We start from the raw sequence: 72,089 nt of genomic DNA on the forward strand, positions 1-72,089 counted from the left end.
AGTCTGATTTTCTGGGCTGGATGTGTATGTTTGCATAATATTAATTTTTTTCTAGGTTATACATGTTAAAATTCAGCTGAGAGCAACCCTATCCCCATCCTCCTTGCCTCTGGCCATGCCTCCCACTGTGGAAGAAGCATTTCAACCAGGGTTCCATACATAACCTTGTTGCAGGCTTGTTGCCAAGAATTCTCTGGAATTCCTTTCATTTGCTGGGGTCCTGATTTTCACACAGCAACTCCATTATAAATGTACAGGGAAATGCTACTGATGGTTAGCCTGCTTCTCTGCCTGCTCTTAGCCTTCACTGTAAGCAGATCACACCCATATGAAAATGGGAAGAGAAGGAGGAGTTGAGGGGAACCTGATGTGCTTTCTAAGATCTCCGGAATGGCCTGATACCTTCACCAAAGGTGGACAATGTGTGTGTCAGGATCACTGTAGTATATTCCGGGGACCCAAGCCAGGTCTGCCCAAAGTGTGCAGGAGTGGGACCTGTGGTAAAGAAAGAGTGCAGCTGTGGTCTGTGGGGTGGTTTGGAGTCAGAAATATTAATGTTGAATCTTAGCTCACCCCCCCATAGGTATGGGTTCTGGAGGCTCCTCTTCTTTAGAGGGGTTGGCTTCACAACTTTGTGGATCTGAGGAAATCTGTGTATTTTTCATAATGTTTCCAGTAGTATTTTGGACTATGTGTGGAAGAAGGACATGATATTTCGGGTTTCCTATAATGAGATGTAGCCACAGCTGAAGACATCAGCTTCAGTAAAGACAGAGAAGGAATTAATCTGGATTTCCCTTCGTCCAACTTCTAATATCCCACTGGAGCCTTCTACTGGCCAAACCTAGTTGGAAACCAGTGGGAAAAAGATCCTGGGAAATGTGGTTTTTAGGAAAAAGAGCTTGTTTCAGAACAGGAGAAGACCACAAAATGGATCTATGAAGAAACAGGCTGTAGATGATGAGCTTAAAGATATGGTGGTTTGGGGTGATGAATCTCCAAAACGATCTGTTAGAATTAGAACTAGTACCTGGGTAAAGATGACCCCATCCACACAGGGGATGAAGAGGTCTCTTCCTGAAGATAGACCATTGCCCCTTAGGGATGACAATTTGGAAGGTTGAAGCCAGGGGTTTTAGTCAACATAACACCAGAAGGTGTTGAGAGTTTTAGGAGAACTAAAAGGAACTGGACTTCTACATATTGTATGATGATTTGTTTTCATGTCTCTGAATCTTTTGTTAAACTGTCAGGCCCTTAAGATGAGAGCCTATGCAGCCTTATCCTTGGGGCTCTCTAAGTGAGTGCTAAATGAAGAGTAAAATTTTAGAACCTGTCCACGTGCCTTCCCCCAACCCATAGCAGGAATTGGAAGAGGCATGGCTCTCTACAGTCCACAAGACAACTTGATGAACATATGGTGTCTCTGTTAGGATAATTGGGACAATGACCTCATTTTATATAGAGTCTGAAGTCCAGAGAGAATGAGACCAAGCCACATAGTGAGTCAGAGTCTGAGTGTAGAGAGAAATGCCCTTCTAACATTTTCCTGAGTGCTCATAAATTACTGGAGGGTGATCTAGTCAGGCCTTGAGTCCAGGGTTAACAACATGGTGGAGAATATCCAGGGGTTCCTCATACCAGACCTCAGTGTAGGAGATGGAGGACAGATGAAGGGGTGGAGGTGGGCAGCAGGCACCCCTCACTTCCACTCATTAAAGAAATACAGGTATAGAGAGATGAAGAGGCATTTTTAGTCTGGGATCACTGCAGCTAGGACCAGAAGTCAGCCTGGCTGGGGCCTTTGCTGCCCTCCACCCAGTGCTGCCCATATCTCTCTACCATATTCTCCACCCTCATGTCACTGCTAGGTCTTTTCACCTTGGTTGCTGTTCTTTGGAAGAACTCATGTTTGAGAAATTTACATGTGGTGATTAGAGTGAGGGGTGCAGAGGATGGGCAGCACCCAGGACCCGTGAATCTCTCCCTACTTGTTCTGCCTAGAGAAATAATAAAACAGTGCTCCACCTCCCTGTCTCATCCCAGGGAGGGATGATCCACATTCTGGGGCTCTCTCCTCTGCCATTGGCCATTGCCTGGCATGGGACTAGGCACAGATAAGCCTCCCTTTCCCTCAGAACTCTGGAAGTTCTCTTCTTCCTAGATTCTTTCTCTTCCCCAGAAGGAAAAAGTAAAGTTGCATATCATACTTCATACCCCCTAGAGTTCATCATTGGAGAGAATTCTGTAATGTCTGGGGCCCAACACATGCTATTTAATGCCCATGTCACTAATCTTATGTATCAGATAATTAGCTTCTTTAACATAGGAAACAATCAACACCTCTAAATATCTGCACATAGGTTTACCAAATTATACTTCCCCAACTGTATAAACACCAACTATAAAATTAACAAAACACCTCTAGGGATTGAATTAGAATCAAAGCCTGATGTATCAGCTTCTCATGAAACAGTTAATCCCTTTAGTGCACTGAGAAGTCACCCACAGCTTTACACAAAGCTTGACAGCATGGAGACATAAGCATCACTTCTAACTGCTGTAATGCAAGGGATTGACAATTGTTTACTTTTTCTTAGAGCTTGCCTCCCTCAGGTCTCAGGAGCCTCACTATTTTTACTCTTCCCCATGGTGCTATAATGTTACTAGAACTTTTAAAGCAGAAATGGCCTCCTGCTAGTTATGGTCTTGTGGTCCTTTTCTTTAGATAATTTCCACTAGACACATCAGTAAGACTTTAAAATACACACTGTTCTCATAGTTTATTTGTTTACGGCACAATGTTCTTCCCCCATTGTGTTCTCTTGGCATTGCCCTTGGTCAGTCCTGTGTATCCAAGGGCCTGATCAATATGGTATAAAGACCTGACCTGTTAGCAGAATTAAACACCCTAGAACCTTCCTCAGTATTTTGTTACAGTTAGTGAGGGCCTTGAATTTGATTCCCAAGATGTAGGAATTTCAAAATTAAGAAAAGCTGGACATTACTCAAAATGGTAAAGACAGATTTCAATCAGTAATATTCTATTGCAATAGGGAAAAGAGTCCAGTGTTAACTGAACTCAACTTTGATTTGAACAGAGATGACTGGGCATTTTAAAGAAAGAATGAAGGAATAGTGAGGGGAAATGAGGGGCTTGAACAGAGTCAGGGAAGTGAAAAATTACAAAAATAAGGAAAAGGTCATGGGTCCATGTTAAGCCCATCTGGGTTTACTAATTTAGGCTTATGGAAGTTAGGATTCTCCCACAGAGGCTGGGAGACAAGGGCCCTTATTCAAGTGTGGATTGGAATAATCATTTCTTTTGGCAGCTTTAAAGTTTCTCAGGCAGGCAATTTTAAGGGGGATAGGTTAATCCTAGGGATTACAGACCTGAACTTTTAGAGATCATGTTGGTATTTTGTTCAAGTCTTTATAGGCCAGGGCTGAGATCTAGCCAAGAAGAGGGCTCAGAGTAGCCTGACTAGAGTTTGGTCAGGGAGTGAATTTTTATGGGATGGCTCTCTTTGGCCCCCACCCTTTCCCATTGTGTTGAAGGACCTGTCATCCTGGGAAGAAAGTGAGAGCATTTCAGCAGCCTTCTTCTCCCCCTGGCAATAGTCCCTTAATTCTCCATCTCTGGCCCTAGTTGGCAGAAGGAAATCTTGCCATCAATGTATCCCCTTTTATGTTCTCACAAGAGCAACTTATTTTTTATTGATGCAGATTCTCCATTCCAGAGCAGATTCCTTGTGGGCAAGCACGAAGCTGTAGCAGTTACTAAGGTGTCCTGGTGAGGAGTGAATCGGGAAAGTGGGAGAGTGCTGTGATGTGAGGATGCAGACAGCCTGGTGCCATTATGTCTGATGGGCTTTTGCTGTGCTAGCTGCTTGCTTTGGGAGCTTGCTGATATGGGCTGTAGGCACTCCTTAATTTGGGTGTTGCCTGGCTGGGCAGGCTCTCATGGTCTGAAAGACTTAGTCCAGGTTATAGTGTAGTTTAGGTTTCTTAATTGCTGGGTTTGACTTGTTACTGGGTCATGAATCAATATAGTGCATCTTGACTATCTTTGAAAAATAGTAATTATTATTATTATACAAACATGTACACACCCTTTACTGTTGAGCTCAATCTAAGTGTTCTATATGTATTTCCTCATTTAATCTCCACATCTACCCTATGAGTAGGTGCTGTTATTATTCCCAGTTATTAGTCTCTTTCTAGAAGAGAAGAAACTGCAGTACAAAGCCCATAAGTCACAAAGCTAATATCTGGCAGAACTGGAATATTTATTTTAATTGAAATACATTAACATATAGCCCTGTGTAAATTTAAGGTGTACAATATGTTAATTTAATACATTTATATGTTGTAATATGATTGCCATTGTAGTGATAATTAGCATTCCAACACATTACATAATTATCCTTTCCTTTTAGTAGTTAGAATAATTGAGACCAGTCTCTTAGCAAGTTTGATGATCATAATACAATATTGCTGTCTACATTTACTTTATTGTGGATTATAACTCTAGAATTTATTTACTACTTGTTGTAGGTTTGTACCCATAAGCAATATCTATTCTGTAATAGGTAGTATCAATTACCTCCCCTGGTAACCACCATTTTATTCTCTATTTTTACAAGTTTGGCTTTTTAAAATTGCACATATAAATGATATCATACAGTACTTGTCTTTCTCTTTCTGACTTATTTCATATAGCATAACACTCTCCAGGTCTATCTATGTTTTGTAAATGGTAGGATACCTATCCTTCCTTCTCACAGCTAAGTAATATTTCAAATACTATTTGAACATACACACACACACACACACACACACACACACACAACTCCTTTATCCATTAATTTGTTTTTGGACACTTAGGTTATTTCCATATCTTGGCTATTGTGAATAATGCTACAATAAACATGGTAATACATATATTTCTTCAATATCCCATTTTTATTTCCTTTGGATATATACTCAGAATTGCTGGATTATATGGTAGGTGAATTTTTAATTTTTCAAAGAAAGTCTGTATTGCTTTTCATAGTGGTTGAATGAATTTACATTTCCACCAACATTGCATGAGTTCTCTTTTCTTCATATCTTTGCCAGCACTTGCTATTTCTTGTCTTCTTGATGATAGCCATTCTAACAAATGTTAGTTGACATTTCATTGTGGTTTTGATTTGCATTTCCATGATGGATGGTGATGTTGTGCATCTTTTGATGTACCTGTTGGCCATTTGGATGTCTTCTTTCAGAAAATATCTATTTAGGTTTGTTTTTTTGCATATTTTAAAATTAGATTTTTTTTTCTAATTTTGAGTTATATGAGTTCTTTATATATTTTGGTTATTAACTCCTCATCTGATATATGGTTTGCAAAAATTTTTTTTTTCCATTCTGTAATTTTTTTTTCATGTTTGTTGTTTATTTATTTATTTTTTGCTTTGCAAAAGCTTCTAAGTTTGACATACTCCTACTTGTTGATTTTAGTGTCATATACAAAAGATCATTGCCAAGACCAACATCAAGGAGGTTCTTCTCTATATTTTCTTCTAGGAGTTTTATAGTCTCAGGTATTATTTTTAAATCTTTGAACGATTTCAAGTTGATTTTTGTGAGTAGCATAAGATAGGGGTCCAGTTTTATTGCTCTGCATGTGTTTGTCCATTTTTCCTAATATCATTTGTTGAAGAGATGGTCTTTTTCCCATTGGGAGTTTTTGGCTCTCTTGTTGAATATTAGTTGACCATATAAGCCGGGGTTTAGTTCTGGGCTCTCTACTCTGTTCCATTGGTCTATGTGTCTGTTTTGTGCCATTACCATACTATTTTTATTACTTTAGCTTTGTAGTATTAAAAAGTGTGATAATTTCTGATAACTTCAGCTTTGTTCTTTTTTCCTCAGTATTGCATTGCCGATTCCAGGTCTTCTGAGGTTCATGAAAATTTAAAATTTATTTTTTCTATTTCTGTGATAAATGCTATTGATATTTTGATGGGAATTGCATTGAATCTATAGATGGTATTGGGTGGTATGGACATTTTAACAATATTAATTCTTCCGATCAATGAGCACAGGGTGGTTTCCATTTGTCTATGTCATCTTCAATTTCTTTCAGCAAAGTATTACAGTTTTTATTGTACAGATCCTTCACTGCCTTTGTTAAATTTATTCTTAAGTATTTTATTGTTTTTGATGCCGTTATAAATGGCAGTTTTAAATTTTTTTCATACGTTTATCCTTAGTGTATACAATAGTAATTAATTTTTGTATGTTGATTTTGTATCCCACAACTTGAGATCTGAGTGTTGAACCCGGCTGGGCTGGGCCTAGATTTTGTGATCTTAATTGTTATGCTTTCTGTCCTTCAGTATAGGAAAACAATAACAAAAATAACAGCACAAATGGAAGAGGAAATAGAATAGAGAATACCAGATTGCATGTTGTAAGGTTTAAGTATTATCTTGTAAAAGTTATTTTAATTGTGCATGTGTATGTATTGGATCACAATGTGAAATCTATTTCTTAAAATTGGTCATGGTCAAGAATTTCGAAAGATCCTCATTGGACCAGAAGATAGTCTCTCTGATGTGAATTTACAAATAACTGGTTCAGCCTGTTGCAGACTGAATTTATGGTTTAACTCTCAGGTGGCAATTTTGAAAATTAATAAAAGGAAACATCACTATAATGGTTAGGAGGCCAGAAGGGAGAGTTTTCATGCCATACCACTTGATGTCAATCACAGAAAAAATTGTTACTTATATACCCCCCAATAGAATAATTTTCAATAGTAACGCATAATCAATAACAGGCCCCAAACAGGAAAGGATGCATATTGCATTTCCTACAGGAAATCAACTCCCCCAGCAACTCACCCAGTGAGAAACCATCATCACAATGAACTTTTGTCTTTCTCCAATGAACTTTTGTTTAAAACAATCTCTTCCGGGGCGCCTGGGTGGCTCAGTCGGTTAAGCGTCCGACTTCAGCTCAGGTCAGGATCTCACTTTCCGTGAGTTCGAGCCCCGCGTCGGGCTCTGGGCTGATGGCTCAGAGCCTGGAGCCTGCTTCTGATTCTGTGTCTCCCTCTCTCTCTGCCCCTCCCCCGTTCATGCTCTGTCTCTCTCTGTCTCAAAAATAAAATAAACGTTAAAAAAAATAAAAAAAATAAAACAATCTCTTCCAACTTTCTCTGTCCTTTCCATAAAATACTTTTTTTTTTGTCCTAGCATATGGTTTTTACTGTAGCCTGCTTTTCCCAAATTGCATTTGTCTGCTATTCCTTAATAGAGCCATTTTCGCTGGCAAAATAACTGTTTTATTTGTAAGGTCGACACAATGATGAACAGCAATATAGTGGAATAATGTTGTATCCTGTAGTACACTAGCAGCTGTCATTTACTGAGACACACTGTGAATGCTAAGAACTTTGATCACAGTGTTATGATGTCAAGATCAGAATAGTAGGTTGAGATGAGGGTGGAACAAGGGACTAACTGCATCTGATCCTAGGAACTACCTCTTATGGGACCATCCTCGCCAAGCTCATGATTTCTTTCCAGGGATAATTTGCTGTTTTAAAACTCCTTTGGAATTCCCTGGAAATTGACTTGACAGAAAAAATGGCCATAAAGTAGTTCATCTTAGTGGATAGGTTTTAAAGGTCAGCATGATCAAATATGTCTTTATTTACTCCCTTCCTCTTCTTCATGTTCCAGAGAACGCCTACTGGAGTTAGGAGAGAAGATCCTGCATTTATCATTATCCTCCGGGATCCTGGCTCCTCCCCTGCAGGTTTACTGTCTTCTCTGCACCTTTATATCATTCATATTGAGGCAAATTACTTCACCTCTGTGAGCCCCAAGTTTGCCTATCTTTAAAATGGAAATCATAATAATGCTTGCCATAGAGAATTGTTATGAGTATTTACTAAGAATATATAACCTATGAACAGGCTCCCATATAAAAAATGTGAATCTTTCTTGGGAAAAATAAGCTATTGAAATATTAGTTATTATCAAAATATAGGATATTTGGTGCTTGACTCAGTACGCACATAAAAACATTATAAAGTCCATGGTTGATTTACTGATGCAAATCCTACTCCTACTATTTTGCTTTCCCACCAATAATTGAATGAGATTTCCTGTTGCACCATATCCTTGTCAAAATTTGGTGCTGTCAGTATTTTGGATTTTACCCATCCTAATAGGTGTATGTAATGGTATTTAACTCTTGTTTAGGCACGCTTAAACACATGAGAAAGTTTTTTAATTATTTTATTTATTTCTTTTCGTTTTCTTTTTTTTTTAAATGAAATTTATTATCAAATTGGTTTCCATACAACATCCAGTGCTCATCCCAACAGGTGCCCTCCTCAACGCCCATCACCCATCCTCCCCTCCCTTCCACCCCCCATCAACCTTCAGTTTATTCTCAGTTTTTAAGAGTCTCTTATGCTTTGGCTCCTGCCCTCTCTAACTTTATTTTTCCTTCTCCTCTCCATGGTATTCTATTAAGTTTCTCAGGATCCACATAAGAGTGAAAACATATGGTATCTGTTTTTCTCTGTATGACTTATACTTATACTTATAAGTATGACTTATACTTATAAGTATATACTTATAAGTATATACTTATAAGTATATACTTATAAGTATGACTTATACTTATATACTTATAAGTATGACTTATAAGTATGACTTATGACTTATACTGAGCATAATACTCTCCAGTTCCATCCACATTGCTACAAAAGGCCATCTTTCATTCTTTCTCATTGCCAAGTAGTATTCCATTGTGTATATAAACAACAATTTCTTTATCCATTCATCAGTTGATGGACATTTAGGCTCTTTCCATAATTTGGCTATTGAAAGTGCTGCTATAAACATTGGGGTACAAGTGCCCCTATGCATCAGCACTCCTGTATCTTTGGGTAGATTCCTAGCAGTGCTATTGCTGGGTCATAGGGTAGATCTATTTTTAATTTTTTGAGGAACCTCCACACTGTTTTCCAGAGTGGCTGCACCAGTTTGCATTCCCACCAACAGTGCAAGAGGGTTCCCATTTCTCCACACCCTCTCCAGGATAAGTAGTCTCCTGATTTGTTCATTTTAGCCACTCTGACTGACATGAGGTGGTATCTCAGTGTGGTTTTGATTTGTATTTCCCTGATGAGGAGTGACGTTGAGCATCTTTTCATGTGCCTGTTGGCCATCTGGATGTCTTCTTTAGAGAAGTGTCTATTCATGTTTTCTGCCCATTTCTTCACTGGATTATTTGTTTTCTGGGTGTGGAGTTTGGTGAGTTCCTTATAGATTTTGGATACTAGCCCTTTGTCTGATATGCCATTTGCAAATATGTTTTCCCAATCCGTTGGTTGCCTTTTAGTTTTGTTGATTGTTTCCTTTGCTGTGCAGAAGGTTTTTATCTTCATGAGGTACCATTAGTTCATTTTTGCTTTTAATTCCCTTACCTTTGGAAATGTGTCAAGTAAGAAATTGCTGCAGTTAAAGTCAAAGAGGTTTTTTTTTTTTTTTCCTGCTTTCTCTTCTAGGGTTTTGATGGTTTCCTGTCTCATATTCTAGTCTTTTATCCATTTTGAGTTTATTTTTGTGAATGGTGTAAGAAAGTGGTCTTGTTTCATTCTTCTGCATGTTGCTGTCCGGTTCTGCCAGCACCGTTTGTTAAAGAGACTGTCTTTTTTTCCATTGGATACTCTTTACTGCTTTGTCAAAGATTAGTTGGCCATACTTTTGTGGGTCCAATTCTGGAGTCTCTATTCTATTCCATTGGTCTATGTGTCTGTTTTGGGGCCAATACCATGCTGTCTTGATGATTACAGCTTTGTAATAGAAGCTAAAATCTGGGATTGTGTTGCCTCCCGCTTTGGTCTTCTTCTTCAATATTACTTTGCTATTCGGGGTCTTTTGTTGTTCCAAAAAAATTTTAGGATTGCTTATTCTAGCTTCGAGAAGAATGCTGGTGCAATTTTGATTGGGATTGCATTGAATGTGTAGATTGCTTTCGGTAGTATTGACATTTTAACAATATTTATTCTTTCAATCCATGAGCATGGAATGTTTTTCCATATATTTGTATCTTCTTCAATTTCCTTCATAAGGTTTCTATAGTTTTCAGCATCTTTTGTTACATTTAATCCTACATCTTTTACATCTTTGTTTAGATTTATTCCTAGGTATTTTATGATTCTTGGTGCCATTGTGAATGGGATCAGTTTCTTTTTTTTGTCCTTCTGTTGCTTCATTATTAGTGTTATAAGAATGCAACTGATTTCTGTACATTAATTTTGCATCCTGTGACTTTGCTGAATTCATGTATCAGTTCTAGCAGACTTTTGGTGTAGTGTATCAGGTTTTCCATTTAGAGTATCATGTCATCTACAAAAAGTGAAAGCTTCACTTCATCTTTGCCAATTTTGATGCCTTTGATTTCCTTTTGTTGTCTGATAGCTCATGCTAGAACTTCCAACACTAGCATGAGGTGAGAGTGGACATCCCTGTCGCGTTCTTGATTTCAGGGGGAAAGCTCTCAGTTTTTCCCCATTGAGGATGATATTAGCTGTGGGCTTTTCATAAATGGCGTTTATGATGTTTAAGTATGTTATTTACATCCCGACTTTCTTGAGGGTTTTTTATTAAGAAACAATGCTGAATTTTATCAAATGCTTTTTCTGCATCGATTGACAAGATCATATGGTTCTTGTCTTTTCTTTTATTAATGTGATGTATCACATTGATTGATTTGCGAATATTGAACCAGCCCTGCAGCCCAGGAATGAATCGCACTTGATCATGGTGAATTATTCTTTTCATATGCTGTTGACTTTGATTTGCTAGTGTCTTGTTGAGAATTTTTGCATCCATATTCATCAGGGATATTGGCCTGGTTCTCTTTTTTTGCTGGGTTTCTGTCTGGTTTGGGAATCAGAGTAATGCTGGCTTCATAGAATGAGTCTGGAAGTTTTCCTTCCCTTTCTATCTTTTGGAACAGCTTAGAAGGATAGGTATTATCTTTGCTTTAAATGTCTGGTAGAATTCCCCAGGGAAGCCATCTGGTCCTGGACTCTTCTTTTTTGGGAGATTTTTGATAACTGATTCAATTTCTTCACTGGGTATGGGTCTGTTCAAGTTTTCTATTTCTTCCTGTTTGAGTGTTGGAAGTGTGTGGGTGTTTAGGAATTTGTCCATTACTTCCAGGTTGTCCAGTTTGTTGGCATATAAGTTTTCATAGTATTCCCTGAAAATTATTTGTGTTTCTGAGGGATTGTTTGTAATAATTCCATTTTCATTCGTGATTTTATATATTTGAGTCATCTGTCTTTTGTTTTTGAGCAGCCTGGCTAGATATTTATCAAATTTCTTTATTTTTTCAAAAAAAAAACAACTCTTGGTTTCATTGATCTGCTCTAGTTTTTTTCAGGTTCTGTATTATTTATTTCTGCTCTGATCTTTATTATTTCTCTTCTTCTGCTGGGTTTAGGCTGCCTTTGCTGTTCTGCTTCTATTTCCTTTAGGTGTGCTGTTAGATTTTGTATTTGGGATTTTTCTTGTTTCTTGAGATAGGCCTGGATTGCAATGTATTTTCCTCTCAGGACTGCCTTCGCTGCGTCCCAAAGCGTTCGGATTGTTGTATTTTCATTTTCGTTTGTTTCCATACATTTTTTTTGATTTCTTCTCTAATTGCCTGGTTGACCCACTCATTCTTTAGTAGGGTGTTCTTTAACCTCCATGCTTTTGGAGGTTTTCCAGACTTTTTCCTTTGGTTGATTTCAAGCTTCATAGCATTGTGGTCTGAAAGTATGCATGGTATAATTTCAATTCTTCTATACTTATGAAGGGCTATTTTGTGACCCAGTATGTGATCTATCTTGGAGAAAGTTTCATGTGCGCTCGAGAAGAAAGTATATTCTGTTGCTTTGGGATGCAGAGTTCTAAATATATCTGTCAAGTCCATCTGATCCAATGTATCACTCAGGGCCCTTGTTTCTTTATTGATCCTGTGTCTAGATGATCTATCCATTGTTGTAAGTAGAGTATTAAAGTCCCCTGCAATCACCACATTCTTATCAATAAGGTTGCTTATGTTTGTGAGTATTTGTTTTATATATTTGGGGGCTCCCATATTCGGCGCATAGATATTTATAATTGTTAGCTCTTCCTGATGGATAGACTCTGTAATTATTATATAATGCCCTTCTTTATCTCTTGTTACCGCCTTTAATTTGAAGTCTAGTTTGTCTGATATAAGTATGGCTACTCCAGCTCTCTTTTGACTTCCAGTAGCATGATAGATAGTTCTCCATCCCCTCAGTTTCAATCTGAAGGTGTCCTCAGGTATAAAATGAGTCTTTTGTAGACAGCAAATGGATGGGTCTTGTTTTTTCTTCTCCATTCGGATACCCTATGTCTTTTGGTTGGAGCATTTAGTCCATTTATATCCAGTGTTATTATTGAAAGATATGGGTTTAGAGTCATTGTGTTATCTGTAGGTTTCGTGCTTGTAGTGATGTCTCTTGTCCTTTGTGGTCTTTGCAACATTTCATTCACAGAATCCCCCTTAGGATCTCTTGTAGGGCTGGTTTAGTGGTGACGAATTCCTTCAGTTTTTGTTAGTTTGGGAAAACCTTTATCTCTCCTATTCTCAATGACAGGCTTGCTGGATAAAGGATTCTTGGCTGCATATTTTTTTCTGTTCATCAGATTGATGATTTCCTGCCATTCCTTTCTGGCCTTCCAAGTTTCAGTAGATAGGTCTGCTACTACCCTTATGTGTCTACCTTTGTAAGTGAGTGCCTGTTTTTCCCAGCTGCTTTCAGAATTCTCTCTTTATCCTTGTATTTTCCCAGTTTCACTAGGATATGTCATGCAGAAGATTGATTCAAGTTACATCTGAAGGGAATTCTCTGTGCCTCTTGGATTTCAATGCCTGTTTCCTTCCCCAGATTAGGGAAGTTCTCAGCTATGATTTGTTTAAGTACACCTTCAGCCCCTTTCTCTCTTCTTCTTCTGGAATTCCTATGATATGAATATGTTCCATTTGATTGCATCACTTAGTTCTCTAATTCTCCCATCATTCCTGGATTTTTTTCTCTCTCTTTTTCTCAGATTCCTCTTTTTCCATAAATTTATCTTCTAATTCACCTATTCTCTCCTCTGCCTCTTCAATATGTGCTATGGCCACCTCCATTTTATTTTACACCTCATTTATAGCATTTTTTAGTTTCTCGTGACTATTTTGTATTCCCTTGATCTCTGTAGCAATAGATTCTTTGCTGTCCTCTATACTTTTTTCAAGCCCAGAGATTAATTTTGTTAGTATTATTCTAAATTTTTGTTCTGTTATATTGCTTAAATCAGTTTTGATCAATTTTTAGCTGTCACTAATTCCTGGAGTTTCTTTTGAACAGAATTCTTCTGTTTCCTCATTTTGGGAAGTTCTTGTGGTAGCTCCAAACTGCCGGGCCCTTCCCCTTTGCTGTCTGGAGAAACTTAGGTTGGTGGGCCGGGCCATAGTCAGACAGATGTCTGCCCCCAGCCTGCTGCTGGGGCCACAGTCAGACTGGTGTGTACCTTATCTTCTCCTCTCCCAGGGGCAGGACTAACTGTAGAGTGGTGTTGTCTGGGTTGCTTGCACACTTCCAGTCTTGTGGTACTGCTTCGATGGGATCTGGCCAAGGGCTTATTAGCTGGGGTGGATCTGCAAGGTGCACAGGGGCAGGAGGGGACCTGAAGCACCGGGAGAGAGGTAGGCCTGTCAGAGGGATGGATCCACAGAAGGACACCAAGTTCAGTGACAGGAACTGGTTCCCTTTGGAATTTCAGCTGGGGTATGGGAGAAGGAAAGGCGCTTGCCAGTGCCTTTGTTCCCCCGCTGAGCTCTGTCCTTCTGGGGCTCAACAACTCTCCCTCTTGGTGTCCTCTTGCCCTCTCTGCTCTCCAAGACCAAAGCTGTTGACTTTTAACATTCCAGATGTTAAGTCCTGCTGGCTGTCAGAGTTCATGGAGTCTGGCTCCTCTGCTTTTGCAAGCCAGACTTTGGGGGCTCTGCCTTGCCTAGCATGCTGCCCCTCTACAACCCGGCTCCCTCCCACCAGTCCGTGTACAATGCACCACCTCTCTGCCCTTCCTACCCTCTTCCATGGGCCTCTTGTCTATGCTTCTCTGTAGAGTCTGTTCTGCTAGTCTTCTGGTGGTTTTCTGGGTTATTTAGGCAGATGTGGTTGGAATCTAAGCACTCAGCAGGACGAGGTGAGCCCAGAGTCCTCCTATGCCGCCATCTTCCCCTCAATCCCCATATTTATTTATTTATTGAGAAAGAGGGGGAAGGGAAGAAAGAGAGGGAGAGAGAGAGAATCCCAAGCAGACTCTCTGCTATCAGCATGGAGCTCCATACAGGGCTCAATCTCACCAACCATGAGATCATGACTTGAGTTGAAATCAAGAGTCAGATTCTTAACCAGAGACACCCAGGTGCCCCTCAGATTTTTAATTAAATTTCAGTTAGTTAACATATAGTGTAGTATTAGTTCAGGAGTAGAATTTAGTGATTCATTAATTACATATAACATCCAAGTGCTCTCATGAAAATCCATCACCCATTTAGTTGATCCCCTCACTTACCACCCCTCCAGCACATCTCACTTTGTTCTCTACACTTAAGAGTCTCTTTTATGGTTTTCCACACTGCATTTTTTTCTTTCCCCTATGTTCATTGTTAGGTTTCTTAAATTCCACATATGAATGAAATCCAATAATATTTGTCTTTCTCTGACTAATTTCGCTTTGCATAATAAACCTAGATCTATCTATGTCATTACAAATGACAAGATTTCATTCTTTTTGATGGCTAAGTAATATCCCATTGTGTATAGATACCACACCTTCTTTATCCAATCATCAGTCGGATGCTTGGGCTCTTTCCATCATTTGGCTATTTTTGATGCTGCTATAAACATCAGGGTGCATGTATCCCTTCAAATCTGTATTTTTGTTTTCTTTGGGAAAATGCCTAAAAAAGCAATTGTTGAATCATAGGGTAGTTCCATTCTTAGTTTCTTGAGACCAGTGTACTGTCTTGGTCACTACAGCTTTGTAATATAGCTGGAGTTCCAAAATTGTGAGGCCTTCAGGTTTGCTTTACTTTTTCAAGGTTGCTTTGGGTATTGAGGGTGTTTTGTGGTTCCATACACATTTTAGGATTGTTCTAGTTCTGTGAAAAATGCTGTTGGTATTTTGAGAGGGATTATATTAAATATGTAGATTGTTTGCAATAGTATAGACATTTTAACAATATTTATTCTTCTAATTCATGAGCATGAAATGCTTTTCCATTTCTTTATGTCCTCTTTAAGTTATTTCATAAGTGTTCTATAGTTTTCAAAGTAAAAAATCTTTTACTTTTTTGGTTTAGGTTTATCCCTAAGTATCTTATGGTTTTTGATGCAATTATAAATGAGACTGATTCCTTGATTTCTCTTTATCTTTAATTATATTTATCATTCATTACATTTACCTTTCTCATCTTCATTACAGGTATAGAGAAATGCAACAGATTTCTATACATTGATTTTGTATCCTGCGAGTTTCCTGACTTTGTGTATCATTTCTAGCAAATTTTGGCGGAGTCTTTTGACTCCATGTTTCCTACAGAGTATCATGTCATCATCGAAGAGTGAAAGTTTGACTTCTTTGCTTATTTGGAAACCTTTTATTTCTTTTTGTTGTCTGATTGCTGAGGCTAGGACTTCCAGTACTAAGTTAAATAAAAATGGTGGAAATTGACATTCCTATCTTGTTCCTGACTGTAGAGGAAAAGCTCTCAATTTTTACTCATTGAGGATGATATTAGCTGTGGGTCTTTCATATATGGCCTTTATAATGTTCAGATATGTTCTCTCTATCCCTACTTTGTAGAAGGTTTTTATCAAGAATGGATGCTGTCAAACTATATGATGAACTAATCTTCTACAAAGCAAGAAAGATATCCAATGGAAAAAAGACAGCCTCTTCAGCAAATGGTGTTGTGAAAGCTAGGTAGCAACATTCAGAAGAATGAATCTGGACTACTTTCTTCCAGCATACACAAAAATAAATTCACAATGAATGAAAGACTTAAATGTGAGACAGAAAAACATCAAAATCCTAGGTGAGAACACAGGTAAGGAAAGGCAAGGGAAACAAAAGCAAACATGAACTACTGGGACTTATCAAGATAATTGTGTTTATAATTGTTTGTTTCTGTGGTGTTCATTGTGATCTCTCCTCTTTCATTCATTAATTTATTTGGACCCTTTCTGTTTTCTTTTTTCATAAGTCTGGCTAGGGATTTATCAGTTTTATTAATTCTTTCAAAGAACCAACTCCTAGTTTCATTGATCTATTATGCTGATTGTTTTTGTTTCTGTATCATTTATTTCTGCTCTAATCTTTATTATTTTCCTTTTTCTTCTGGCTTTAGGCTCCATTGGATGTTCTTTTATTACCTGCTTAATGTGTAAGTTTAACTTGTATATCTTATTTTTTAATTTAATTTAATTTAATTTAATTTAATTTAATTTAATTTTGTTTCCTGAGGTAGACCTGTATTGCTATATACTTCCCTCTTATGCAGCATTTGCTGCATCCTAAAGGTTTTGGAACTTTGTGTTTTCATTTCCATTATGTTTCCATGTATTTTTTTTTTCTTTAATTTCCTGGTTAGCTCATTCACTCTTCAGTAGGATTTTTAAAAATCTCTATGTATATTTCATCTTTCCATTTTTTTTCTTGTGGTTGACTTCGAGTTTCACAGTGTTGTGATAGGAAAATGTGAATAGTACAATCTCAGATTTTAATTTATTTTATTTTTTTTATTTGTTGAGCTCTGATTTGTGACTGAGCATGGGATCTATTCTGGAGAATATCCCATGAGCACTTGAAAAGAATGTGTATTTTCCTGCTTTAGGATGAAATATTCTGAATATACCTGTTAAGTACATCTGGTCCAGTGTGTTATTTGAAGCCATTGTCTCCTTGTGGATTTTCTGTTTTGATTACCTGTCCATTGTTGTAAGTGGGGTTTTAAAATACCCTACTATTATTGCATTATTATAAATGAGGTCATTTATGTTTGTAATTAATTGGTTTATATATTGGAGTTATTCCAAGTTGGGGACATAAATATTTATAATTGTTAGATCTTCTTGATGGATATACCCCTTAATTATGATTTAGTGCCCTTCTTCATCTCTTGTTATAGTCTTTGGTTTAAAAAATCTAGTTTGTTTGATATAAATATGGCTACTCTAGCTTTCTTTTGACATTCAGTAGCATGATAAATTGCTCTCCAAGCCCTCACTTTCAATTTGCAGGTGTCTTTAGGTCTAAAATGAGTCTCTTGTAGGCACCATATAGATGGTTTTTTTTTTTCCATTATGATACTTATGTCTTTCTATTGGAGCATTTAGTCCATTTACATTCAGAGTTATTATTGATAGATACAAATTTAGTGCCATTTTATTAACAGTTAAGTCATTTTTTCTGTAGATTTTCTCTGTTCCCATCTGTCTTGGTCACGTTTGGTATTTTTCTCCCACTCAAATACTCCCCATGAATATTTCATGCAGGGCTAGTTTAGTGGTCATGAACTCCTTTAATTTTTGGTTGTCTGGGAAATTCTTTATCTCCCCTTCTATTCTGAGTGACAACCTTGCTAGATAAAGTATGCTTGGTTGCATATTTTCCCCATTCAACATGTTGAATATATCATACCACTTCCTTTTGACCTGCCAAGTTTCTGTGGCAAGGCCTCCTGCTAGCTTTATTTATCTTCCCTTGTAAATGAAGAATTCCTTTACCCTTGCTGCTTTTGGGAATTTTCCTTATTGCTGTATTTTGCAAATTTTACTATGATATGCCTTCTTATTCACCTGTTGTTGTTGTTGATTTTGATGGTATTTCTCTGTGTTTCCTGGATTTGGTTGTCTGTTTCCTTTCCCAGATTAGGGACATTTTCACTCTCATTTGCTCAAATAAATCTGCCACTTCTTTTCTCTCTTCTTCTGGGACACCTATGATACAGATGATATTACATTTTTATGGAATTGCTGAGTTCCCTAAGTCTACATTATGATCCAATATTTTTCTTTCCCTCTGCTTTTCAGTTTCATTATTTTCCATAGGTTTATCTTCTTTTTTTTTTATTTTTTTTCATAGGTTTATCTTCTATATCATTTTTTCATTCTTCTGCCTCTTTCATTCTTGTGGTCATTATACCAGTTGGTTTTGCATTTTGGTTATAACTTTTTTTTTTTTTTTTGGAAAAGTGATCCCACATGGCAGGGAAGGAGGGAGACCTGAAGTTCCCTTGTCCCTCAAACACAGTCGTGTTGATTCCAAAGGACTTTGAATTGCAAGAATCCTGGCTGCAGAATGACAGAGACATCTCCAGGGATCCATGGGGACAACCTGGTGGGCCATAGTGCATGACTGAAAACTGGAAGAGATAAAATGGGTGGTGTAGGCAAGGAAGGGAGGGATCCCCTTCTACAAAGAGACAAAAGGAAGAGAAAGAGAGGCTTGAGAAGCATAAGACTGTATCTGGACAAGAGAAAAACCACGGCATGAGATAGAGAAAGATCCAATCACTAACTGTGGGGCTTTCTCTGGACTGGGGCTGGTTGCCCTGTTCATGCACCTGGGGAGGAAAGGAGCCAACCCCAAGCTCAGTAACTAGTTAGAGGTTCAGCCCACAGTGGGAGGAAACAATCCCCTCCCTGGTGTGCTGTGGGAATAAGGTATATAACCATTCAAAGGACAAAGACTGCCTGCACCCACCAGCCAGAAGTCATATATCAGTGGCATGGAGCAGCACTTCCCCAGAACTGGGGAGCACATAATGTGATCCTTTAAGACATCAGGGTTTAGGGGCACCAGGGTGGCTCAGCTGGTTAAACGTCCGACTTCAGTTCAGATCATGATCTTGCAGTTCATGGGTTTGAGCACCACATCAGGCTCTGTGCTGACAGCTCAGAGGCTGGCGCCTGCTTTGGATTCTGTGTCTCCCCCTCTCCCTCCCCCTCCCTGCTCATGCTCTGTCTCTCTCAAAAAATAAATAAATGTTAAAAAAAAAAGATATCAGGGTTTAAATCCCAGCTGAGAGCCAGAGAGGTGTGGGAGTTGGCCAAAGAGGAAAACAACACCCTTGGCACTATTAAGACACCTGTTGGTGGTTCGGAGCAGCATTTCCCCGGAACCAGGGCACATGGGAAGGACCTTTTAAGACATCAGGTTTAAATCCAAGCCAAGGGCAAGGGAGGTTTGGGAGTTGGTGGAGTGGGACAAACCTCCTCATTCACACCTGTGGCACAATGAGGACAGCCTAAACAGAGTGGCTTGGGACACCTGGTCCATGGAGGAGAGACTGGGGTGTCACCCTATTTCTTCCCATTGCCAGCAAGGAGGAATTCATGGAAAGGACAGTGGGCCCACCATGGAGGCAGAACCCACCTACATTAAACCACACCCTTCCACACCTGGTAACTGCTTATCTACTGGAGTGGGATTGATGCTGAGGAACTAGACAGTCCTTTTTCCAGACCGGCACTGAACTGGTTCCAAGGCACCCAGCAGTTTTACATTTTCTTATTTAATTCTTGCACAGTTCTTTCTATATATCTATATCTATATCTATATCTATATCTATATCTATATCTATATCTATCTATCTATCTATCTATCTATAGCTATAGCTATAGCTATAGCTATAGCTATAGCTATATATATATCATCTATCTATCTATCTATCTGTGTGTGTGTGTGTGTGTATAGATAGACACAGATATCTATATCACAGATATAGATATCTGACACAGATATCTATATCTATATCTGTCTATTTTTTTTCTTCCGTTTCTCCTTATTTCTTCCCTTCTCTAGTCTGGTTATTATGGTTGTTTGTTTGTTTAAGCAGACATATTTAATCTATTCTCTTTATACCTGTTCTACATCTCCTTCTTTATTTTCCTGTCTCTCTCTCTGGATTAAGCTGTATAGTTTCTCTGTCTGGTGAAGTTTCTTTTCTTTTCTTTTCTTTTCTTTTCTTTTCTTTTCTTTTTCCCTACCCTTGTCATTTCTCTGTTTGTATGGGACAAGACCCCTTCCATTAACACCACCCCCATCCTGTGGTTGAGTTGTAGCTGGTGTTTTTGGTTTTTTGTTTTTGTTTTTAAATTTTTATTATTTGTTTGTTTTGGCTTTATTTGCTTGTTTTCCTTTCCAGAGCTGCTTCAATGAACAAATCAAAACACACCTGATGGAGGGTCCAAAACATCAGTAAGAGTAGGGAGATAAAGCAAACAAAGTCACAACAAAAGAGAGCAAGTAACATTCTCCAAAAACACCTCTTGAATGGCCAGATCCTGGACAGTGTATGACCCCTCTTTAATATAGTAGTGCTCACAGGTGCAGGGCACATAAAAAGCTTTTAAAACACATAAGAGACAGAAAACTAGCCAGAATGATGAAATAGAAGAATTCTCTTCAAAAGAAATTCCAGGAAGAAATGATAGCTAAAGAATTGGTCAAAACAGATATAAACAATATAACTAAATAAGAATTCAGTATAATAGTCATAAGATTAATAGCTGGGTTTGAAAAGAAATAGAAGACAGTAGAGAATCTATAGCTGCAGAGATCAAGGAACTAAAAAGTAGTCATGATGAATTAAAAATGCTGTAAATCAGGGGCAAAATAAACTAGCTGCCGTCACAGTGAGTATTGAAGAGGCAGGGGGAGATTAAGCAAAATAGAAGATAAAATTATGAAAAAAGAGAAATGTGAGAAAAAGAGAGAGAAAAAAATTCTGGACCATGAGATGAGAATTAGAGAACTATGTGATTCAATGAAATGTAATAATATCCATATCATAGGAGTTCTGGAAGTAGAAAGAGAGAGAAAAGGATGGAAAGTATACTTGAACAAATCATAACTAAGAACTTCCCCAATCTGGGGAAGGAAACAGACATCAAAATGCAGGAGGTACAGAGAATGCTCTTCATACATAAAAAGAATCGATCTTTTGCATGACATATCATAGTGAACCTGGCAAAATACAGATAAAGAGAGAATTCTGAGAGCAGCTAGGGACAAATGGGCCTTAACTTACAAGGTTATACACATAAGGGGAGTAGTAGAACCATGGCAGTCCAGAAGGGAGTGGCAGAAAATATTCAATGTTGTGAATAGGAAAAATATTCAGCCAAGGATCCTTTATCTAGCATGGCTGTCACTCAGAATAGAAGGATAGATAAAGGTTTTCCAAGACAAACAAAAACTGAAGGAGTTCATCACCAATAAACCAGCCCTACAAGAAATCCTGAGGATGGAACATTGCAAGGACCACAAAGGACCAGAGACATCACTACAAGCATGAAACCTACAGATAACACAATGACTCTAAACCCATATCTTTCAATAATAACACTGAATACAAATGGACTAAATGCTCCAGTCAAAAGACATAGGGTACCTGAATGGATAAAAAAAATAAGACCCATCTATTTGATATCTACAAGAGATCCATTTTAGACCCAAGAACACCTTCAGATTGAAAGTGAGAGGATGGGGAATCATCTATCATGCTACTGGAAGTCAAAAGAAAGCTGGAGTAGCCATACTTATATCATACAAACTATATTTGAAACTAAAGTTTGTAACAAGAGATGAAGAAGGGCATTATATCATAATTATGGGGTCTATTCATCAAGAAGAGCTAGCAATTATAAATGTCTATGCACCAAATTCAGAAGCACCCAAATATATAAAACCATAAATCACAAACATAAGCAATCTTATTTGTAAGAAGGTGGTAGTTGCAGGGGACTTTAATACTCCACTTACAACAATGGGCATATAACATAGATAGAAAATCAATAAAGAAACAATGGCCTTGAATGACACACTGGACCAGATGGACTTGACAGATGTATTCAGAGCTTTTCATTCTAAAGCAGCAGAATACACATTCTTCTCGAGTGCACATGGAACATTCTCCAAGATAGATCACATACTGGGTCATAAAACAGCCCTCAATAAATATGAAAGAATTGAGATCATGCATGTTTTCAGATCACAATGCTATTAAACTTGAAATCAAACACAGGAAAAGGTTTACAAAACCTCCAAATGCATGGAGGTTACAGAACATTCTACTAAAGAATGGATTGGTCAACCAGGCAATTAAGGAAGAATTAAAACATATATGGAAACAAATTAAAATTAAAACATGACAGTACAAATGCTTTGGGATTCAGCAAAGGCAGTCCTAAGAGGAAAATACGTTGCAATCCAGGCCTATCTCAAGAAACAAGAAAAATCCCAAACACAAACTCTAACAGCACACCTAAGGGAACTAGAAGCAGAACAGCAAAGAAACCCCAAGGCCAGCAGAAGAAGAGAAATAATAAAGATCAGAGCAGAAATAAACAATATAGAATCAAAAAATTTAAAAAAAACCAGGAGAACAGATCAATGAAACTAAGAGATGTGGGTTTTTTTTTTGAAAAAATAAACAAAATTGATAACCCCCTAGCCAGACTTCTCAAACAGAAAATAGAGAGGATCAAACGAAATAAAATCCTGAATGAAAATGGACTTATTGCAAAGAATTCCTCAGAAATATAAACAAATATCAGAAAATACTATGAAAAATTATATGCCAACAAACTGGACAACCTGGAAGAAATGGACAAATTTCTAGACACCCACACACTACCAAAACTCAAAGGGGAAGAAATAGAAAATTTAAACAGACCAATAACAAGAAAGATATGGAACCCGTTATCCAAAATCTCCCAATGAATAAGAGTCCTGGACCAGACGGCTTCCCTGGGGAATTCTACCAGCCATTTAAAGCAGAGTTAATAATATCCTTTTCAAGCTGTTCCAAAAAATAGAAACAGAAGGAAAGCTTCCAGACTCATTCTACAAAGCTAGCATTATCTTGATTCCCAAACCAGACAGAGACCCCACTAAAAAGGAGAATTACAGGCCAATATCCCTGATGAAAATGGATGCAAAAATTCTCAACAAGATACTAGCAAAGCAAATTCAACAGCATATAAAAATAATTATTCACCATGATCAAGTGGGATTCATCCTGAGCTGCAGAGCTTGTTCAATATTCACAAATCAATCAATGTAATATATCACATTAATAAAAGAAAAGATAAGAACCAAATGACCCTGTCAATAGATGCAGAAAAAATCATTTAACAAAATACAGCATCCTTTCTTCATAACCCCCCCCCCAGAAAGTCAGAATAGAAGGAACATACCTAAACATAATAAAAGCCATAGATGAAAAGCGCACTGCTAATATCATCCTCAATGCGGAAAAACTGAGAGCTTTCCCCGTGAGATCAGAAACATGACAGGGGTGTCCATTCTCACCATTGTTATTTCACAGAGTTTTGGAAGTCGCAGCATCAGCAGACAACAAAGTGAAATAAAAGACATCAAAATTGGCAAAGAAGAAGTCAAACTTTCACTTTTCTCAGATGACATGATACTCTACATTGAAAAAGCAAAATACTCTACCAAAAAGCTGCTAGAACTCACACACATATTCAGCAAAGTTGCAGGATACAAAATCAAGGTACAGAATTTAGTTCCATTTCTATACACCAATAATGAAGTAACAGAAAGAGAAATCAAGAAATCGATCCCATTTACAATCACACCAAGAGCCATAAAATACCTAGGAATGAACTTAACCAAAGATGTAAAAGATCTGTATGCTGAAAACTTTAGAAAACTTATAAAGGAAATTGAGAAAGACATAAAGAAATGGAAAAAAAACATTCCAGGCTCATGAATTGGAAGAGTAAATATTTTAAAATGTCAATACTACCCAAAGCAATCTACACATTCAATGCAATCCCAATAAAAATTGCACCAGTATCCTTCTCAAAGTTAGAACAAACAGTCCTAAAATTTGTATGGAACCATAAAAGACCCCAAAACGCCAAAGTAATATTGAAAGAGAAGACCCAAAGCGGGAGGCATCACAATCCCAGACTTTAGCCTCTACTACAAAGCTGTAATCATCAAGACAGCATGGTATAGGCACAAAAACAGACACATAGACCAATGGAATAGAATAGAGACTCCAGAATTGGACCCACAAAAGTATGGCCAACTAATCTTTGACAAAGCAGGAAAGAGTATCCAATGGAAAAAAGTCTCTTTAACAATGGTGTTGGGAGAACTGGACAGCAACATGCAGAAGAATGAAACTAAACCACTTTCTTACACCATAATAAAAAATAAACTCAAAATGGATGAAGGACCTAAATGTGAGACAGGAAACCATCAAAACCCTAGAGGGGAAAGCAAACAACCTTTTTTACCTCAGCTGCAGCAATTTCTTGCTCGACACATCTCCAAAGGCAAGTGAATTAAAAGCAAAAATGAACTATTAGGACCTCATGAAGATAAAAAGCTTCTGCACCACGAAGGAAGCAATCAACAAAACCAAAAGGCAACAGACATAATGGGAAAATATATTTGCAAATGACATATTGGATAAAAGATTAGTATCCAAAACCCATAAAGAATTTACCAAACTCAACATCCAAAAAAACAAATAATCCAGTGGAGAAATGGGCAGAAGACATGACTAGACACTTTTCCAAAGAAGGCATCCAGATGGCCAACAGACATATGAAACCATGCTCAGTGTCACTCATCATCAGGGAAATACAAATCAAAACCATGCTGAGATACCACCTCACACTGGTCAGAGTGGCTAAAATCAACAACTCAGTAAACAACGGATGCTGGCCAGAATTTGGAGAAATGGGAACCCTCTTACACTGTTGGTGGGAATGCAAATTGGTGTAGCTGCTCCTGAAAACAGTGTGGAGGTTCCTCAAAAAATTAAAAGCAGAATTCCACTATGACCCAGCAATAACACTGCTACAAATCTACCAAAGAATATAGGAGTGCTGATGCATAGGGGCACATGTACCCCAATGTTTATAGCACCACTTTCAACAATAGCCAAATTATGGAAAGAGCCTAAATATCCATCAAATGATGAATGGGTAAAGAAAATGTGGTTTATATATGCAATGGAATACTACTTGGCAATGAGTAAGGATGCAATCTGGGCATTTGCAGCAGCGTTTGTGGAAGTAGAAGGTATTATGCTAAGTGAAATAAGTCAGTCAGCGAAATACACATATCATATGTTTTTACTCATATGTGGAACTTAAAAAACTTAACAGAAGACCATGGGGGAGAGAAGGGGAAAAATAGTTACAAACTGAGAGGGAGGGAGGCAAACCATAAGAGACTCTTGAATACAGAGAACACACAGAGGATTGATGGGTGTGGGGGAGAGTGGAACATACATGATGGGTATTGTAGAGGGCACCTGTTGGGATGAGCACCAAAGCCAAGAGCACACTATACACATTGTATGTTAGCCAATTTGACAATAGATTATATTAAAAAATAAAATAAAATAAAATAAAATAAAATAAAATTAAATTAAATTAAATTAAATTAAATTAAATTTTGGCCTGACTAGTTTTTATGTCTTTTATCTCTGCCATAAGGAACTCCCTGAAGTCTTCTATATATCCTTATGGTTGTTGTTTTTATTTTTTTGTATTTTTTAAGTTTATTTATTTATTTTGAGTGAGAGAGAGCATGAGTGGGGAAGGGGCAGAGAGAGAGGGAGAGAGAATACCAATCAGACTCCACATTGTCAATGCAAAGCCTGTAGTGGAGTTCAACCTCAAACTGTGAGATCATGACCTGGGCTGAAGTCCGATGCTTAACCAACTGAGCCACCTAAGTACACCTATGATTGTTGTTAAATTCTGGCTCAGGCATATTACTCATATCTGTTTTTATTTGATCCCTGGCCATGCCCTCTGCTTGTCCTTTCTTTTGGGATGTATTCCTTCATCTTGGCATTTGTCTAGGTTTCTGTCTTTTCTCTGTGTTAGGAAATCCCATTTTGTTTCCTGCTCCTGAGAGTAATGGCTTTGTTAAGAAGAGTCTTATACTGTCCAGGACCTGGCATTTCAGGAAATGTTTCTGGTGTATGCTGTGTGCACTCTGTGCTGTGTTTTGGCTGCTCTTTTCCTCAGTTAGGCCTCTGTAGGTTTTCTCCTTGTCTCCTGTGGATAGTGTTTGGACCTTGGCTAGTGTGTGGTGAGTTTTAACTATGTATGCTCTTATTTGCTTGTTGAAAGAGTTCTAATCCTATTTTGACTAGAGCTGAAACTTTGTAGCACTTTATGGTCAGTAGACTTGGTGTGTGTGTGTGTGGGGGGGGGGGTTTCTGGTCTTCTTGTGGAGGGGACCATTGCTCTTTTTCTCAGGCACACTTGCTTTAGCACCTGCAGAATGCAGGGGGTGGGATATGGTGTAGGCAGCTCAGGCCTCCACTATTAGTGCTGTGTTGCTCACTGATGTCAGTCCATGCTGATGGACAGAGGACAAAAATGGTAACAGCTCTCTTCCTTGTTCCTGGAGAGGGGAGTTGGTGCATGCTGCTGTTTGGGAAGCCCTTATAGAAGAGTGAATTGTCTTCCCTAATGTCCCAGATGCCTGCCTTCACTCTATGTACAGGCAATCTGCCCACATGGAAGCATAGTACAACTGTGTTTTATCTCAGGCATGCTGACTGTTTCAAACTCCAAATTTAGGGACCTGGCCCAGACCCTATGCTGATCCTCTGGTGAAGGTGTTGCTCTGCTGGGGCTAGTGTGTATTTGTCCCAGAAGAGCAGTCACACCATCTAGCAGGATCTTGGTGTATAATATGCAGCAAAAACCTGATGTCCAGGTTAGCTGCCCCCAGCAGGTGTCTCTGCCCCTATGCTAAGGGACTGGGCAGTACAATAACACATAACAGCTCTTTTGCCCCCTTAGAGGCAGTGCCACCTCTCCCAGATGTGTTCCAATAAGGGGGTAACTTGTCTTCTAGTGTATCCCAGGGTATCCTCAAATTGTCTTTTCTGCTCCCAGGTCTTTACCCTCCTTTTCCACAGGAGCACCAATGCACCCTCTAGGTTTCACCCAGCCATGGCAGACTTGAAATGTCAGTCTTTGAGCTTTACTGGCTGTAAAGCCTCATGCTAATCAGCCCTTCTAGTTTTCCTAAACAGTGATTTTGGGAAAGTGTTTTCCCTGTGCAATCCTCTGTGCACTTCTCTCTGTCTGTCTCTCTCTGTCTCTCTCTTTCTCCTCTGTCCATGATCAGGGGTCCTTCCCCTCCATAGCAGCCACAACCCTTTTCTCCCCGAAATCACATCTCTACACCTCCTAACCTTCCACAATGTAGCCTCTTCTCTCCCTCTTGTTGTAGAGTCTTGTCTCTCAGTCCTAAGATTGATTTCTTGTGTGTTCAGAATGATTTTATATTTATCTAGCTATGTTCAAGTGATAAGGCAAGCATAGGGTCCTCCTCCTACTCTACCATTTTAACTTTTCCCATCTTCTTAATCTTAATGACTGCATTTGAATTCAGAGAAAAGACTTGAACTCTGGGGTCTGAAGCCCCAGAATGGTTAGCTTTGTTAGAATAACACACTTGAAACTAGACTGAATTCTTCACTTATAGTACTTTCCTGGGGTACAAAAGGGGGGATGACATGGAACAAAGTCACACAGCCCATGAGAACCAGAAATAGAAACCAGCTTTATGTTCCATACACTATTATTGTCACCAACATCAATATAGTCTTTTCATAGTTTCATCCTTTAATAGCTCATTTAATATGTCTGAAATGGTATCATATTCCTAAATAAACATTCCATTTGAATGAGTCACAAGGACATGGAAATCCTGTCCTTATACCCATGAGTTAATAGACACAGCCTTGGAAGCAAGCTACAGGAGATATTCTCATGACTTGTCTGTTTTCAGCTGCCTTTGTACTTTTTTTCCCCTTCCTTTAGTCCTGACAGTCTTTCCTAACTCTTCTCCATTCTAGATGCTGTTTTTAGAACATGTTGGCTGAACAGAAGAATGAGTTTCATGTCCTAGACTCCCAAACAAACATCTGGAACTTCCATAGGGTTTCTAGATTTTATTTTTAAAAGAAAGTATAGTAAAAGAAAAACATACACACTACAAAACAGCACTATCATTTGTCATCACTATCACCATCAGAGTGATTGGAAACTATTTATCACACTTTAATGAAATTGGCCAGTTTTGCCTATTGGTGGAGGAGCATTCTGTGACAGATTGGTGGGAAACAGCAGACAGCTACATCTAGAAAGATCCTGAGTCAACTCACTTTTGTCCTGGGCCTCACAGAGGAGGCAGAAGGAGGGAAGGAAGGTCCTGAATTATCCTTTTTTCTTCTGTGTCTATCTCTCCTCACCTCTCCCTAATTTCTATCCCTCTGTCTCTTTTAATGAAGGCTCCACTCTTCTACTTTCTCTCTCCACTTCCCATTCTCCAGAGAAATTCAACTCCACTGAATACCAAGAGACATGAACTACCTCATGCTTTGTTTCTTTCAGGAGTCTCCCCAGTACCATCACTTTGGGCTCTGAACAGCTGCTAATGGAGGCCATTTTCTGTCCAGGGTTTCTGGTTCTGAAGAGTGGAAGGATGAGAAAGGAGGTAGGTAAACAGATCCAGTTCAGACTCCTCAATAGTGGAAGTACCTGCAGTTTACCTCACTCATTACTCAGAGGGCAAAAGTGGGTGTTAATATTCTTCCCAAGACAATGTAATTCAGTCTTTTATAAAGAAAGCACATCTTCCTGTCAACATGACTTTGACTCTGCTCCACATGGACACAATAACCTTGGCATGATGTTTAAGGGATGTTGGTTAGTCTGGCTCACCTACCTCATTTGTTAGAAATGATGTAGCCAGTGGAGAATTATTTCTCTTTATGTTTTGTAGATGAGGGCAGGAGGTCACCATCCATTCTCTTCTCGGTAGTTATTACTAATTTTACCATCTTATAGATAAGGAAGTTGTGATTCATGGAGAAAAGTTAACATAATAGCTAGTAAATTACAAAACTAACTTTGAACACCCATATCCTGCCAACAAGTCTAGTGCTCTTTGCACCTAATCTAAGCTTCTTGTAAGAACCAACATAAAATATTGAAGTGAGCTCAGGAGGGGGTGAATACTAACCTTGTGATTCTTCCATAAACTGGTGTTCCTCTGCTCAGTCCCTTAAGCAAGGCATGTCTTTCACCAACGAGCCTTTTTTTGATCATGCTTTTTGTCCTCTTCTGGGAGCCATCTGACCTCCTTGTCTTTGTATGGTTCTTTCTCACTTATCAGAGATGTCTCCCTGCCTTAACCCAATTCCTTCCTATCTCAGCTACCATTTTGTTTCCATCTCAAGTCTTCGATTTGCAATTATCTTTATTTGCCTGTTTACTTGTATTAAAAAAATGTTTTCTTGTTTGTTTGTAGTTGTTATCAGCTTAAATCTTAGGGAGGGCAAGGGCTTTGTATTCCCACTATCCAGAGCTTGGCATAAAGGCACTAACATATATTTTCTTGAATAAATGAGGACATTTAGGTCTTAATTGTCAGAAAAAGGATTTGGGGAAAGGGGCCTCCATTTTAATTTAGTGCTTTTTGTGTGTCAGCCACTATGTGAGTCAGTATCTGTGTGAAATAGACATTTTTCTCCTTTTGTTTTGATGGAGATGCTGAGAATTTTAAACAAGGTTACAGACCTGATAACTGGTGTAGCCAGGTGTCAAGCCAGGCCTGTCTGTTTGGTTTTGTTTTTCCTCATCAGTCCAGTGGAGGTCCACAAGAGTAGATCATGCAAACAAACTGATTTTATATAATGTTGGATGCAACAATTCTTTCAAAAGGCCTTGCATTTAGAGCCAGGAGTCTATTGGGAAATGGTCATGTTGAAAATTTCCTGAGATAATTCTTTATTTAGTACTAGACAGGTTGCCTGCCACAAAGGAAGACCAGGTAAACTTTGAGTGACTAAATTAATGATAATAGCCACATTTTCTTGGGCTAGATTTATAATAGTGTATGCATTGTGCAAAAAGCATCATGGCTTTCCTCTTAATCTTTGTAACACATTGGGTATTGTGGATGTCCCTTTCTTTCAGGTGAAGAAACCAAGACTCAGAGAATGAGTCTTAAATGAACTGTTTAAGCTCAATCAATTGGTAAGTGACAGAGGAGCACTCTGAGGTCAGGCTTCATCTTAGCCCCTGCTCTGTGTGGCTTTGTGTATTCTCCCGGGCTATGAAGTCACTGGTGTAAGCTCATAAAGTGACAGCAGTGGGAAGCATCATTTTTGGAGCCCTTTCAACATGATAAGTACATACAGAATGTCAGTGATTTCCTTTAAGCCTCAGAACAGCTCTTAAGAAGTAGGTGGTATTGCTGTCTCCATTTGACAGATAGGGAACCCAAGACTCAGGGATTGTTATCTTGCACAGGGCATGGACTATTGGGGAGGCCTATCTCTTAGAGCATTCCCATTTTCCCTGAGTGGTGTCTGCAGATCAGGAATACTTGGAAGAGTAATTTAATGATTTTAGCTCATTTTCACGTTTTCAAGCTGGAGGAACAAGCCAGGCAATGAAAGTTCCCTGAAGCAAACACAGATGGAGAGCAGGTGGAACATGGGTGAAGGACATTTAGCTGAGTTTTTGGCTTAGATCTCTATTGGAGTTTCTGTTCTGGATGTCCTGCCCTGACCCTGCCTACCTCTGCAAATTTATTCTAAAATGGAGTGCACTTCTCCGAGAACTCATTGTCAAGCTTTGTTGATGGTTTAGGAAACCCATTTTCCACATGGCTTTCAGGTTCACACCCCAAAGAAGCTCTCCAATATCTGGGTGAGTTTTAGCTTACCCCTGCTGAATGGTCATGAGGACAGCCAGCTTTGTTCTCTTCTAAGGTGATAATAGAACCAGGGTGCCTGAGGCATGCCCAGTGTCCTTAGTTTAGGAGGAAAGTTAGATTGTGTGTTGAGGTCTTTCTTCTCTTGGGTCCCTGGACTTCTTGGCTAGTCAGAAGGAGTGTCTGCTTTAGGGCATGCGTTTTTATAATGTTTCGTGACTGATTCCAGCTTTTTAGTTCTGATAGTTCCATGCTGACTATGGAATAGAACGGGAGGAGGGAAGGTGGGTCAATGTTCCCAACCCTGGGGCCGAGGCTGGCCCTACATGAGCTGTGTTGGAGTGGAAAGAATATTGGCCCAGGTGTCTGAAGGCCTAACAGAGAGGCCTCTTTGGGGCTCAGCATCCTTATCTGTCAAGGGGGGTTATGATACCCATCTACATACTGTCTAGACCTTGGGTAGGGCAAATCCAGGACTGCTGTGAATGGCTGTGTACAGCTGAGCTCCAGGGCTGCAACCAAATCACTCAAGATCAATCCCCACCTCCCATGTCATTGTTGTTATATGACATTAGAAACAACACAATGGGATGGGGTGAGGAATGAAGAAGGAAATAAATAACGAACAAGCATTTCGTTGAGGTCTGATGTTCCCATTTTATAGTTGGGGAACTCAGGCCCAGTGAGACAGATTAATAAGTAACTTATGTGGCAAGAAAGGCAAAGACCGCATTCAGATCCAGACCTTCCTAGTTGCCTTTGGCCCATTTTCCTGGGCATCTGGTGCCTTCTGAGAAGGATTAATGTAGATTAGCCTGATTCTCCTGTCAGTTTTCAGTGTGTTAACAGAGTGGTCCCTGGGGCTGTTATTGTGCCTTTCAAATCCCCCATCTTAGGCTGGGGAAAGTCCAATGCATAGGCCTTTTCTTTCACCACATCCCATTGGCTACTCCTGCTACCACCTCTCCTAATGGGGTGTCCCAGGTGGCTGGAGTGAAGACATAACAGATTCTGTAAGGGAGGGACTTACCTTTGTTTAGGAAAATGCTGTTATAGCCATCCTGAGGGTAGGAGAGAGCAAGAGAAAAGAAGGGATGGTCAGAGGCTCTGCTTACAAAAATGACCCAAATTTCACCTTCTTCATGAAACCAATGCAGACCTCCTTATTTAAAATTGAATCCTGTGTTCCCCAGCATGCTTGGTCCTTCACCTTTGCTTTTGCTTTTCTCTGTCTTTTCATCAGAGCAGTCACCACATTCTAATCTACTCTGTAATTTGCTTGTTTATCACTTTATGTATGTTTTCTGTTTCACATTCATGACTACACTCAAGGAGGGCAGTCTCTGTCTCTTTGCTCAGATACCTCCCAAATGCTTGGAGCAGACCTGATGCATAGTGCAAAAAAAAAAAAAAAAAAAAAAAAAAAAAAAAAAGTTTGTTGAATGAAAGCATGAGCTTGGGAAAAGAAGGGAAAGCTGAGTGACAGAGTAGGTCAAATGGATAAGTAGTATTTTCAGGATGCCTGGGTGCTCAGTCGGTTAATCATCTGACTCTTGATTTTGGTTCAGGTCATGTTTTCATGGTTTGTGAGATGGAGCCCCCCATCTCAAGTTGGAGCCCCGGGTCAGGGCTTGGGATCCTCTGTCTCCCTCTCTTTCTGCTCCTCCCTGGCTCACGCTCTCTCTTTCTCTCAAAATACATACATACATACATACATACATACATACATACTTTTTTTTAAAAAAACAAAGGTATTTTCAAGAACGGGGAACTCCAAGTTTAACTGCAGGCTGGGGATATTGGTGTGATGTGGTGTGTATGTGTGTGTGTGTGTGTATGGATGTTCATGCATGTGTGTGTGTGTGTGTGTGTGTGTGTGTGTGTGTGTGTGTCTGTGGTTTATGATGTGTGTGAATATATGTCTGAGTTTGTGTGTATGTCAGTGTGTGCATGAATGTGCATGCATATGTGTCTTGAGGTGGCAGGGACAGCAGAAAGAAGAAAAGAGCAGGTAACTCCAGTTTATTCTCAATGCCAGGAGCATCGATGGCACAATGTGATGCTGCTGGGAGGTGCTGACCCAGGTTCTTATCAATAGTGGCTTCCCTGATGGTGAGGCTGGATGAATTCGAGTGTTGGTGTTGGCAGCAGAAATGCTTGTGGGCCCCTCACACAGGTGTGTAGGATATGCTGCAAGCAAGGGCTTTGTGACCCCTCTACCCTGTAAGGTTGCACAGTGGGTTTTCCCTCATCTTGGCTAAAGGACTCTGAGACTTATTGAGGCCCCATGGGGCCTGACTCCCCTTTCCTAAGCTGCATGGACTCTATGTGACCTGATTCTGAGTTCTGACTCTGCCTGAGCTGTGTGATCTTGGGCAAGTCTCTTATGTTTCTCTCCTGTGCCTTCATTTCCTTATCTGTAAATGGACTAATCAAGGTGACTGCTTTATCAAGCTGGTATAATGTGAGGCTTGTGATTTATTAACAGATACTGTAATCCATTCTGTGGGCCACAGCCAACATAAGACCATGCCTGAGACACATCTTACTTCTTGCATGCTTTGCCAAAGGCAGGCCTTAACCAAAGTTGCACTCAAATTCTGGAAGCCTCAGATATTTGACCAAATGCACAGCTGCCAAAGGATTAAGCTCCCTGTGGCCCTGTGACTGGGCAGAGTCCAGCCTGACCCAGAAGTCCCTCCCTGCAGGTAGCTGTGGTTTCTGATTGTGTAGTCACCTGCTATATAAGGCCCTTTACACTCCTGCTCTAATCCTCTGCTGGGATCCACCTTCTGTGGGCAGTCTCCAGGACAGACTCTGAAGGTGAGGGGTTGAAGCCAAGCTGTGGGTGGGGGGAGGGTGTCCCACCTTGAGAGGAGCTGAAACCAAGGGAAGGGCATTGTGGGGGTGGTTGCGGTCCAGGGCATTCTCATGGCTCTGGCTTCTTTAGCAACACTCAGGAAAGGGAAGGCTGGTGAGGAGAGATGTGTGCATTGTGGGGTTTGCTCATGGTATGTGCTTTGTCCTTTTCATACCTGCTCTGAACTCTGCTTGCCTGTGTATAAAATGAAAGCAATTGTGGTAGAACCCTCTCAGGCTATTGAAAATACCCAATTATAGAATGAGTGGAAGGAAGTACTTTGCAAAGGGTTTTTTTAGATGCTGCGTGTTCACATTTTCCATATGAGGCTCCCTTTCCCAACCTCCACCTCACTGGCTTCAGAGGTGGCAAGCAGGGCCCAAGTTCTCACCACTCCAGACTCTGACTCTCTGCCATGTGTCCCTGGACTGGATCCTGATCTCTCTGGGCCTCCTTTATTTCCCTATGAAAATGAGGCTAATAATCATGTTTATGCCACAAGGAGAAGCAATTTATGTACCAGGCATGGCTGCTATGGCCTCTTTACGCTCATCTCTTTACCTCCCTTTCCATCCTCTTCCACACTCACAAGGCTTGAGAAGACCCTTCCCAGGAGGCTCACCCCCATGAGCCTCTCTCCCTACTGGGGTTCCTGAAGCCTGGAGGGGTCATCGGGCATGGGGACATGCAGGGTGCAATGAAGAGAACATCTGCCACAAGCTTCAAATTAGACATACTTAATTTTTCTCCTTGTATTTTTTTTTTTTTTATATTTTGTGGCCATTAGATAATATATGGGCCCATCTGCCTCCCCTGATTGAACTAGTTTCTTTTCATTTTCACCAACCCCTAATAAGTCAACTAAGAGATCATAGTTGAAGTGGTGTGTGTGGTGTGTACATGTATGTAGTGTGGAAAGGTAAGAGGTGAGAGGTGGGCTGCAGCTCCCAGGTGAAGGTCAGTTCTCCCTATCATGGTGCAACTCAGCTTTGGAGCTTAAAGGATTCAGAATGAAGTCCCAATTTTGACCTAACAAGCTGAGTGAATTTGGGCAGCATTCATTATCTCTGTCTATAAGTTTGCCACCTCCTGAGCAGAGCAATAAGCAACACTGTGCGCTGGGACTTTCTGTGATGAAGGAAATGTTCCAAAGTTGTGCTGGCCAATAAGCAGTCACTAGCCAGGTGACTGAGAAACAGAATGCTGGTTTTTTTCAACATTTCAATGAATCTAAATTCAAATAGCCACATGCAGCTTGTGGCTACTGTTTATAGGGTAAATGAGCTAACAATCAGGAAGGACTCCGTGCAGAGCCAGATACTTCCCCTCCTTGCTCCTTTGATACATGGGCAAGATGAAATTCTGGGAGCTCTGATTCAGGATCCTAATGAATACAGAGAAACTATAGCTATCAGATGATTGGTGGATACAGAAAGACTGCTGTGCTGGAGCCTCTGGTTCAGTCCTGTAGCCTGATTGTGTTCAGGCCTGGGGCTCTGGTACTCACATGAGTTTGAGGCAGTGTGGGTGGTGGTTAGGGGCCTTAGCTAACCCCAGCTCTATCACCTCCCAAGAATGTGACCTTGACTTTGAGTGATTTATTTAACCTCTCTGGGACTTGATTTTCCCTACGAAATGAGGGCGATGTTAATAATAGTTCCTGTCTGCTAGGGTGGAGGCATTACATGAATTAAAGAACACAGAGTGCTCAGAATAAAGTGCTCAATAGGTGTCTGCCCACTGGGGTGGTGATGACAACGGTAAGCCCCTCAATTATGTGTATGAGGCCAGATATTAGCTAGAGGATTACATTATGCTCTGGGACAGGAAAGCCCAGCTTTCTTCTTGGATCCCATTCCCAGTGGGGCTGGCAATCTTCTGCTTGCCCATCTTGTACCTGAAGTGGCTCCGTAGGAAATGCACAGGCTGCGTTTTGTATCTGTGTGTAGATGTTTCTGCAGGCATCCAGAATTGGGGAAATCCCAGACTGATGCACATAAAAGGACAGCATAGAAACTGCATCACAAATCTGTGCTCACAGCTAAGAATGCTGACTCTTTCTTTCACAAGGATGGGCTGTGTGCTGGGCTTATCAAAGTATGATTACAATTAGGGGATGTTCCAAGACCCCAGACTGCCTTATTTGTGTCTCTTCAGGCTTAGAGCTGTACAGCCACAGTCCTTGTCCTTGTGAGACACCAGATCCAGCACCATGAAAGGCATCCTCCTTACCTGTATCATCGCGGCACTTGTGGTAACAGCTGTAGGTGAGGGAAAACAATGACACCCTTTGGGAATAAAGACCTCTTTTCACACCTCATCAAGGTCTTCTGTTCTTGGTGCTCTGGGGTTCTCTCATGTGGCCTCTCATGTCAAAGTCTGGTCAGTGGATAATGGGAGACTTCTCTGTGCACACTGGTGTCAGTGGAGCTGGGGCTCTGTGCTGTGGTTATTCCCACTGGGAAATGGTGGACAGTGGTGAGAAACTAATGGGGGTGGCTATATCTCACAGCCTCAAGTTTGGGGGATGCCAGAGGGAAGGGATACCTCCCAGCTATTCCTTTAGCTTGAGATGGATGTGGTGCTTTGTCCATAGTACACTCTATAAGTGTCTCCTGAATGTTGACAATGTTGGACATCTTGTCTCCCCAGAATCCCTCAGTTGTGTGCAGTGTAATTCATTGACAAACTCCTGTGTCAACAGCAACATCACTAGGTGTCCCTCAAGTGCCAATGTCAGCTGTACCAGTTTCTTGGCCAACTCTTCTCTAGGTGAGTCTGGGATGCTATAACCCCCCATTTCTGGGATTAGCATGGGGCAGGAGCTGGATAGGGTGGCGAGGGAAGAAAGGAAGGCTGAGGAAAGGCCCAGCTGTGCAAAGAGAGAGATGGGCTCATGGATATGCCTTCCAGAAGAAGCAAAATTCAGAAGTCAGATGAGAATGCAGGAGCAAACAGGCAAGCCCTTGTGGCTTTTTGGAATGGCTGCCCTTGACTGAAATCTCATTCTGTACCTGAATTAGTGGATGTGAGAAGCAGGGGAACCTCTTAGTAAACCGCAAAGCAGGAACTTTGCTCTGGGTGCTTGCATTCTTCCATTTTTCCTCCCCAATTTTCTCTGTTTCAGTGCTCATTCCTGTTCCAGACCCAACATACTTTCACTCATACTCCCTCCCAGGGTGTTTTCCTGGCATGATTGTTACCTCTCTCTCAGAGCACTTAGATTTATTTTTAACTTTTTATTATGGGCATTTTCAAATATGCACAAAAGCAAGAAGAAGAATATAATGCATTGCCATGTAACCACTATCCTGTGTCAATAATTATCAACATTTTGCCTTTTTTTGTAATAATATTTTATTTATTTTTTGAAATTTATTTTTTCTTTTGTTTTTAAAATTTACTTTTTTTTTTTTTTTTTGAGAAAGAGAGAGACAGAGAGAAAGTGGGGGAGGGGCAGAAAGAGATGGGGGCAGGGACAGAATCCCAAGCAAGCTCTGAGCTGCCAGAGCAGAGTCTGATGTGGGGCTTGAACTAATGAACCATAAGATCATGACCTAAGCCAAAATTGGATGCTTAACCAACTGGGCCACCCAGGTGCCCATGCAATGGTATTTTAAAGCAAACTTAGATATCATGTAATTTCACCTAAAAATACTTCACTATTCATCTCTGATAAGGACTTTTTTTTTTCTTTTTATGTAACTACCATACCATTATATGCCTAAGAAAATTAGCTGGAATTCTTTAATTTTCTGTAGTAGCCAGGGCATCTTAAAAATTTCTCAATTGTTTCAGATGTTGTGTTATAGTTAATGTATTAGAATTTATATATAAACAAAATCCCCACACTGTATTTTGCTGTCAGATCTAATATGTCCAATTTGTTTTATAACAGGAATCAATCATCATTTTGTTGTTGTTGTTCAATCCCACTGATTTGTTGGAGAAACTGGACCATTTGTCCTATAGTTGTCTCATATTCTGGCTTTGGTTAATTGCTTCTTTGTGGTGTCATTTCTTTCTTCCCCTATTTCTGGTATTTTCCTATAAATTGGATCCATGCTGCTCAGTAGAACTTTCTTCAATAATGGAAAAGTTTACATCAATGCTGTCTTATATATTAGCCTCATGTAGTTATTGGCCACTTGAAATGTGGTTATATGACTGAAGAGCTGAATTTTAAATAGCCACATATAGCTACTAACTACCATATCAGATAGCTCTGATCTAAAAGCTTGACTGTATTCAGGTTTAACATCAGATTGCACTTAGGACCATCAGATCTGCTTGGCTATTTTTCAAGATGCTAAGACTGATAAGTGCACTCTGGAATATTGGCCCGAACTACCATTTTCAAGCTCCTCATCAGTCTTTGTCCTGAAGTTTAGCCTGCACCTCTGCTAGTCTCCTGCTAAAGGAAGGAACTACCTCATGGGGAAAATTTTTTCTTTTTGCAGGAAACTCTCCCAAGTGTCTCTGAAATCACATTGAACTGAGGATATGTTTCTACTGTTTCCTAAAGCAGTCACTATTCAGGGTCTCTGCCCTCTCTGAAGCTTCAGCACCCAGGGATGATATTCTGTGTTTGTCTTTGTGCAGCGGCAGCCATTGCATTATATCAGGATAAGGCCTGCTCTGCAGACAACTGCAGGGAAGGAAGAGACATGGTTGAAGCTTTCACTGTCCACGTGTCTGGTGAAGAACGTTTTCACTTTACAAGCCAGTGTTGCCAAGGGAAGGAGTGTAATGACACCAGTGATGCTCTAGGTGGGTGCTGGCAATGTGCCATCCTCCCTCTGTCTACCTGGCCCTGTCCCTTCCTTTGCCACCTGTGGTTCTCACTCTCTGGGGGACATCTCAGGTCCAAGAGCTTCAGTACATATCTAAGTAATATAAATAGCTGACTTACAACAATTACAACAATTACAGGAAAATGGGAAAACCACCACTACTCTCATGCTTTCCTCTTTTCCAAGTACAGACAGAAATCACAGCACTCCAAGTTGGATGGAATTAGATGCTTATTAGTAGTTCTAAAATGTGGTTTCAGGCCCTATTTTAAGACTGTAGGTATTAAAAATTATGGCGAACTCCAGAGAACTTTGATTTATGTGATCCATATGATCAGTATTTACTGTATTAGAAATTTTAAAAATTAAAAAAATGTCCAAAAGAAATTTTAAAAATCTTTATTGAGGTTCCTAAAAAATAATAAACCCACATATGAACATTAATAACATTTTTAAATAGAAAAAAGCATATCTTCCAAAACAAAACATAATATTTAGTAAGAAAAGTGGCATTGTTACATATTTTCTCAAACATGTTTGGTTACTGGCTTAATAGAAGACAACCCAGTTGTCTTCTTTGCATTTGCTTGTGCATTTATTTAATCTGTTTCAATCTCTCATGTCATGTAACCTTTCAAAAACTCCACTGTACATTCATGAGAGAAAGAGAGTGAAAGAGGCAACGAACATCTTAGTATTATCATGAAAATGTTTTTGACCTTGTGGACTCCCTGAAAGATTCTTGGGTGATTCCCAGTAGTTCTTGGACCATAATTTGACAACTGTTGGTCCATACAAAGCTCTCTCTCTTTTTAGTGTTTATTTATTTTGAGAGAGAAAGAGCAGGAGAGGAACAGATGGAGAGGGAGAGAGAATCTCGAGCAGGCTCCTTGCTGTCAGTGCAGAGCCTGATGTGGGGCTTGAACTCATGAACCATGAGATCCTGACCTGAACTGAAATCAAGAGTAGGATACTTAACTGACTGAGCCACCCAGATGCCCCTCCTACCAAAGCTCTTTTTTCAAGGAGAAGAAAACATAGCCACAAAGGCAAGGTTAATTGGTCATAGTTCTAGCATAGGTCATTAATAGCAGAACTGGGTCTCAGTATAATTTTGGTAAGTAATGGCATGTGTTCATTTATTCAGAGAAAGATTTATTTATTTAAAGGTTTATTTATTTTGGGGAGAGAGGAACAGAGAGAGAGAGGCAGATATATATATCTATATCTATATCTATATCTATATATCTATATATATATATATATATAGAGAGAGAGAGAGAGAGAGAGAGAACGAGTTGGGGAGGGGCAGAGAGAGAGACACACACACAGAATCTGAAGCAGCCTCCAGACTCTGAGCTGTCAGCACAGTGCCCAACACAGGACTCAAACTCACTGTGAAATCATGACCTGAGCCGAAATTGGATGCTTAACAGACTGAGCCACCCAGGTACCCCTATTCAGAGAAAGATTTAGTGACATCTATACACTTATTGGCATGTTCATTATAGCTGTCTAATGTTGACATCGGTTGGTTTTCTTCTCAGCCCAACACAACCACTGACCATAGTTCTTAAAGACTGAATGGTTTGTAAGGGCAAGTGTGTGGGGTTGTGTGCTATAACTGTTTTGGGGGGATATGTAACTATTTGGCTGGGATGATTAGTGTCTTCATGCAATTGCCCATTCTCAAGTTCTCTCTGGCCAGCATATTTGCTTGCTTGTCTCCTTCAGTACAAGGCAGTGCCATGTTCTGTGTTTTAACACTGTTCTAAATTTCTCTTATTCTTCCCAGCTCCTCTACAGGAAGATGTGTCCAACAACACAGAGTGTCTTGCATGTTACGGATCTAATGAAACTTCCTGTAGTGTGAAATCCAGGAAATGTTATAAAGAAGAACGGTGTGTTAGTCTTGTTGCAGAATTTAAGACTGGTACGTCTTGGGGTTTTGATTTCCTTTTATGAGACTTGAGTTGAAAACCTATCAAGTGTTGGGTAATAAGTTCTAGGTTAACAAAAGAAGGCTGGGGGAGGTTAGTAGGATAAAAAGACAAGGTCAGAATGTCTTTGAGATAGTGAGGCTGTTAATGTAGCCTTGAGCTGTTTGCTATTTCTGCCACCTTAGTCCAGAACCATTCCTTCTGGGCTGTCCACCTCTTGAACCTTGTTCTACTGTGGCTTATAATCAAGCCAGGCCTGTTTAAGTGCATTGTGTCATTCCTGGCATTTATTTCTTTACTAGGTTGGGTTGTTCTGTGGGGGTGTGTGTTTGCTTTTATTTCCTTTTAATACTTAACACTTTTCTCTCTACTTGTCACTGAGAAGTGTCGGCTTATGACAACATGGATCACCTGACTGAAAGAGTTAGATTGGGTTTAAGAGCCAACAATTTGCTTTTTGCTATAGAAGTAATTTGATATTAACCATTATGAAATACAAGTTAACTATTTATTTATTTATTTATTTATTTATTTATTTATTTAGAGAGGAAGAGAGAGAGTAAGAGAGGGTCAGAGAGAGAGGGAGAGAGAGAATTCCAAGAAGGTTCTCTGCTGTCAGCACAAAGCCTGATGTGGGGCTTGAATTCACAAACCATGAGATCATGACCTGAGCTGAAACCAAGAGTCTGAGTCTAAACTGATTGAGCCACCCAGGAGCCCCACAAGTTAACCATTATAAAATACAAAGCTAATACTATACCCAAGTATTTAAAGAATAATACATTTATTAGTTAGGTTATGTTTATTACTGTTAAAAAGCAACCTCTAAATCCTCTGGCTCAATGTAACAGATGTTTGTTTTTTGCTCATATGGCAGTTTATTGCAGAGTTTTGGGGCCTGTGTTTCTTCCATCTCGAGGCTCTGGTTCCCACCTACCCAGAACTTGGCAGCTGCCTGCTATATTCTTTGAATCTCACCAATAGGTGGGGGAAAGAGAAGGAGTAGAGGAAGGCAGGAAAGTCTTTTTTTTTTAATGTTTATGTTTGAGAGAGAGAGAGAGGCAGAGAGAGGGAGACAGGGGATCCAAAGTGGGCCCCCCACTGACATCAGAGAGCCCCATGGGGGGCTCAAACTCATGAACCTACTGAGCCACCCAGGCACCCAGGCAGGCAGGTTTTTATAGGCAAGGCCTGGAGGTACATGAGTCACTTTCTCACATTCTGTTGGCCAGAACCCAAACTGCATTGGAGGGTGGAAATGCATTCTAATGGTGTCTAGTGGTGGGCCAGCAGGAAAGGAAGAGACATGAAGCTAAAATTAGAACAGCCAGTGAGTCTCCATCACAATACGGCTTAGAATAAAAATAGTTTAAGAACACCAACACTCAAGTACAATTTAATTTCAACTTTTGTTAATGACAATTATAGTATTGGAAATCCATGTTTACATGTAATTGCAGATTTTTCAGTGGGGTCAAACATCACACGTATCTTGAAGCTTTTTTTTACTTTTCTAAAGATTTTTTAGAAGAGTTTTAGGTTCACAGAAAAGTTGAGAAAAAGGTAGAGAGATTTCCACATACCCCATATGTGTTCCCACACATACATAGACTCCCCCTGCTATCAACATTCCACACCAAAATCGAACATTTGTTGTAATCTATGAACCTACATTGACACATCATTATTACCCAGAGTCCAAGGTTTACATTAGGATTCACTGTTTGTGTTGCATATTCCATAGGTTTTGACAAATGTATAATGACATGTATCTACCATTATAGCATCACACACAGTAGTTTCACTGCCCTAAAAATCCTCTATTAATCTCTTACCCCTGGAAACCTCAGATCTTTGTACTCTCCCCATAATTTTGCTTTTATCAGAATATCATATATTTGGAATCACATAGTATGTAGCCTTTTCACATTGACTTCTCTCATTTAGTGATATAAGGATTTTCAAAAAAAATTTAAAAATCCCTAGGATTTAAACACAGTTCTGATGTTTAATTCTAAACTATGTCTAAAGATAACAACAACATCAGAAAGACTTTCTCTTTCCACTCAGCTTGTTACCAGGTATCATTTGGTGCCAAGGATAGATTTTTTTTTAAATTCATAGTATTTGACTTAATCTGAAGACCAGACAGATCAAAGTGGCCATACATGTAGGGGTGTTTTTTTGTTTGTTTATTTTTGCCCACTTCCCTCCCCCCCCCCCAATACTGTAGACATGTGCCAAGCAACACATTTTTGTAGCTCACTCTAATTCAATCTCCAGCACTGCTATTTTCTATAGAAAAGTAAGTCATTGTTTTCTTCAAAGGGATTTGGAGAGTTTTCCTTCCTTCTCAAAGCAAGTTTGTAGCCCTTGTTCAGATAAGTAGCTAGTCCCTTCCAGGTTTTTCCTCCCCTGTGAACTGTCTGTTCCCCAGAGCTGTTTAAGTTGTAGCCATTAGAGCAATACTGGCACATACTATGAGCTCAATAATGGTAGTTGCAATCACAACAACATCTTCTTTGCAAATTCCCTTGGCCTTTTCCTAGGACTTGCACCTTTAACAGGGTTAAATACAATATAATTCAGATTTAGAATTAAGATCACCTCTAGTTTTCTTAGAGAAAATTCTGGCAGAGAGAACTCAGGTCTAAAGAAAAGTGGGGATGGAAACCAGAACCTGGAGGAGGGGAGTCTGGGAGAAGACCTTCCTGGACTGAGAGCAGAGGGGATGAGCCCATCCCTGGATTTTTTCACCTGTCAGCTCCTCAAGTAAACACTGGAGATTTGAGTCCCAGGCTTATTTCTGTGAGCTCAGGCTTGCATCCACCTTCTGGAGCTTCAGTTTCTTCTGGAGTTAGGTGGGGGTCTGTGTTCTGACCTATGTGGCCCCTCTGCTATTACCATTTGGTGTGATTTTGTTTTTTTAATGTTCATTTATTTTGAAAGAGAGAGAGAGAGAGAGAGAGAGAGCAGAGGCAGAGAGAGGGAGAGGCACAGAGAAAGGGAGAAAGAGGATCTGAAGCAGGCTCTGTGCTGTTGGTGGAGAGCCTGATGCAGGACTGGAACTCACAAACTATGAGACCATGACCTTAGCCAACATCAAGAGTCAGACACTTAACTGACTGAGCCACCCAGGCGCCCCTCCATTTGGTGTTCTTGATCCTAGGTCTTTCCTCTAAGCTCTTGTTTTAGATTTAAAACAGGTTTCAGGTTGCTGAGAGGCCTGTGGAAGAAGCACAAAAAGGGAGGTGAAGTCCTTATTGTCTCCATTGCATTCACAGAGTCTAAGACGCTTGTGCTGAAAGGCTGTTCCAACATCAGTAACTCCACCTGTCAGTTCCTATCTTCTGAGAACCGGACAATTGGAGGAGTCATCTTCCGAAAGTTTGAGTGTGTAGACAGTGCCAACACCTCCTCAACCGCCATTCCCAATGCAACCTTGACCACCCCTCCTGTTGGCAGCTCCTCAACACCCATCTCCAATGAGCCCACCACCCCAGATATGGGGTCCAAAGTCTCTTTCACCCCTGCAGCCTTTGCCAGCCTCCTTCTGCTGAGGCTGCTACTCTGAGATTCAACTGCCGTCCTCAAATGCCTCACCCTTCCCCTGTTAACTGCTCAGTAAATAGCAGTCACAGCCTTCCATGCAAAGCCCTGTGACAGCCACATTTTTCTCCATTATTAAAGCATTGGTACACTGGCTGGCCAAATCTGTCCTGATGTGCTCTGGGATGGGCTTCCTTTCAGCTGCTGTCCAGCACCACAACCCAGTTTCTTGCATTTGAAACCTGTGCACCTTAGTCTGTGGGCTCCCAGGACCTCCCTAATCTTCTCATCTTGCTTCTGAGAAACAGACCCTTTCACCTTATTGGCATTTTCTGCCTAAAGCCCCGCACTTCTGGGGACTGACATGTCACCATCCCCACCTGCACACAGTCATGCCTGTAATGCCCTGTGTTAACCCTAGGACTGATATCTGGCTCTTCAGTTATGGTCCTTGATATGGTCACAGGCCCACAGTGACATTGTCCACAGGTCCCAAAGAGGGGTGCAGAGGAGATGCTGAAGCATGGCAGACTCCCCTGCCTAACCTCACAGGCAGAGACATAATGCTGTTGGTGCTCCAGGTGACCAGATGTTTCATAGCCTTCACAGAATGGAACGTAGCTACAGAGCCCCAGTCCCTCTTCTTGAGAACCTACAATGAAAGACAGAGTTTTTGACTCCATATCAGATACCCAAGGAACAAGAAAGGTATTCAATCCAATAGACACAGAAGTCCAAGTTTAATAAATAAGGTGGGTCTTGAAATGGACTTGGAAGAATGGAGTTTTCTGTAATAAAATTTTTTTGAAGGTGTATAAACCAATGTGGGTCTTGATTGTCCAGGCTTGATGACAATGTATCAAGAGCAAAGCTACCATATGGCAGTAGCTCATCACCACATTCTTATTCGTGTATTTATTTTATTTATTTTTTATTTTGAGATAACTTGAGACTTACCAAAAAGTTGTAAAACAACACAGAGAATTCTAGCACTCCCTTCATCCACCTTCCTCTTATGTTTACATCTTACATAACATGCTACAATTACTGAAATTAGGAAGTTAGCATTAACACAATATTGCTAAGTAATAGACCTTTGCATTTCACCAATTTTCACTAATGTCCTTTTTTCTGGCCCAGGATCCAATTCTTTGCATTTAATTGCTATGTCTCCTCAGGCTCCTACACACTGTGACAGTTCTGGAGTTTTTCCTTTACTGGAAAGTTATTTTTCATAATGTCCTCCAATTTAAACTTGCCTGAAGTTTTCTCATCATAAGATTGAAGTTACACATTTTTGGCAAGAATGCCACAGAAATATTGTGTCTTTCTCAGTTCATCTTATTGGGAGGTATATGATGTTGATGTGTTGTATCACAGTTGGTGTTAACCTTAATTGCTTGGTTGAGATAGTATCTGCCAGATTTCTTCCCTTTGCCATTAATAATAGGCTAAATTGTGCTGCTATAACAAACAGGTATTAGTCAAAAATATATTTAATACAAAGGAATTTAATAACCACAGTTTGTTTCTCAGTTACTTAAACTTGTACAGATGTTTCTGACTAGGCAGATGTCCTGGGAAGCTATCCTCTGAGAGTGAGGAAGAACCCAGGCTACTTTTACCCCATGGTTCCCCCATGGAACTTCTTGGGCTCTCAGTTAAGTGTTCTGCATCTATCTGGCTTACAAGTTAAGAAAGAGAGAGAGAGAGCTTAGAGAGCCACACAGTATGCTCCAGGGGCCAAACCTGGCAGTTGCATCCAACACTTATGATCATAATATTGGCCAGAAGTAAATCACATGTCATGAGAGGAAGTAGTTTATCCACAGGCACCTCAAAGTCTCTGTCTCAGAGGCAGTATGACTCAATGATAAAGGATATGGTCTATAGAACCAGAGTATGGCTTCAGATTTCAGCCCTAGAACACTGAGCAGCAGATCTCACCTTTCTGTGCCTCAGTTTCCTACCTGAACTGCAGGGATAGTGATAATGCCTGTCACATTGGTTTGTGAGAGCTGCCAACATAGTTCATCTTGGCAATGAGTAAATATTAGACATTAATCATTTTTTTAACATTTATTCATTTTTTTTTGAGAGAGAGAAAGAGCGTGAATGGGGAGGGGCAGAGAGAGAAAGGGAGACACAGAATCCGAAGCAGGCTCCAGGCTCTGAACTGATAACATAGATCCTGATGTGGGGCTCAAACTCATGGACCATGAGATCATGACCTGAACCAAAGTCGGATGTTTAACCAACTGAGCCACACAGGTGCCCCTATTAGACATTAATAAGTGAATCTAGTTTGAAAGTGGCTCTTCCATATGCTCTAGGGAGAGAGAGGACAATCAGAAATGGTGATGTAGAAGGCACATACCTGGCCCACTTCCCTCAAAGCATGCTGACCTCACTACCTCCATGTCTCAGGATTCCCTCTCTCATCTCACCCCCTCCCCACACACTTCATGGCTGCTGACACCATGGCCCCATGGACTGTAAGAAGGCTCATCTGCATCCCCCTATGGCTGTCTAATCCAGGCAGCCAAGGGCACCACCAGAGCTGATCTGCTCTTAGAACCTCCTGGAATTCCCCATGCTCAGCATTGATGTGAGGAAGCAGTGGTATTTTTGGTGAAGTATAAAGTGTCACACAGGAATGGAAACCAGGATGCTGAGAATTGGGGAGGTGGCTGGAGGGTGAGAGGGCCAGATCGCAGGAGGTCTCTGCATGTTGCAAAGACTCTGGCATTAGACCAAGGCTGCGTGGAGCCATAGCATGAGCACATGAATAGGAGTGGGGTTAGGTTTCCATTCTGGGAGGCTCTCCCAGACCTCAGGGTCATGTGGAAAGACAGCAAAAAGACAGGACAAGGAGGGAGTTTAAATGGAGAAGTAGTGGAGACCTGCCCAGGCAGATGCTCTGCTATCCTGCTTTAATTGAGAGTAATTAATACCCTAGAAATGCACTTCTGTTTGCGCTGATGGTTCCTGACTCCTCACCCAGAGTAGGGAAGAGAGCTGAGCACAACTCCTGCTCAATGTCTACCTTATTTTTCCTGGTTGTCCATGCTTAACTCCAGACCCCTGTCATCTGGGCTAGGTCTTGGACTTACCACTGGGATAAAGCCCTTTGCTGCCAATTCTTCCTTAGTCCTAGCCTAGGCTCCAGGATAAGTCCTTATGGCTGAGGAGCTCCACAGAATTCTACACTTACACTGTACAGCTGGACTGATCACAAATGGCTTCATTTTCTTTCCATTGTACTTTTTAGTTTGTAAAGCTTTTTAGCTCAGGCTATTTTATTTAGAATCAGCTTTATTCAGGTATCATTTACATATGATAAAATGCATGTGTGCAGACTGATGAGTTTTGATAAACATGCCCACTATTCCAGTAAAAAAACAAGTGTTACCCCCACCCGCTGAGTTCTGCCAGTATCCCTGTAGTCCATTCGACTCCAGCCCCATGCATCCACTTGTAACTCCACTGTCCCCTCCAGGAAGTGACAGGGCAGATCCTTTGCTCACATTCCATCAAACTGAGCAGTTCTTAACTACCTGGACACAAAACAATGGCTTGGGGTGGGGTGGTCAGCTATTCCCAGCAACAACTCTGCCCCATGGAAGGGGAAAGTCAGGGGACCATTTCCACCCGACCCTTCCACCTAGTCAGTGTCTCAGCTGGGAAGACAGCAGGAAGGTTTGGAGTTTTCTTTGTGGGCTGGATATTGCATCTCTTGGTTGAATTATGATCTGAACCAAAACTCCAAATACTTCTTGATCTAAAATATTACCTGAACTAAAGCTAAAACCACTAATCACCGTAACTCTCATCAATTCCATTTTTAACTGGATGAGTGAATATACCCCAAGAGGATGTGAGAGTGATAATGGTCTTGAGACGTTCTGCAAGGGTCTTAAGTATCCAGGTGTGACTGTAGATCTGAGCACCAGAGGAAGTTTGAGGGAAAGGATGTCTTGGGGGTGGGAGGTGGGGTGGTGGACAATGGGCTCAGAGATGGTTGCTCTTAGGCTACAGAGACCAGCTATTTGGGTCAAGTGATTCCAAAGATTCTGGTGTCCTCCAAAGTGCTGCCACTAGCAAAGTTGCTAAAAGATATAAGGCTTCAAGTACAGTGTTTCAGGAAGAAACACTCTTCATGGAAGAAGAGTGACCAGTTAGAAGAATTTTGCTGAAGAAAATTGTAACCCATTCCCAAGTGATGTTTTAATTTGCATTTCTCTAATTATGGAGTATGAATATTTTTTCACATGTTTAAAGGCTACAAGGATTTTATATACATCTTACATATTTTGTCTGTTAATGTCTTTTCCTTATTTTTCCATTGAATTTCAGTTCTTGGTCCTTCATTTTTTTTCATTTTGATTTAATAGGTGCAGAAACAAACACTGTAATCATATCAGTAGTGTGTCTTGCAACTTTAAATTTACAAAAGAATAACATATTTTACTTCATTCAATCTTTATAAAATGGTTATGATATAAATTAATAAAATTATAATATAATTGAGCATTAAATAAACAACTGATGAAATAATACACAATTGGATACTAAGTTCCACAGCCTGAGCAGGTACTAAACATTAAATATTAATAATGAGCATTTAATATTATAATATTGAACATTTCTAATAATCTTTTAACAAAAAGGAGGCTTTAGGAAATGTAGAGTAATTGCCTTTTTAAAAAATGAGTAGAGTAAATGTTTTTCTAACCAATTTAAAATGAAAATCTTATAGTTTTTTTTTTCCAGAACTCATTGTCCTACATGGTTATATGAATAATATCCCACATGTAAGAGCTTTACTTTTGTTTTTTGTTTTTTTTTTTTTAAAGTAAATTTCATGCTCAGCGTGGGCTGGAACTCATGACCCTGAGATTGAGAGTCAGATGTTCTACTGACTGAGCCAACTAGGCTTCTCTTAAGAGCTTTACATTAATAAAACTTAAAAAGTTAACCATTTTAGCTAGTGGCATTGAGTACATAAACAGTGTTGTGCAACCATCACTGATAACTAGTTCTAGAATACCTTCATCATTCTCAAAAGAAATCCCATACCCAGTAAGCAGTCATTGCCCTTCCTCTCTTCCCCTGGCCCTTGGCAAACACCAATCTACTTTCTACTTTCTGTCTCTATAGATTTGTTTATTCTGAATATTTTATATCAGTGGAGTCATTTAACATGTAGCCTTTTATATCTGATTTCACTCATTTGGTATTAATGTTTTCAAGGTTCACCTATGTTGTATCATATATCTGTATTTCATTGTTTTTAATGGTTGAAGAATATTTTAATGTACAGGTATACCACATTTTGTCTATCCACTCATCTGTTGATAGGCATTTGGGTTTTTCCTACGTTTTGAATATTGTGCCAATGTTACTGCGCACATTTATGTACAGATTTTTGTTTGAACCCTTGTTTTCAACCCTTTTAGGTATATACACCTAAAAGTGGAATTTCTGGGTCATATGGTAATTCAGTTATTGAGGACTTTCCAAATTTTTTCCCACAACAATTGAACTATTTTACATTCCTACCAGCAATATATAAGATTTCAAGAAAACATTGTTATTTATTTATTTTTATTATGGCCACATTAATGGGTGTGGAGTGATATGTCATTGTTGTTGATTTGCATTTACCTAAAGATTAATGATACTTGAAGATTTTTGTCACCATTTAGTATCTTCTTTGGAGAAATTTCTATTCAAGTCCTTTGCTCATTTTTAAAGTGCTTCCCCCCCTTTTTGTTGTTGCATTGTAAAAGTTCTTCATATATTCTGAATATTAGACTATCATCAGATGTGTGATTTCCAAATAGTTTCTCCCATTCTGTGATTTGTATTTTTAGTTTCTTGGAAGAGTCCTTTGATGTGCAGAAAGTTTTAATTTTGATGAAGTACAATTTTTCAACTCTTTGTTTTATTGCTTATGGTTTTGATGTCATATTTAAGAAACCATTGGCAAATCCACAGCTATGAAGATTTACTTCTAAGTTTTCTTCCAAGAGTTTTATAGTTTAACTATTATATTTAGGTTTTTGATCCATTTTGAGTTAATTTTTGTGTATGTGTGAGGTAGGGGTCCAACTTTATTCTTTTGTATATGGATATAATGTGATCCCAGCACCATTTGTTGAAAAGACTATTCTTTCTCTATTGAATAGTCTTGTTAAAAATCAAGTGAATAAAGATATATGAACATATTTCTGGACTCTCAATTCTAATACATTGATCCATATGTCTGTTGTATGCCAGTACCACATTGTTTTAATTTGTAGTACTGTAATAAGTGTCGGTAAGTAGTAGCTTTGCAGTAAGTTTTGGGTAGTGAGTCCTCCATATTTGTTTTTCCTTTCCTTTTTTTTTTTTTTTTTTTTTTTTTTTTTTAAAGATTATTTGGCTATTCTGGTTCTCTTGCAATCCCAGAAGAATTTTAGGGTTGGATTTTCCATTTCTACAAAAACAGGCTGTGGTGACACACTGAATCTGTAGATCACTTTGAGGTTCTTGCTATCTTAACCATGTTGTGTTCTAATTCATAAATCTGAGATATCGTTTCATTTATTTAGGCCTTCTTTAACTTTTTTTTCCAGTAATGTGCAAGTCTTGTGCTACTTGCCTAAGTTTATTACAAAGTTTAAAGATAGTTTTGATATAATTGTAAATGGAATTTCTCTCTTAATTTCTTTTTGGGATTGCTCATTGTTAGCGCAAAGAAATACTGCTGATTTTTGTGTGTGGATCTTGCATCTTGAAGTTTTGCTGAATTCATTTATCAGCTCTATTTTTGTGTGTGTGGATTTTTAAGAAATTTCTACCTGTGGATAAAACTCTACCTGTGAATAAAGAATTTTACTTTTTCCTTTCCAATTTAGATAATTAAAAAAAAAAAATTCTGTGTTCTTCAATTTTAAGAGTTCTTTATATTATGAGGCCTATGTCTGTGGCATATGTTGCAAATATTTTCTCCCTATTTTTCAGTTACTTTTGGTTTTGTGTATGTTTTCTTTTTAAAATTAGTATTAATTAATATATAATTGTTTGAAAGTCTTGAGTTCAAAAGTTTGACTTTCATTCTTCTCTGAATACATTTGGAAGGGCAGGTACTCTGACATGTTATCATTTGGGTCTATAATCTATAATAATCTATAATCTGTGTTTAAGTGATTTACTTAAATTCACATACCAATTTCAGTTTCTTAGTTTGAGATTTGTAAAAGAAAGTAGAATGGAAATGATTCACATAATTCTTAAGAGGAGGCTGTGAAAACTATATTTTGTGAGAGAAGAAAAAACAGAATACCTGTATTTTTTCTTTTAAAATGACATTATTTTTCAGAACTTACCTTTATGCTTATAACATTTTACTTCTTTATCCATTCTTAGGCATCTAATTGATTTTTCTTGTCTAATTTCATGGACTCATACTTCTATTCTAGTATGATATATAATAGATCTACCTGGATACTATTTTAAGTATTGTCAGACTTAGGACTTTCAGTCTTTCTAGTAGTTGTTTCAGAGGAATCTTAGGCCTCATTGTTAGCTACTCTTTTCTCTCTTCCCTGGATTTTTTTTTTTTTTTTGCCACCTGCTTTGCTTTCCATAAATAATTGTGGGAAGATAAGGGTTAAGTGGGGGTGGGGTAGTAGTAAGAGATTTTGTCCTGAGATTTGGTGATTTTTCCATTTTGTTTTACAATTCTTTTGAAGTTTTTTTTTTTTAATTATTAAATACAATTTATTGTCAAATTGGTTTTGACATTCTCCAACTTCAAGTTATGCTGAAGGGATTGTTTTCTGTGGATTTTTCTGTGGAAAAAAAAAACAAAGATGAAAAGAAGAGGGAAATAAAGGTATAGGATCACAAATGTAGATTTAAGGAACTCAGCAAATCCTTAAAGCATAACATTCATATTATAGGTACTCCCATAAAATGGAGAGAAAGGGGAAAAAGTTTATTCGAGCAAATTATAGCAAGAAACTTCCCCAATCTGAGGAAGAAAACAGGTATCAAAATCCAAAAAGCACAGAGAGCTCCCATTAAATTAGAAAAAAAACTTAGCCATCACCTAGACATATCATAGTCAAATTCACAAAAATACATGGACAAGGAAAGAATTATGAAAGCAGTAAGGGGGAAAAAAGTCCTTAACCTACAAGGGAAGATAGATTAGGTTCACAGAAGTTCTATTCACAGACACTTGGCACATCAGAAGGGAATGGCAGGATATATTCAGCATGCTGAATGGGAAAAAAAATGCAGCCAAGAATACTTTATCCAGCAAAGCAGTATTTCAAAATGGAAGGTAATATAGAGTTTCCCAAAAAACAAAAAAATAACGGAGTTTGTTATTACTAAACTAGTCCTGCAAAAAAATACCCATCTTTGAGTGGGGGAAAAGAGCAACAAAGACTAGAAAGGAATATAAAACCTCACCAGACACACCAGTTTTACAGGTAACACAATGACACTAAATTCATATCTCTCAATAATCACTCTGAATGTAAATGCACTAATTCACAATAGTTTATTTTTGCTTTTATTTCCCTTGACTATGGAGGTGTAGCTAGAAGAAGTAGTTTTGGCTGATGTCAAAGAAATTACTGCCTGTGTTCTCTTCTAAGATTTTTATGGTTTCAGTTCTTAAATTTAGGTCTTTAATCCATTTAGAATTTATGTTTGTGTATGCTGTAAGAAAGTGGTCCAGTTTTATTCCTTTGCATTTTGTTGTCTAGTTTTCCCAACACCATTTGCTAAAGAGACTATCTTTTTCTCATCGGATATTCATTCCTGCTTTGTCAAAGATTAATTGACCATGTAATTGTGGCTTTACTTCTGGGTTTTCTATACTGTTTTATTGTTCTATATGCCTACTTTTGTGCTGGTACTACTGTTTCAATTAGTACAACTTTGTAATATAGTACTACACCTTTGAAATTTGGAATTGTTACGCTTCCTTCAACTTTGGTCTTCTTTTTCAAGGTTTCCTGCGCATTAGTTTCATCCATGTTACTCCAAATGGCAAGACGTTTTCATTTTATTACTTTTTTTTTTTGATGAGACAGCTTTTTATTAAATAGCAAAGCAAAACTGCAACACAATTTTAAATGTTTGTAAATTAGATCACAAAAGGAATGCAAAATGTTTGCAGCATAACTATTATATTCATAGAACTAAAGCTTCATTGAACCTTACGCTAATACAAACATAAGATTATTCTGATTAAAAGCAGCCCAAATGTAGTAACTCAAACTACATTAGTGTATTTCTTTTCCTATTTAACATCTTAATGATACTTCTGATACTGATTTTCTTACCAAATAGAGTCTACAAACTAAATTTTTAGAAACTATTGAAAGGAACAGCTTTGAATCCAAATGACAGCCCTGCCTTAGTTTAAAGCTAGGTTCTCTTTTCTGCTTATTATGGATCTTTGATAAGAAATACAATTGCTGAGAAGTCTGTTTTGCTTGCTGTTTGCTATGAGCATTGTGAGACCTTTCCTGATTGTAACCCGCTGTGTAGTAAAATGGGCTGTAAAACTTCCTAAATGTAGTCTGATATGTAATGGAATAAGTGATTGTACATAAACTAACCGGCATTTCTCGCTTCTGTAAACCTGCTTGCTTAGCACATTCCTCACCTACCCCCTTCCCCCTTTCTTCCTCCCACCACAAGTAACGGACAAAGCCTTCCCGCCAAAGGACAGACAAAGGACGCCCAATCAGAGAACAACAAATGTCCTTACTTTAAAATCAACTAATCAGGCCCCTCATAATTTGAAACCTCCCCTGTGCTATTTGTCTCTGTCTATAAAAACGCTATACCAACCCTGATCGTGGCCTCTTGCGTCACCGGCGACGAGTGCGCAGAGGACCAGGTTCGAACCTGCAATAAACGACCCTTGCCGCTTGGCTTTGACTTACGACTCTGGTGGTCTTTTGTGGGAGGTTTAGGGACTTCAGGCATTACACTATCAAAAAGTGACTACAACGGTCCAAAGCAAGTACTTGGGTGTACAGGCAATTCTGGGAGATGTAGTGAAATAAAATACTGAGAAAATATCAATTAGTATACATATAAAACTCTCCTATTTTATTCATGATTCTGATACTAATACATTCTAAAGGAATTTTGCAAAAGTTGATCTGCTGGGTGTTAGGGTCAGGCGTAAGTCAGGGTAAAGATAGGAGTCAGAGGCTAAAAAAAATTTAGCAGTCAAAGGCTTTATTTGGGAACTAAGGTCTCGGGGGAGGTTCCGTGACTCAGGGAGAGAGAGAGAGAGAGAGAGAGAGAGAGAGAGAGAGAGAGAGAGAGAGAAACTCAGGGAAGTCGCCCCCCGGGTATGGTGGGGTAGGGTTTTTAAGCTATAGTAGTTCCGGGTTTAGGCTCCGGTGGGTCTTTCTTTCGTGCGGGGCTCTCCATTGGGTTGTGCTGGAGCTCAGTGATTGGTTGCCCTTCAGTTTCTTCCGGCGCGCTGGCAATGTTTCTTCCCGCAGGCTGGTGAGAGGGCCATCCCCTTCCAGGGACATCCTAACACTGGGTACCACAACTAAACCTTGAGACTAAACTCTTTGTGTTTTCTCCTAGGTATAGTTTACATAAGGTTAGTCAAATTTAGACTACTTTCACATATATATTCCTAAAGATCTAGTCTGTTCCATATTTCACACAAATCTGGGATAAAAACATTTGGGAAGTACCTGAGTGGCTCAGTCAGTTAAGTGTCTTATTATTAATTTCAGCTCTCATGGTTCATGAGTTCAAGCGCCACTGTGGGCTCTGCACTGACAGGGCAGAGCCTGGTTGGGATTCTCTCTTCCTCTTTCTGTCTGTGCCCCTTCTCCCTCAAAATAAATAAATAAACTTAAAAAAAAAGTTAAACAACATATGGAGCTGGTGACTACTGTTTGCCAGTACTTTCCCCATCCAATTTCTATTTTTCTTAAAATTTTCTATTTCAAACATATAACCAGAGCTCATCTTTTCAGATACCAAGTGGGTTATTTTGTGCAAAACTTTTGCAAAGAAAAATCTTCATATGTAGAGCCTCTATTTGCAATTAATTAAAGAGAAACCAACAATTCTATTACTAACTATGACAAGTCCTAACTGAGAAAGTATCTTATTTTGGTTAAGTTTCAAGAATTCAAACTGAGGTTACTCTCACAGATGAGTAACTATTAAAATTACTTTTACTAGTGTGAAATCAATTTTTTCCTTAGGGGCGGGGAAAAGGGAAGGAAAAAGCAAGTGGAGAAGAGGCACAACATGATGGACAGGATACATAAAGCTGTGTGTTCAGTGCATGATTTTGGTCACTTTCACAACACAGTGATTATTTTCTTGTATCTTTTATTATAGCTGTAGTAAAAGACAATGCTAAACATATAAATTAATGAAAATTTCATAAAACATTAATTTTCAAGTTTCATAAATGCATGCATTTCTAATTATAAAATCTCTACAATACATTTGCATGTTTTCATAGACTAACATATAATACACAAGTTCAGGGAAGTCTTCTGTTATTCTCTTAATTTTACCTAGATCTGACATTATCTTCATAAATATTCAGTTAAGCCACAAAAAAAAGTACTATAACTTTCTTGAATCTATCCATGTTTTAAAGAAAAAAAGATCAGCACCAATTCCATAAAACAAAGGGATGTTAATCCCTTACTTTTTTTTTTTTTTTTTTTTACTTTTTTGGGGGGGTCAGTTTGAAATACACTAAAAGCTGACATGAAGTTTTCTATATATGGTTCAAGAACTTGGTTTTCTGATTTTAGCTTCAGATTTCTTCTTTAACTGCATCTATTCTTGCAGGCATCTTCAAGTATGTATTGAAGTTTCAACATTTGCTTAATAAGTCATGTTTTTATTTCCAGTTCCACCTGATTTTTAGCATCAACTGCATCCGTGTCAGCAATCATTTTGGGTAAAAACTTTTTGGCTTTGGATACAAAATCCTTGACAAATGGCCTGCCATTGTAGGTGTTGGGAGTGGCAGAGATTAGCCAAGATCTCATTTATTTTATGGCTGAGTCATATTCCATTGTATGCATATGCCACTTATTTATTTTCTATCAATGTACGTTTGGGTGGCTTCCATATTATAAATAATGCAGCAATAAACATAGAGGTGCATATGTCTCTTCAAATTAGTGTTTTAGTTTTCTTTGGGTAAACATCAATAGTAGAATTATGGGATCATACAGTAATGCTTTTTTAATTTTTTTGAGGAAACCACATATGGTTTTCCACAGTGGGTGTACCAATTTGCATTCCCACCATGAGTGCATGGGGGTTCATTTTTCTCCAGTTCCTCATCGACACTTGTTATTTCTTGTTTTTGTTTTTGTTTTGTTTTTTGTTTTTTTTAATTTAGCCATCTGACAGGTGTAAAGTGATATATTCTGGTTTTAATTTGCATTTACCTAATGATGTTGAGCATCTTTTCATGTGTCTGTTGGTCATCTTTATGTCTTCTTTGGAAAAATGTCTATTCAGGTCCTCTGCCCATTTTTAATCAGATTATTAGGGGTTTTGCTTTGTTTTGTTTTGTTTTGTTTTGTTTTGGTGTTGAGTTGCATAAGTTCTTTATATATTTTAAATATTAATTCATTATCAAATATATCATTTGATAATGCTAATGATATCTTCCTCCCTTCAGTACGTTGCCTTTTCATTTTGTTCATGGTTTCCTTTGCTGTGCAAAAGGTTTTTATTTTGGTGTAGTCCCAATTCTTTCTTTCTTTCTTTCTTTCTTTCTTTCTTTCTTTCTTTCTTTCTTCTTTCTTTCTTTTTTCTTTCTTTTTTTTTTTTGGAAGTGACATGTAGAAAAATGTTTCTATGGCCAATGTCAAAGAAATTACTGCTTATGTTTACGAGAAGTTTTATGGTTTCAGGTTTCACATTTAGGAGTTTGATCCATTTTGAGTTTATTTTTGTGGATGGCATAGGGTCAAGTTTCATTCTTTTACAAATAGCTTTCCAGTCATCCCACCACCATTTGTTGAAGTCTTTTTTCTCATTGTATATTCTTTCCTCCTATTTCATAGATTAATTGACTATATAATTGTGGGTTTATTTCTGGGCTCTCTATTTTGTTTCATTGATCTATGTGTCTATTTTTGTGCCAGTACCGTACTGTTTTGATTACTACAGCTTTATAATATATCTTAAAATTTGGAATTCTGATACCTTCAGCTTTTTTCTTCTTCAAGATTGCTGTGGATATTCAGGGTCTTTTGTTGTTTCATTAAAATCTTAGGATTACTTGTTTTAGTTTTGTGAAAAATATTGTTAATATTTTGATAGGAGTTGGATTAAATATGTAGATTGCTTTGGGAAGTATGTACATTTGAACAATACTTACTTTGCTCATTCACAAGCATAGAATATTTTTCCATTTGTTTGTGTCATCTTTAATTGTTTTTGTCAAAGTTTTATAGCTTTCTGAGTACAGGTTTTTCACCTCCTTGATTATGTTATTACTAGGTATTTAATTCTTTTTGGTGCAGTTGTGAATAAATTGCTTTCTTATTTTTTCTTTCTGTTACTTGATTATTATGTTATGGAAACACAACACATTTTTATATATTAATTTTGTATCCCTGCAACTTTACTGAATTAATTTACAAGTTTTACTATTTTTTGGTGGAGTCATTTGGATTTTCTATATGCAAGAGCATGTTATATGCATTTTGTGAAAGTTTTACTTCTTTTTCACCAAGTTGGACATTTTAAATTTCTTTTTGTTGTCTTGTTTTTGTGGCTAGGACTTCCAATACTACGTTGAATAAAAGTGGTGATGGTGGATATTCTTGTCTTGTCCATGATCTTAGATGAAAAACTCTCAATTTTTCACCATTGAATATAATTTTAGCTGTGGGTTTTTCATATATAGCCTTTATTATGCTGAAGTGTGTTCTCTCTAAACATAGTTGTTGAGAAATTTTATCATGAATGATTGCTGTACTTTGTCAAATGCTTTTTTTTTAAATTATAAATCCAATTTCTTTTTTTTAATATATGAAATTTATTGTCAAATTTGTTTCCATACAACACTAAGTGCTCATTGCAAAAGATGCCCTCTTCAATGCCCATCACCTACCCTCTCCTCCCTCCCACCCCCTATCAACCCTCAGTTTGTTCTCAGTTTTTAAGAGTCTCTTATGCTTTGGCTCTCTCCCACTCTAACCTCTTTTTTTTCCCTTCTCCTCCCCCATGGGTTTCTGTTAAGTTTCTCAGGATCCACATAAGAGTGAAAATATATGGTATCTGTCTTTCTCTGTATGGCTTATTTCACTTAGCATCACACTCTCCAGTTCAATCCACGTTGCTACAAAGGGACATATTTCATTCTTTCTCATTGTCACATAGTACTCCATTGTGTATAGAAACCACAATTTCTTTATCCATTCATCAGTTGATGGACATTTAGGCTCTTTCCATAATTTGGCTATTGTTGAGAGTGCTGCTATAAACATTGGGGTACAAGTGCCCCTATGCATCAGTACTCCTGTATCCCTTGGGTAAATTCCTAGCAGTGCTATTGCTGGGTCATAGGGTAGGTCTATTTTTAATTCTCTGAGGAACCTCCACAATGTTTTCCAGAGTGGCTGCACCAGTTTGCATTCCCACCAACAGTGCAAGAGGGTTCCCGTTTCTCCACATCCTCTCCAGCATCTATCATCTCCTGATTTGTTCATTTTGGCCACTCTGACTGGTGTGAGGTGATATCTGAGTGTGGTATTGATCTGTATTTCCCTCATGAGGAGCGACGTTGAGCATCTTTCATGTGCCTGTTGGCCATCCGGATGTCTTCTTTAGAGAAGTGTCTATTCATGTTTTCTGCCCATTTCTTCACTGGGTTATTTGCTTTTCGGGTGTGGAGTTTGGTGAGCTGTTTATAGATTTTGGATACTAGCCCTTTGTCCGATATGTCATTTGCAAATATCTTTTCCCATTCCATTGGTTGCCTTTTAGTTTTGTTGGTTGTTTCCTTTACTGTGCAGAAGCTTTTTATCTTCATAAGGTGCCAGTAATTCATTTTTGCTTTTAATTCCCTTGCCTTTGGAGATGTGTCAAGTAAGAAATTGCTAAGACTGAGGTCAGAAAGGTCTTTTCCTGCTTTTCCCTCTAGGGTTTTGATGGTTTCCTGTCTCACATTCAGGTCCTTTATCCATTTTGAGTTTATTTTTGTGAATGGTGTAAGAAAGTGGTCTAGTTTCATCCTTCTGCATGTTGCTGTCTGGTTCTCCCCGCACCATTCGTTAAAGAGACTGTCTTTTTGCCATTGGATATTCTTTCCTGCTTTGTCAAAGATGAGTTGGCCATACGTTTATGGGTCTAGTTCTGGGGTTTCTATTCTATTCCATTGGTCTATGTGTCTGTTTTTGTGCCAATACCATTCTGTCTTCATGATGACAGCTTTGTAGTAGAGGCTAAAGTCTGGGATTGTGATGCCTCCTGCTTTGGTCTTCTTCTTCAAAATTACGTTGGCTCTTCAGGGCCTTTTGTGGTTCCATATGAATTTTAGGATTGCTTGTTCTAGCTTTCAGAAGAATGCTGGTGCAATTATGATTGAGATTGCATTGAATGTGTAGATAGCTTTGGGTAGTATTGACATTTTAACAATATTTATTCTTCCAACCCATGAGCATGGAATGTTTTTCCATTTCTTTATATCTTCTTCAATTTCCTTCATAAGCTTTCTATAGTTTTCAGCATACAGATCTTGTACATCTTTGGGTAGATCTATTCCTAGGTATTTTATGCTTCTTGGTGCAATTGTGAATGGGATCAGTTTCTTTATTTGTCTTTCTGTTGCTTCATTATTAGTGTATAAGAATGCAACTGATTTCTGTACATTGATTTTGTATCCTGCAACTTTGCTGAATTCATCTATCTGTTCTAGCAGACTTTTGGTGGAGTCTATCGGATTTTCCATGTATAATATCATGTCATCTGCAAAAAGCGAAAGTTTGACTTCATCTTTGCCAATTTTGATGCCTTTGATTTCCTTTTGTTGTCTCATTGCTGACGCTAGCACTTCCAACACTATGTTAAACAACATCGGTGAGGGTGGACATCCCTGTCATGTTCCTGATCTCAGGGGGAAACTCTCAGTTTTTCCCCATTGAGGATGATATTAGCTGTGGGCTTTTCATAAATGGCTTTTATGATGTTTAAGTATGTTCCTTGTATCCCGACTTTCTCGAGGGTTTTTATTAAGAAACGTTGCTGAATTTTGTCAAATGTTTTTTCTGCATCGATGGACAGGATCATATGGTTTTTATCTTTTATTTTATTAATGTGATGGATTGATCACATTGATCAATCACATGTGATCAAATCACATTGATTGATTTGCGAGTGTTGAACCAGCCCTGCAGCCCAGGAATGAATCCCACTTGATCATGGTGAATAATTCTTTTTATAAGCTGTTGAATTCGATTTGCTAGTATCTTATTGAGAATTTTTGCATCCATATTCATCAGAGATATTGGCCTGTAATTCTCTTTTTTTACTGGGTCTCTGTCTGGTTTAGGAATCAAAGTAATACTGGCTTCATAGAATGAGTCTGGAAGTTTTCCTTCACTTTCTATTTTTTGAAATATCTTGAGAAGGATAGGTATTATCTCTGCTTTAAATGTCTGGTAGAATTCCCCTGGGAAGCTATCTGGTCCTGGACTCTTATTTTTTGGGAGATTTTTGATAACTGATTCAATTTCTTCGCTGGTTACGGGTCTGTTCAAGCTTTCTATTTCCTCCTGATTGAGTTTTGGAAGCATGTGGATGTTTAGGAATTTTTCATTTCTTCCAGGTTGTCCAGTTTGTTGGCATATAATTTTTTATAGCATTCCCTGATAATTGCTTGTATCTCTGAGGGATTGGTTGTAATAATTCCACTTTCATTCATGATTTTATGTGTTTGGGTCATCTCCCTTTTCTTTTTGAGAAGCCTGGCTAGAGGTTTATCAATTTTGTTTATTTTTTCAAAAAACCATCTCTTGGTTTCATTGATCTGCTGTACCGGTTTTTTTTTAGATTCTATATTGTTCATTTCTGCTCTGATCTTTATTATTTCTCTTCTTCTGCTGCGTTTGGGGTGTCTATGCTGCTCTGCTTCTATTTCCTTTAGGTGTGTTTTTAGATTTTATATTTGGGATTTTTCTTGTTTCTTGAGATGACCTAGATTGGAATGTATTTTCCTCTCAGGACTGCCTTTGCTGCATCCCAAAGCGTTTGGATTGTTGTATTTTCATTTCGTTTGTTTCCATATATTTTTTAATTTCTTCTCTAATTGCCTGGTTGACCCATTCATTCTTTAGTAGGATGTTCTTTAACCTCCATGCTTTTGGAGATTTTCCAGACTTTTCCTGTGGCTGATTTCTAGCTTCATAGCATTGTGGTCTGAAAGTATGCATAGTATGATCTCAATTCTTGTATACTTATTAAGGACTGTTTTGTGACCCAGTATGTGATCTATCTTGGAGAATGTTGCATGTGCACTCGACAAGTAAGTATATTCTGTTGTTTTGGGATGCAGAGTTCTAAATATATCTGTCAAGTCCATCTGATCCAATGTATCATTCAGGGCCCTTGTTTCTTTATTGACCGTGTGTCTAGATGATCTATCCATTGTTCTAAGTGGGGTATTAAAGTCCCATGCAATTACCACATTCTTATCAATAAGGTTGCTTACGTTTGTGAGTATTTGTTTTATATATTTGGGGGCTCCCGTATTCGGTGCATAGACATTTATAATTGTTAGTTCTTCTTGATGGATAGACTCTATAATTATTATATAATGCCCTTCTTTATCTCTTGTTACAGCCTTTAATTTAAAGTCTTGTTTGTCTGATATAAGTATGGCTACTCCAGCTTTCTTTTGACTTCCAGTAACTTGATAAATAGTTCTCCATCCCCTCACTTTCAATCTGAAAGTGTCCTCAGGTCTAAAATGAGTCTTTTGTAGACAGCAAATAGATGGGTCTTTTTTTTTTTTATCCATTCTGATACCCTATGCCTTTTGGTTGGTGCATTTAGGCCATTTACATTCAGTGTTATTATAGAAAGATATGGGTTTAGAGTCATTGTGATGTCTGTAGGTTTCATGCTTGTAGCGATGTCTCTGGTACTTTGTCTCACAGGATCCCCCTTAGGATCTCTTGTAGGGCTGGTTTAGTGGTGACAAATTCCTTCAGTTTTTATTTGGGAAGACCTTTATCTCTCCTTCTATTCTAAATGACAGATTTGCTGGATAGAGGATTCTCAGCTGCATATTTTTTTTCTGTTCATCACATTGAAGATTTCCTGCCATTCCTTTCTGGCCTGGCAAGTTTCAGTAGAAAGATCTGTGAAGAGTCTTATCGGCCTACCTTTATATGTTAGAGCACGTTGATTCCTAGGTGCTTTTAAAATTTTCTCTTTATCCTTGTATTTTGCCAGTTTCACTGTGATGTGTGGTGCAGAAGATTGATTCAAGTTACATCTGAAGGGAGTTCTCTTGGATTTCAATGCCTTTTTCCTTCCCCAGATCAGGGAAGTTCTGAGCTATTATTTCTTCAAGTACACCTTCAGCACCTTTCCCTCTCTCTTCTTCCTCTGGAATACCAATTATGCATAGATTATTTCTTTCGTTCATCACTTAGTTCTCTAATTTTCCCCTCATACTCCTGGATTTTTTTATGTCTCTTTTTCTCAGCTTCTTCTTTTTCCATAATTTTATCTTCTAGTTCACCTATTCTCTCCTCTGCCTCTTCAATCTGAGCTGTGGTCGTCTCCATTTTATTTTGCAGCTCATTAATAGCATTTTTTATCTCCTCCTGTCTGTTCCTTAGTCCCTTGATCTCTGTAGCAATAGATTCTCTGCTGTCCTTTATACTCTTTTCAAGCCCAGTAATTAATTTTATGACTATTATTCTAAATTCACTTTCTGTTATATTGTTTAAATCATTTTTGATCACTTCGTTAGCTGTTGTTATTTCCTGGATGTTTTTTTGAGGGGAATTCTTCCGTTTCCTCATTTTGGATAGTCCCTGGAGTGGTGAGGAACTGCAGGGCATTTCCCCGTGCTGTCTTGAATAACTTGTGTTGGTGGGCGGGGCCACAGTCAGACCTGATGTGTGCCCCCAGCTCACCGCTGGGGCCACAGTCAGACTGGTATGTACCTTCTCTTCCCCTCTCCTAGGGGCGGGATTCACTGTGCGGTGGTGTGCCCCATCTGGGCTACTTGCGCACTGCCAGGCTTGTGGTGCTTGGGATCTGGCTTATTAGCTGGGGTGGATCCGCAAGGTGTACAGGGGTGGGAGGGGCAGGCTCAGCTCACTTTTCCTTTGGAGATCTGCTCTGGGAGGCGCCCTGCAGCAATGGGAGTCAGAACCGCTGCAGGGATGGATCCATAGAAGCGCAGTGTTGGGTGTTTGGATGTGCAAGCATATTCCCTGACAGGAACTGATTCCCTTTGGGATTTTGGCTGGGTGATGGGCGAGGGAGATGGCACTGGCAAGTGCCATTGTTCCCTGCAAATCTGTGTTCTGTTGTCCAGGGCTCAACAACTCTCCCTCCCATTGCCCTCCAGCCCTCCCGTTCTCCAAGCAGATCTGTTAACTTATAACCTTCCAGATGTTAAGTCCTGCTTGCTGTCAGAACACACTCCATCCGACCCCTCTGTTTTTGCAAGCCAGACTCGGGGGCTCTGCTTTGCTGGCGGGCTGCCCCTCCGCCCCGGCTCCCTCCCTCCAGTCTGCGTAGCACGCACCACCTCTCCACCCTTCCTACCCTCTTCCGTGGACCTCTTGTCTATGCTTGGCTCTGGAGAATCCATTCTGCTAGTCTTCTGGCGATTTTCTGGGTTATTTAGGCAGGTGTGGTTGGAATCTAAGTGATCTGCAGGACGCGGTGAGCCCAGCGTCCTCCTATGCTGCCATCTTCCCCAAAACCTCTCCCTGTCAAATGCTTTTTTTGGTATCTTGAGTTGATTAGATGGTTTTCATACTTTCTCTTGCTAATATGATGTATCATGTTGATTGATTTGTAGATAACACCACCACATTTGCATGTCTGGAATAAATCCCACTTGATTTCAGTGAATGATTTTTTTTTAATGTATTGCTGGATTCAGTCTGCTAATATTTTGTTGAAGAGTTTTTGCATCTATGTTATTCATAGATAACATAGTAGTTCTGTTCTTTCTCTGTAGTAGGCAACATAGTAGTTCTCTGTAGTTTTCTTTTTTGTTATTGTGTCTTTTTCTGTTTTTGTTTTTTTAAGTAAGTTCCTTAACATTTTGTGTTGTTTTATTTGCATTAAAAAAAAAATGATCTCCTCCACTGTTTACTGACTGGTTTCTGAAGAAAAACACCTTTCTTTAGTCCTGTTAGGGCTTATAGGGATTTCTCAGATCTTTTCTGTGGATACATCTATAGACATTTTTTGTTTCATTTTATGATTACTCTCTTAAGATTTTATGCCTCCTCTTGATCCTCCAATGCCCAGGCAGTGCTGACAAACTTCCACTTGCTCACTTCCTAGGGTGGTGTTGAATTTTCAGGTTTTTGTCCTTTATCCAACACAGTTGTGTTGGCTTTCCATGTATGCCTACTAACTTTTGGCCAAGTTCTGCCCCTTAACCATCTGAGACATGCACAAGAAATCAATCATGGAGTGAATGGATATGTAATGGAGGCACAGAGTGTGTTGGAGTGCTCATGGGCCAGTTGGAGGGATCCTCAGTAGCTTGTGGGCAGAGTTCTTTATGGAGTTTGGGTTATTAGGATTTGCATTTCACTTGATACATTTTATTCCATGCCCTTGCTCTGTTTTTCCAGCTATTCATTGCCGACTATCTTTAAGTTTGTGACTCAGTATTCTGGATAGAGTAAGAAATAGTTGGGCCTCTTGGGCAGCATCTTCATAACTGGGGAAGCTAGGTACTCACTGACACACTGTCACATTCCCTGTGGTAGAAAGAACAGGCTGAGGAGTTCTCTCATGGCACTGTGCCATTGGGAGATGGATGATGTGGGTAAAGTGAAACTGTTCTGAAACTGTTCTTGAGTTTGTGTGAGTGTGTTTAGATTTTTTTTCACATTAAAAAAGTTCCAGTTAGCTAACATACCATGTTATACTAGTTTCAGATATATAACATAGTGATTCAACAGTTCTATACATCACTCAGTACTCATCACAAGTGCACTCCTTAATCCCCAAGGTGAAACTGTTCTTCTTAACCTCTTCAAAGCATCTAATTGTAGATATTTTTGGCTCCAGTTGTGTGATGGAACTTCTCTTCTAGACTATCAGATAGTACAAAAGCATTCTTTTTGTGGGTGATTGTTAAAATCAGCATTCTTTGTGGGGAAGATAGAAACTCTCATTCTGCCATGGTGATTATGTCACTCCTCCTAAGCTTTGAATGTGGGTTCAGAGAATATATTGAGCCTTTTGGCTCAGAAATTCCTTGGCAGTTCTCACTGCTCAAAATTAACTGAGAGTGGGTGGGCAAATAAGTAGAGACAGCACCATTTCAATGAATCCCTTTGTTCATCTATGGCTTGAGTCTTCTATGGTTGTATGCTCAGTCTTTTTTCTTTGGGTTTTGGTGGCACAGAACCTACAAATTCAAACTTGTCATGGGGATTAAAATGTGGTCTTGAGATTTGAAAAAGTCCAGTCTCTGCTTAAGGTATCCAGTGTCAATCTGGAGTTGTGTGGTGTAGCTTTACCACTACGGCAAGTCTTTGTGACATGAAATTTTATTTTTTTCAGGCATGTTCCATTTAGCCTATTCTTTCTTTCATTGACTCTAGATTTTAGCTTATCCAGAACTTTTTTAAAATCTTAAGTTCTCTTTGAAGCTATTCTATTCTTTTTTTTTTTTTAATCTACCAATGTATTAGTTTGCTAGGGCTGCCATAGTAAAGTACCATAAACTAGAAATGTGAGATCAAAGAACTGATTGGACAGTTCCTTTCTTCTGAGACCGCTCTCCTTGTATCATCATATGATCTTCTCTCTGTCTATGACTGTGTCCTAATCTCTTCTTCTTATAAGGACACCAGTCATATTGAATTAAGGGCCTCACTAATGACCTCATTTTAACCTAATTATCCTTTTAAAGGCCCTATCTCCAAATATAGTCATATTTTGGGGTAATCAGCAATGAGTTTAGGTCTTCAGAATCTGATTTTTTAGAAAACATAATTCAGCCTATAACAACCAATAATGCTCACTCTCTACACTTCTGTTATTCTATTCTCATGTTTGAAAGTTGGATCCATGAGCTGCTGAATGCACTGTGTCTATACAACAGTCAGGAAGGTTAGGAGATTTGAAAGTTCAAAAAATGATGACACCCATTTGGTGAAATTTTAGATTATATACCTGAAAATTTTGAATGGATATTTTGTTGAGATGAAAGACCACTGCTTGAGGAGACTTTGCAGAGCTGTTGCCTATTACTTTATATTTGGCAGGGTGGTAACAAATAAAGGCGGAGTATATAATCACTTGCCTGGTCATATTTTTGGAGGCAGCAGATGCTCCAAGATTTGTAGATATGAGAAATGAAGGCTGATTCTGCATGATTTGTTCATCTTCTTGGTGTCTTTAACTGATATATATACTATGTTCACTGTAGGACATTGCCGCATTAGTATTTGGGGGACATGTAATCGTGCACTGATTTCTATTATAGTTTGGCTGTTAATGAAGGAGGAGGTGCTGGAGGTTCAAAGCCGGGTAAATGCTATTTTGAAGAAATATTTCTCAGTGGGGGTTTAAGTTTGATTTCAATTAGTTTTTTGAGGTTCTGTTGAAATATTCTGAATGCTATATTGGCTAATACATGATGACTGTGAGCTACCAGATGGATAAACTGTTGGTAGTTGTGGACTAGTGAGTTGGTGGCCTTGCTGCTCTGGCTGTTGGATTGCTGGGTTAGATGCAGGACAAGCCTGGAAAGTGGATGGACTTGTTGAGGTGCATGAGATTAAACTGAAACACCAGCTAGAATGCAGCTAGATCTACACAGTTGTGCTGAATAGAGGTCAAATTACCTTGCAGACTGGTAATATAGATGGAGGGACACCATCTATGTACAAATATGTAGGGACATTATGGCTAGTTGAGATATTTGGGGCTGAGGTTACTATAATGGGATTGAATCTGGAATTTCAAAGGCTAGATTCCTTACTTGCTTCAATGAAATCCAGATTATAGTACTGAACATTCTAAAAATATTAATGCATCAGAGAACTTGAAATGGTGTTGCCTATGGCTCATGTTGAGAAAAAAAAAATTCACCACAGGACTGACCACTTTGTAGTTGTTTATCACTGATGCTGCACATTCAAGTTCTACTTCCATTTTTCTATTTCCTTCTCATCTATAGTGTTCAGCATTCTGGGACTACAAGTTCAGGTTAAGAGAATGTATGTGATTTTGTAGACCAGAAATTTCAAAGTCAATTGAGACATTTGGGTTTTTTCCATAAATAGGTTACTCTCCTGAACGGTATCTAGGATATTGTCACCTGTAACATGCTTCTGGCTACCACAACCTCAGGTGCTTTAGGACATTTTGTTTAGGACACATGAAACCTGAAAATTGACTTGGTGTTTTGGAGCATTTACACCTTACCCAATTGGACCTATTCGTTCAGTGGGCAATACTAGCTTTGGTGGAAATATTTATGTTTTCAGACAAGCATTTACCTTTTTCCCAATCACTTTGCTGGTGGTGTGGTCAAGAATGATAGTGAGGTGAGGTTGGTGATCCTGATATCTATTTCCTTCCCTCTGCTCCCACACCCCTTGCTCTCAACCCTCTGCTCCCATACTTCATCTCACCCTCTTTCCTATATATATATATATATATATATATATATATACACACATATATATTTTTATATGAAATTTATTGTCAAATTGGTTTCCATACAACACCCAACGCTCATCCCAAAATGTGCCCTCCCTATATATATTTTTAACAAATAATTTCTACACCTCATTATTGCTTTTGGTTTTTTTCTTATTTCATGAAGTTTTCCTGTTTCATAAGGCCCATTTGCCCTGACTTCCTCAAGTACTTCTCTCTATTTTATCTTCTAAATGTATATGAATATTTGAGTGTGAATGTGCCTGTGTGTGAATGCATGTGGAAGTGTGTGTTGCCTCTGCTTATTTATATCTCTGTGGAAGGAGGTCTTCCTATGCAGTATCTGAGGTTTTTTGGAGTCCATCAGGAATTGGGTGGCATCTGCTTGTTTAGATATTCCAGAATCCAAAAAAAAGAGGTTGATTTTATATTTGTGTGTTTGCTTCACCATATGAGAAACCTAGCTATCAGAGGTGTGGAAAGGTGTTTCCTGAGGAAGTTCAGGCTGGAGATGGCCATGGAGTACTTTGGAGCTGAGCAGCTCTGTGTTTATGATGCTGTCAGGTTAAGTGGAAGCCTGAGTCATGTCTACAGTGGGTGCAGCCCAGGTTCTAGTTAGTCAAAAGTCTACTTAGAATGCCAAAGAAGTAATATCACCTCCTTTGATTCAGGATACTGATTGTATTTTATACTTCTTTTAGAGAAATATCAAAGTATATTAAAACACAAAAAAAGGGGCTAAACTCAAGAAATGTGGCCCGTAAAGGTGAATTCTATCATCACATGTTGTTTCCCATACATTTTAAAAGTTATATAAGAGGTATGAAATATTTTCTTTAAAAAAAATGGTGTTCTTAGATCAAGAACAATCATTCACCTAGACACTTCTCCAAAGAAGACATCCAGATGGCCAACTGACACATGAAAAAATGCTCAACATCACTCATCATCAGGGAAATACAAATCAAAACCACAATGAGATACCACCTCACACCTGTCAGAATGGCTAACATTAACTCAGGCAACAAGAGACGTTGGCGAGGATGCAGAGAAAGAGGATGTCTTTTTCACTGCTGGTGGGAATGCAAACTGTGCAGCCACTCTGGCAAACAGTATGGAGGTTCCTCAAAAAATTGAAAATAGAACTACCCTATGACCCAGGAACTGCACTACTAGGTATTCATACAAGGGATACAGGTATGCTGTTTCGAAGGCGCACATATACCCCAATGTTTGTAGCAGCACTATCAACAATAGCCAAAGTATGGAAAGAGTAGAAAGAGCTCAAATGTCCATCAATAGATGAATGGATAAATACGATGTGGTATATATATATATATATATATATATACACATACACACACACACACACACACATATATATATATATATATATATACACAATCAAAAAAGAATGAAATCTTGCCATTTGCAACTACATGGATGGAACTAGAGAGTATTATGCTAAGCAAAAGTAGTCAGTCAGAGAAAGACAAATATATGAGGACTTTAAGACACAGAACAGATAAACACAAGGAAAGGGAAGCAAAAATAATATAAAAACAAGGAGGGTGACAAAACATAAGAGACTCTTAAATATAGAGAAAAAACAGAGGGTTACTGGAGGGGTTGTGGGAGGGGAGATGGGCTAAATGGGCAAGGGACATTAAGGAATCTACCCCTGAAATCATTGTTGCACTATATAGTAACTAACTTGGATGTAAATTTTAAAAAAAAATTAAAAATTAAAAAAAAAGAACAATCATTCACCAACTAAGACTAGCTACTAGCATTAAAAGTGCTGAGAGTGCAAGAGTAAACACAGTAGATGGAAATCCCACCCCATGGAGCTCACAGAAAGGGAGGTACAAGATTTGTCTATGTAACAATTAAAACCCAAATAGTCTAGTGAAGAAAGGGGAAGAAGACATGAATAGACACTTTTCCAAAGAAGATATCCAGATGGCTAAGATACACATGAAAAGATGCTCAACATCACTCTGCATCAGGGAAATACAAATCAAAACCACAATGAGATGCCAACTTACACCTGTCAGAATGGCTAAAGTTAACAATCCAAGAAACAACAGATGTTGGTGCAAATGTGGATAAAGGGAAACCATTGTACATTGTTGGTGGCAATGAAAACTAGTGCAGCCACTCTGGAAAACAGTATGGAGGTTCCTCAAAAATTTAGACATAGAAATCCTCTATGATCCAGCCATTGCACTACTAGGTAACTATACAAAGGATACAAAGGTGCTGATTCAAAGGGGGTAATGCACCCCAATGTTTATAGCAGCACTATCAACAATAGGCAAATTATGGAAAGAGCCTAAATATCCATCGACTGATGAATGGATAAAGAAAAAATGGTACATACATACAATGGAATATTAGTGATCAAAAAGAATGAAATCTTGCCATTTGCAACACAGTGGATGGAATTTGAGTGTATTATGCTAAGTGAAATAAGTCAGTCAGAGAAAGACAAATATCATGTGATTTCACTCATATGTGGAATTTAAGAAACAAAACAGATGAACACAGGGGAAGAAAAGGAAAAATAAAAACAGAGGGAGAGACAAACCATAAGAGGTTCTTAAATACAGACAGCAAACTGACGGTTGTTGGAGGGAAGTGGATGGGGGGATGGGCTAAATGGGTAATGGGCATTAAGGAGGGCAATTGTTGGGATGCACACTGGGTGTTATATGAAAGTGATGAATCACTAAATTCTACTCTTGAAATCAATACTACACTATATGTTAACTAACTTGAAATTAAATTAAAAAAGTATTTAATGAGAAAAAATTTCTCCCAAATTGAATGTTAAGCAATAAATGCTGAGCCATATAACAGTAATATGAAAAAAGATTCATATCTTTATATATTAAAAATATATATCATATATATGAAAAAATATATATATCTCACAAACTGTTAGGAAAAATATGTGTTAATATTTACATGATCAAAGGGTTTGAACAAAAGTGAAACCCTTTAGAACTTGGTCTCTGCCTTGACCTGAATGTAACGTGTTGATACTTGGCTTTCAGTTTCTGAGGAGTAGAGGCCATTGTTTAGAACCTGCAGGTGAATCCTCATATGCCTGAGTCATAAAAGGAGAGAAGGAAAAATGGTAGATGAGGGAGGACTGTGGAGATGGGGCAAAGCCTTTTGCAGACCACACTGTCCCCACAATGCTTCACCTGAGTCTGGCTCTGCCGTCTGCACTCTCTCAGCTCTTGCATCTGGCCCAAAGGTACCTCCACCCACAAGAGTCCCCACTTCAACCACTTCACCCAGATGAGGAAACCATAGATTTACATCCTGGATGATGAAGGTGACACTATCCCCTCCTGGGTTAACTCTGGCCTCCCACAGAGGCTGCCTGGTCTCAGTGCTGCCTGCATCTCATCCTGGCCACTGGACATTCTTGGGCTCACAGTGGACAGAAACTTTCCTGGGTGCCTTCTTGATTCCTTTATGGTGGAGGGCCTCATTAGGCTTCATGGACCCCAGGTAAGGCTCACTGCTCCTTCCACCTGTGGGAAATTAATAGATTTTCTGACTCAGGGGCCCCATATGCACATGCTTTATGCTGGTCCTGTCCCAGGAACATGGCACCTGAAAGCAGGAATTTGGTCCAGTTGGGTCCTTGTCTCTCTCTGTCTCCCCCCTCCCCCCCAGAATGCACCAAGCTTAGCCAACCATGTGTAATGCTTGGGCTGGGTGAGCATTCTCCTCATATCTAGGGGGCCTCTACACCTGTTCCCTGTACTTTTTCTCTCTTACGTTCCCTCTTTGCAGATAAGGTCTGTGCCCATTCACTGTTGCCTAGAAATGCAGGCACACAGTTGATAATAAATGATAACAATGGCAGCAATTCTTGGTGAGAGCTTCCTTGGGCCAGGCACTGTTTGCTCTAAGCGCTATATATATGTTAACTCATGAAAAACCTCACAACCACTCCATGTGATTACTCCCATCTTATCCTCATTTTATAACTGGTGAAACTGAGGAAGGAGAGTTTGAGTCACTAGACAAGGGTCATACAGCAGAACGAGGATGAAAACCCACATTGTCTGGCCCTGGAAGCCTTTAGACCAGGGAGTAAGGTGGT

At 39.0% G+C, this 72,089-nt stretch overlaps 1 protein-coding gene across 1 annotated transcript; it reads left to right on the forward strand.

Annotated features, from left to right (window-relative positions):
• The first annotated feature begins 33,590 nt into the window (after window positions 1–33,590).
• Window positions 33,591–50,271, forward strand: LYPD8 (LY6/PLAUR domain containing 8). Its single transcript, XM_019433146.2, has 6 exons — window positions 33,591–33,722; window positions 35,917–36,026; window positions 36,412–36,531; window positions 38,362–38,529; window positions 40,348–40,485; window positions 43,777–50,271. The coding sequence occupies exons 2-6, from the start codon at window positions 35,972–35,974 to the stop codon at window positions 44,064–44,066; spliced, it is 771 nt and encodes a 256-aa protein (XP_019288691.1). The 5' UTR covers window positions 33,591–33,722; window positions 35,917–35,971; the 3' UTR covers window positions 44,067–50,271.
• The last annotated feature ends 21,818 nt before the right edge of the window (window positions 50,272–72,089 follow it).

The sequence above is a fragment of the Panthera pardus genome, unplaced genomic scaffold, assembly GCF_024362965.1.
Source record: "Panthera pardus isolate Hobbes unplaced genomic scaffold, ASM2436296v1 HiC_scaffold_1, whole genome shotgun sequence".
NCBI classification, from domain to species: Eukaryota; Metazoa; Chordata; class Mammalia; order Carnivora; family Felidae; genus Panthera; species Panthera pardus.

Excerpts from the sequence above, each read along its gene's own strand:
- LYPD8 (XM_019433146.2), top strand. The coding sequence starts at position 35,972 with ATGAAAGGCATCCTCCTTACCTGTATCATCGCGGCACTTGTGGTAACA. Across the intron at positions 36,027-36,411 it reads ACTTGTGGTAACAGCTGTAG|AATCCCTCAGTTGTGTGCAG; the intron begins GTGAGGGAAAAC and ends TTGTCTCCCCAG. Across the intron at positions 36,532-38,361 it reads CTTGGCCAACTCTTCTCTAG|CGGCAGCCATTGCATTATAT; the intron begins GTGAGTCTGGGA and ends GTCTTTGTGCAG.